The sequence below is a fragment of the Nelumbo nucifera genome, chromosome 3 (genome assembly GCF_055504915.1).
Source record: "Nelumbo nucifera cultivar China Antique chromosome 3, China Antique-T2T, whole genome shotgun sequence".
NCBI lineage: Eukaryota > Viridiplantae > Streptophyta > Magnoliopsida > Proteales > Nelumbonaceae > Nelumbo > Nelumbo nucifera.
Window position 1 is genome coordinate 8772394 of NC_142651.1, and position 71942 is coordinate 8844335.

The 71942-nt window shown below is 35.1% G+C and overlaps 5 protein-coding genes across 20 annotated transcripts; 2 read left to right on the forward strand and 3 right to left on the reverse strand.

Annotated features, from left to right (window-relative positions):
• Positions 1–1986: 1986 nt before the first annotated feature.
• On the forward strand, positions 1987–15808 carry LOC104593161 (Mitochondrial import inner membrane translocase subunit Tim17/Tim22/Tim23 family protein). 8 transcript variants are annotated; one of them, XM_010252885.3, is made up of 7 exons: positions 1990–2157; positions 2560–2904; positions 6780–6939; positions 8023–8127; positions 8902–9157; positions 14013–14090; positions 15160–15808. In XM_010252885.3, the coding sequence occupies exons 3-7, from the start codon at positions 6901–6903 to the stop codon at positions 15294–15296; spliced, it is 615 nt and encodes a 204-aa protein (XP_010251187.1). In that variant the 5' UTR covers positions 1990–2157; positions 2560–2904; positions 6780–6900; the 3' UTR covers positions 15297–15808. The 8 variants fall into 8 exon arrangements, with proteins under 8 accessions (XP_010251185.1, XP_010251189.1, XP_010251190.1 ...); XM_019196998.2 differs by having other exon boundaries at positions 2560–2842; XM_010252883.3 differs by lacking the exon at positions 2560–2904 and having other exon boundaries at positions 1987–2157; positions 6887–6939.
• A 1137-nt stretch (positions 15809–16945) lies between these two features.
• LOC104593162 (uncharacterized) lies at positions 16946–23022 on the reverse strand. Of its 2 annotated transcripts, XM_010252889.3 has the most exons (9): positions 22651–23022; positions 21822–22173; positions 20707–20740; positions 20022–20249; positions 19372–19461; positions 18452–18517; positions 18258–18349; positions 18127–18174; positions 16946–17482 (listed from the first exon to the last, which is right to left on the reverse strand). In XM_010252889.3, exons 1-9 carry the CDS (start codon positions 22763–22765, stop codon positions 17365–17367), a joined length of 1143 nt encoding a protein of 380 aa, XP_010251191.1. In that variant the 5' UTR covers positions 22766–23022; the 3' UTR covers positions 16946–17364. The 2 variants fall into 2 exon arrangements, with proteins under 2 accessions (XP_010251191.1, XP_088758363.1); XM_088902237.1 differs by lacking the exon at positions 18127–18174 and having other exon boundaries at positions 22651–22924.
• Positions 23023–24840: 1818 nt separating this feature from the next.
• On the reverse strand, positions 24841–33485 carry LOC104593163 (uncharacterized). Of its 8 annotated transcripts, XM_088899757.1 has the most exons (9): positions 33049–33485; positions 32635–32955; positions 29434–29547; positions 28356–28436; positions 27555–27619; positions 26926–26940; positions 26764–26856; positions 26512–26608; positions 24842–26209 (listed from the first exon to the last, which is right to left on the reverse strand). In XM_088899757.1, exons 2-9 carry the CDS (start codon positions 32860–32862, stop codon positions 26099–26101), a joined length of 804 nt encoding a protein of 267 aa, XP_088755883.1. In that variant the 5' UTR covers positions 32863–32955; positions 33049–33485; the 3' UTR covers positions 24842–26098. The 8 variants fall into 8 exon arrangements, 7 of the variants coding, with proteins under 7 accessions (XP_088755883.1, XP_088755886.1, XP_088755885.1 ...); XR_016083501.1 differs by having other exon boundaries at positions 24841–26209; positions 26404–26608; positions 26764–26940; XM_088899760.1 differs by lacking the exon at positions 28356–28436.
• Positions 33486–43648: 10163 nt separating this feature from the next.
• On the forward strand, positions 43649–44447 carry LOC104593164 (ubiquitin-ribosomal protein eS31 fusion protein-like). The gene has a single exon (XM_010252894.3). The coding sequence runs from the start codon at positions 43732–43734 to the stop codon at positions 44200–44202; it is 471 nt and encodes a 156-aa protein (XP_010251196.1). The 5' UTR covers positions 43649–43731; the 3' UTR covers positions 44203–44447.
• A 16304-nt stretch (positions 44448–60751) lies between these two features.
• On the reverse strand, positions 60752–62604 carry LOC104593166 (uncharacterized). The gene is made up of 4 exons (XM_010252896.3): positions 61613–62604; positions 61307–61412; positions 61124–61201; positions 60752–61038 (listed from the first exon to the last, which is right to left on the reverse strand). Exons 1-4 carry the CDS (start codon positions 61670–61672, stop codon positions 60980–60982), a joined length of 303 nt encoding a protein of 100 aa, XP_010251198.1. The 5' UTR covers positions 61673–62604; the 3' UTR covers positions 60752–60979.
• Positions 62605–71942: the final 9338 nt, after the last annotated feature.

A 71942-nucleotide genomic window follows, 5' to 3' on the forward strand; every position in this document is an offset into this window, starting at 1 on the left:
TTTTAAGTAATTAAACCTTATTTTTAGTGGGGTAACATCGAAAAGATGAAAATCTGATCATTCATACCTGGCTGAGACCTGGGATCAAGTCCCGCCTACACCATGGTTGGGGGATGGATCATGGATACCCGGTTGTGTAGCCGTAGCCCATACAAGTTGATCAAGATTTGGAACGACGGGTGGATATAAGCGCATCCAATATGGATTAGACCCGCCACAAAAGCTCTTGAGCTGCCAAGACCATTCTAGTCAAACAAACACTTGGAATGGAATGGGCCATTTCGATTCCGATTCCAAGCTTTTATTCCCTTGAATCAAACAGACCCTCGGTGTATTCGTTCAATGGAGGCTTCCGCCATAACGGAAATGGAAATGGGGTAGAAGTTGGGGAATGGTAAATCAATTTATTTTTTGAATGACAAATGGATGGGAAATTCATCATTTACAAAGAAAATAATGGTGGAAACATTGAGAATTCGGAGTTACTGGTTAGTGAATGTATTGATGATCAGAGGAAAGTTTGGAGAGAGGAAAAAGTAATAGACATTGTTTCAACTTATTCCTGGCAGAAAATTAGATCCATTTTATTCTCTCTATGAATAAGGATGATGAACTTATTTGAAGATTGGAACCAAAAAGTAATTTTTCCATTAAGTCGGCTCATTTAATTGGAATACTAAAGTTTGGAAACTATGTTGTCCCTCTAAATTGAAATTTTTTCTTCTTCTTCTTTCAAGTGGAAGGCTTCCCTCTCTGGAGTTTTGGAAGAAAAAGGGGTTGAGTTAGAAGATATCAATCATATTTTCTTCCAGTGTACCTAATATAAACAAATTTTGATGATGGTTTATTCAAACATAGTCGGTCCAAAAGATGAAGATGGAAATATGAAAGATTAGTGGGAGAGAATTTCAAACCACAGACAATAATTTAAATTAGAAAAAACAGCTATTATATTAGAAAACCACAGGCACTAATGGCTTTTTATGAGAATGTAAAAGTTCATCAAAATGAACCCGCTAGAGAATTTTCTAAGAAGTGGCAACTGATTATTTGGAAATCCCCAAAATGCAACACAATCAAAATTAATTTTGATGCATATTGTATGAATGGTTTCAATTGTGATGTGGGGACCCATTGCTATAAATTATGGTGGGAAAGTTCTAGATATAAAGGCGTACTTTTTGGGTAAAGCCACAATTAATATGGCAGAGGCCTGAGCTACATTAGAAGCCCATAATCTGGCTTTAAACTTCAAAGACTGTCCCATGATTATAGGAGGGGACTCTAAGTTCGTCATTTATTGTTTTCGTGGAGAAACTCAACCGCCATGTAGCATACAAAACATCATCGAAGACTGCATTGCTCTGAAGACCCAGCTCGCATTTGATTTAGAGTACCGATATACCTTTTGGTGAAGCGAAACAAGCTGCTGATTGGCTTACTCATTAGGCCCAATTCAGTCCTTTAGACTCCTTAAACTTTAATATCCAGGATCTCCCTTCCCCTCTAGGTTTTATATGTAATTGTGATTATTGGGGACGTGCTACCCCTATGCTCCTGTAACACCGTTTGGATTTATCAAAAAAAAAGAAAAATTTAATGGAGACATAATTTGAAAAATTGAAGAATAATTGAGAATAAAGAGCCTTTTTTATTAATTAAACAGCAAAATTTAACCAAAAAAAAAGAATTTCTAAAAGTTCGAGATACTTTGAGTAAGACTTGGAATTTTAAGAATATTTAAGCAATTATCAAATAATTTAAGAATACTTATAAGTAATTAAACCTTAAATTTAGTGGGGTAACATCGAAAAGACGAAAATCTGATCATTCATAGGTGGCTGAGACCCGGGATCGAATCCCGCCTACAGGGTTGGGGGATGGATCATGGATACCCGGTTGTGTAGCCCTAGCCCCTAGCCCATACGAATTGATCAGGAATTGGAACGACGGGTGGATATAAGCGCATCCAATATGGATTAGACCCGCCACAAAAGCTATTGAGGGCAATTTCTCCATTGAAAATTACGAACCCTAAGAGCTCTCCCCACTATAAATTTCTCCAAGGAGCTGTGCGCGTTTTCTGTTTTGCGGAAGGCGCAGAGCGAGGGCCGAGGGGCTGGGCTTGAATTGCCAATTACACATTCCACCAAATGGGTAAAAGTTCCAACTCGCTGAAGCCACTTCGTGTCTAGGGTTTCTTACAGGGTTCTTGTCTCGTAGGTTATGTTATTAATATATTTTTTTATACCTTATGCTTCGATGAAAGTTTGGTTGTCTCTGCAATTCATGGAGATTTGGATGGTTTATTGTGTCAAAATATTTTAGCTTATCTCGCGTTTTTTATGCTATATTTTTAGTTTTCACTCGTATTCGTTGGAACCTTATTTTTGTTTTTTTAATTTCCATTTTCCATTAGAGATATGGACTTTGTTTCGGTGGCTCAATTTTTGTTTTATGATTCCATTTGTAACTTCTAGGTATTTGACCTAAAACAAGTGTTGCTTTAATTGTTTAAATGTCATCCTCACCGTATCTATGATTCATTTACTTTTACAGCGAGGATCATGGTTCATGAACTCCGAACCAAGTCGAAGGCTGAGCTTTTGAACCCAATGCATTTCCCCACAAATAAAGCAAGAACATGGGGATTCAGTAGTATTGGGCTTGTATTGATGCTGAGTACCTTGTTCCCCTTGTGGTTTCTTCCCATGGTCTTTTCTTGCCGGCTTGTTGAAGTTGGAGTTGTGTACGGAGGGCGTGATTGGTTTGCTCCCCACTCAAATTTGAGGCACGTGGGCTAATTAGCTTGGGGGCTTCTTCGTTTGATAAGCTCGTCTCAGTGAGTTGCTATGCCATTACCATTGCCGTTGCAAGGTCTTGCACGTTGCTGCGTTGGAAGGGGTGAGCATTATTCGGTTAAAACCGAAATACCGAACTTAAAATTTTGGTTTCAATTTCGGTTTTCAAAGTTAGATGTTCGGTTAATCGAAAAAACCAAATTAACTAAAATTTATTATATAATGTAATATATAATATACAATATATAACATTTAATATATAATATGCTATGTATTTCTATATTAATATATTATATATATGTATTATAATATTATATATTATATATTATAATATATAATATTAAATATTAATTAAATTCGATTTTTAACCCAAATAACCGAAAACTGAACCGAAAATTTTGATTTTGATTATTTTGGATTTCTTGTAATTTGGTTTTGGTTTGGTTTTCATTTTTTTATTTTGATTTTTAAAATTTATGTTTTATTTTCAGTTCGGTTTTTAACCGAATAAACCGAATGCTCACCCTAGGCGTTTGACTTCCAGTTTGGCCCATGGCTTCAGTCCATCAATGAATTTGAACAATAGATCCTTGTCGGACATGTTCGAGATCTCTAGGATAAGGGTTGAAAACTCTTTGATGTATTCATGGAGTGAGTCCTCGTGCTTGAGTCCCTTAAGCTTTTTTTTTTTTTTTTTTCTCGGGCTAGGTACTCCACGTTCTCTGGATAGAATTGTCACTTTAGTTCTCTTGAAATCTGCCAAAGTGTTGATGGTGCATGTGCCGCTCAATGTCTTGGTATTGCATGCGCCACCAAAGCATAGCAGCATCAGTCAAATACATGGTTGCATTACGAACCTGCGTTTATCAATTATCAATGCCAACAAGGCAATATTGCTCCATTTGCCACAAGAAGTTTAGTTCTCAATCATCTTGGGAGCCGGTATAAGGTGTCGGCTTCTGAATCTTCACACGAGTAGGGCTAGTGTTGTGGAGGGGCTAGGTGTACTGGCTATTGCTCTCTTTAGAAGGGTTATATCCCCTCTAATGTCGTTTATTTTAGCTTGGAGGTCAACAGGGGTGGCCATGGCAGATTTCATGGCCAACCACTCTCTCTTCATTTATTCTAATTGTACTTGAACGGCTACCGGCATGGGCATGGATCTCTTCCATGTTGACCATTCCGCTTTCATCTTGTTGACCTTGTCTTAGATGTTGGATCGAGATAAGCTCCCTTCTTGCTCGATGATGCGCCAAGTACTTCCTTGAGGGTACCTTTTAGGACATCTTGGACCTTGCTCACGATGCCATTCAATGGGGCTTCTAGCTCCACCATGGAGCTCTTGAGGGTTTCCACATTGAGGTGGATCTCTTCAACTCGTAACTAGCCTCGTGACAATTGATATCAAAGCCGGTTGCTCTTCAATGCATCATGACCCTTACACGACACTAGTGGTGGCCCACGCCCAGGACCACTGCTAGTACCAACGTTGACAGTGGTACTAGGGTAAAGATATGCTCGATGGATATTATAATAAAAGAGTTAAACCATCATCAGTATTCATGACCATAACAACAATAACAGTGTTACATGTAAGTTGGGGAGTCCATGCTGGAGATAAACGTTGACAGTGGTACTAGGGTAAGGATATGCTCGACGGATATGGGTTAAAGAGAAATGCGGTGTTTAATAACTGTTGAATTAAGCGTTGAAGGTAGAACACAAAAAAGATGCCAAATATAAAAATACATGTTAAGCATTTGAGTAAACCTATAACCTTATCTATAGAATGATGAAGCATGGATGATATAGACGCTTCCTTCAGCAGTTAATCCTAATCCCAGATAACTCAAGGTCAGGTAAGGCGAGTAAAGGGTTTGACAAAGCAGGTTCCTTTGATCCATAATTTATAGTCTTTAGTAGTCCTATTAGTGTGATAATATTATGAAGAAATCTAGTAATGGTGCCTTGAAAAAAAATTGCAGGTACGTAACAATGAAGGAATAGTACTTTAAGGGAGAAGGAATGATGGATTTAAACATTTTTCTGCCATTAAATAAAATTCTAGAGATAAATAGAAGTTTTAATCTGGTCGAATTTCAAAATTGCAAATATAATTTAAGCATATAGTAAATGCAAAGACAAACAAATACACCAAGAGGATTTCAATTTAAAAAAAATGAAAAAGAGCAAAACTGTTTTCATCCTTACTTTTAGTGTCTGAGAACTCATGGTCAGAGATTCCGAGATGGTGATTTGAGTTTTTTTAGACTTTACCTTTTCTTAGATCTTCTTTGTATCGTGGGCCTCGTAGCTATGTATAATTATCAGAGAGTAATCAGTTATAATGCTGAGCTGTACGATACAATGCTCAAAGAATTCCCGTATTGCAAAAAGCAGAGAGGTGGAGGTGTGGAGGTGAGGAGAGTTGCAGAGTGCAGACTTGCAGAATGAAGGCAGACTGCAAACATTCGAACCCTTAAGAGTCGTGACCCTTTACTACTCTACTAGATACCTACCCACCCGCTTTATTTGACCCACTTTCGAGCTGGATGTCAAATTAACCTGTTCATTTGCTCAACGGGTGATTTAACCCAAATTTGACCCGCATGTCAAATGGTTGGGTTTGCAAGAATAGGTGGATGCGTTGGATGGATCAAACGGGTTGCGTGAGTGCCACCCTATCACAAGTATGCCCTCAAAGTGTCATTGTACGTGTCATGATGGGCTATTTATGTATTTTGTATGGGGGATTGACAATACTATTCACCCCCAAAAGCTTAATTTAGGGGTCATTTAGCAAGTCTTTTTTTAAAGATCTTCTGGAAGCTCTGATAGTCAAAAGACGAAGTGAGCTTTTTGCATCAAGATCTTAACAGCTTAAAGATTGTTTGGTTAAGGCGCGTATGTCTGTGCATCTTTCTGCGTGAAGATGAGTTGAAAAAAAAAGTGAGAGCTTCCCAAAAATACCCCGAAATGGGCTTCCTGCATCTTTTTGGGGTTGCGGCTTTCAATGGCTAGTTCTTTTCCCAACTAAATGGGAAAAGACCAAAATGCGGGCTGCTAAACTTCTAAAAAGCCGACAACCCACACGAAAAGACCAAACGGGGTCTTACTCTTTGAGAGGGGGGTAGGTAGTTAAGTGATGCCAATACCGTGTAAAGGCTAAGCACGAGGTCCCCTCGATACAAACTTGTGTGTTTGTGTTTGCCAACATTTAATGCAATACAGTGCCTTTTGCATTTATTATACGCTTAAATTATATTTGCAATTTTGAAACTTGACCAGATTAAAACTTCTGTTTATCTCTAGGATTTTATTTAATGGGCAGAAAAATGTTTAAATACATCATTCATTCTCCCTTAAAGTACTATTCCTTCGTTGTTATGTACTTGCACTTTTTTTTCGAGATACCATTATTAGATTTCTTCATAATATTATCACACTAATAGGACTACTAAAGACTAAATTATGGATCAAAAGAACTTGCTTTGTCAAACCCTTTACTGGCCTTACCTGACCTTGAGTTATCTGGGATTAGGATTAACTGCTGAAGGAGGCGTCTATATCATCCATGCTTCATCATTCTGTAGATAAGGTCATGGGTTTATTCAAATGCTTAACATGTATTTTTATATTTGGCATCTTTTTTGTGTTCTACCTTCAACGCTTAATTCAACAGTTATTAAACACCGCAATTCTCTTTAACCCATATCCGTCGAGCATATCCTTACCCTAGTACCACTGTCAACGTTTATCTCCAGCATGGACACCCCAACTTACATGTAACACTGTTATTGTTGTTATGGTCATAGATACTGATGATGGTTTAACTCTTTTATTATAATATCCATCGAGCATATCTTTACCCTAGTACCATTGTCAACATTTATCTTCGGCATGGACTCCCCAGCTTACATGTAACACTGTTATAGTCATGGATACTGATGATGATGTAACTCTTTTACTGGATGACAGGAGTTTGCCATTTTAAAAAGAGCGAAAGTGAACTCTTTGCTCGGATCACAACGTGGATTGGTTAAAGGTTTCAATTAGAAATCTTGATTAGACACTTCTTTCTACAGGGCATTTTCCAGCCATGGAAACCACAGAGAAACCAGAAGAAACAGCACTGATTGTAAGTATTTGTTGATGATCTTAGTCCTCTTGGCTGTTACTTTCTTGAGAGAAGAAAGGCATTAAAAAATGTTCTCCTTATCATCGTAAAATGTTCTTGCATGCATTGAACGCTGATTATTTTATTTTATTTTTTCACCTTTCTTTCTAACCTTATGTGCTGAGTAGGTTCAGCCTAATCATGCTCATTTCTTGGCCAAGGCCAGGGACATTTTGAACACCATGACTGTAAATTTAAGCTGGATTCCCAGAGAATTAAATACTACAGCCGATGGTTTAGCTAAATTGGGTACCTTTAGGGAAATTTTGTAAAGTGAAAGAAATCTTCCTCTGTAATTTCTTTTTGCTGGTTTAGCTGTAGCACATACATCTCCTCATGTACCTTTCTTCTTTTTAATACAATAATTTATATCTTCTTCAAAAAGATTCAGCCCAATCGTTGAAAACTTCACTCTGCTACATGAATTTGGATTTCTGGAATATCCAGATTTCAGATTTTGATCACTCGTAGTATGTTGTAGAGATTTCCAGTTTCTTATGTCATGCACTTGTCAACCAACCTTGGATTAGTTGTTGACCATGCACTAATTACCATAACATGAGTGCAGCAGGGTGTCTTTGATATAAATTACTGGTGGATTCTCTAATGCTTCCTATGGTATTTATCAATCTTAATGCCCAAATTGAAGGTCCTCCCCTTTTTTAATCAAATGTAAAGCCCAATTCATAGCTGAGTGATTGGATGCCCAAATTGAAGGTTTTACCTATTTATATATATAGGTGAGTGATTGGAGGACCTGCTATATGAAATGAGTGAGTGGACATTTTACAGTATACCTTAATGCGAGGAGATAAATGACCAAACATGTATGACTAGTTGTGGACAATAGGTAAAGGATATTTATTATCATTTTAATCCATTAAGTATGCAAATGGTAAAAATATGCTAAAATTGAGATTATTTGAGTATGTCAAATGATGGCAAGAGCTGGTTATCCTTTTTTACACTTTCCTGGTTACATGACTGTTTATTGTTCAATTTGATATGTTGTCTAATTTGCTAACACCGTTTTATCTAAACCAGGGAGCTCCAAAGATGGCAGGTACAGTAAACTGGGGCACAGCCACTATTATTGGAGTATTTGCTGGTATGCTATATGGAGGCAGCAAGGAGGCAACTGCATCTGTTGTGAGTTTACATTTGTGAATCACTTTTTATACACTAATAAGACCATATGGAATGGTTGTTCAGTTGCAAAATGCTCATTATTTTCTGCTCACTTCACCTAACCAAAATGCATACAATATTGAAAGGTGGAAAAGGGGAAAAAAGAAGGGACACTGAGAAGACAGAAAATTGCTAGAAATCAAGGTGCCAATTAGCTGGTTGGTAAGGTCTCCTGCTGTTTATAGCAGAGACTTGGGATTGAATCTCGCCCACACCATAATGAAAAGTTGAAGTTTTGATCACTCAGAAAAAAGGAAAAAATAAGATGGGTCAATGAATAGGGGACATGGCTTGGCGCATTGTTTAAACCTGGGGCTGACAAGCATGGGAATGTAGGTTTCAATCCCCCTCAAACCCTGGTTAGCTGCGATACATATCAGTGAAGTGGACAGCTGCTCCTTTCTAATGCTCATACCCCTCCCCCCACCCCCAATTAATATGAATACTTTTAGTGCTATATTTGGGATGCTTGAAAATTCCAAAGAAGATTATTTGGAATTTATCAATGTTACCCAATTATATCAATTAAAAAGTTGAGAGACCGCACATGCGGCATATTCATTTGTCTTTTGATTGGTTTTGATCTCTTAGAACCTATCAGAAAAGATTGTTTAGGGGATAACGTGCTTGTCAATTTGCTATGTCATGTATTTTAAGTGGTCCACTGTGTCCTACTGGAGTTCAACTTGGCTTTGTTGACAATGTTTATTAAGAAAAAAAATATACTTATGGCAGAGCAAAGATGCAGAGGTGATGTTAAAGCTTGGGAGCACACCTGACAAGCGTGAGCAGTACCGGTTAATGAGAGATGCAATGGAGAAAAGGTTCATCCGAGTAACTCGTGGGTCAATAGTTGGTGGGGTCCGCCTTGGAATGTTTACTGCTGCTTTTTATGGCTTACAGAATCTGCTTGCTGAGAAACGAGGTGTACATGATGTTTTTAATGTTGTTGGAGCTGGTTCAGCCACTGCTGCAGCATTTGGCCTCATCTGTAAGAAAATGAATTTCATCCATCATCACATTGCTTATTACCTCTGGTCAATCTCCAATAATCAAAATTTGATATTATTGATTCTTCTCAAAGAGTCAAATAAGCCATCTTTCTGCCTAAGAATGCTATTGTTCTGTATAGCTTACTCCTCAAATAGAGAACTTTAACTGTATTTGAATTGCCAAGGTTTACCTTAATCTGCTATATTCGTCATCTTTAATATTTGCAGCAGTTGTTTATGGGCCTTTCTTGTTTGGTTCCCTGAGATTTTTTTTTCTCAAGTACTATAATATATCTCACATGGTTTTTGTTATTAAATTCATAAGCATCAAGAGTGAGCATAAGCATCCCTAACCCCATTAACAATTTGTTTTAAATTAATCAAAAGAAGCATATGTGCACATTAATTTGCATAAATACGTTAATGATGAGTTATCCATCAAAAAATAAATAAATACATCAATATGAAAATGTTTACATCCCAAGCTTTTTATTCCTTGTTACAGACAGTAGTTTGATGCACATTTAGTACCTTTGGAAATGTAAAGCACATATGGCCAACCAGAACATAAATCAAGATATTTCCTACTCAGCTTCTAGGTGGACCTAGTCAGGAAATTTACCAATTATATGATTCTGAACATCAAACCAAGTACTAAAACTGGGATGATTAAAAGAGTATGTTTAACTGTTTTCAGCAGTGTTATTTGGATGCCATGAAATTAATGGATTGAAATCTGCCAATATTTATCACTAGCCATGAAGCTTCCTGTAATGTACTAATGTAGATAATTGAGATGGAGTTTGGATAAGTTTGGGGATATAAATCACTGAGTGGACTTAATTAATGAGCAATTAGATATTTTGGAGTCTAGAGAAACTTGGTGAGAAATTACTGCTTCAGCTGCTCAGCAATAGCTCTTCTGGAAACAGAAAGTCCAGACAACCATGGCTCCCACATGGTGATTTTTACACCTTTTTCCACAAAATTGTGAACTTTAGAAAGCATAAAAATCAGATTCCATTGTTGTTGGTTCCACCTTCGTGAACAAGAACTCTGAATTGTTGTTGTGTTTTAATCTATGATCTTCTTGTTATTTTGGGTGCTTTTGTAAATTCTACATGGGAGGGATTTGGTTCTTCGGATTTTGCAAAATCGATTGATTTTGATTTTGAAGATTGATGCATCCATCATAGCTTGCAAGCACAGTCTTCGCACACCTATGGAAGCATAGGTTCATGAGAGGAGTTGCAGGAGGGTTTCAAAGTCCCGGAAGTTTTCTGCCGGTCAGAAAATGGAGAAGTTTTTTCAAAGTGAAAAGGAAGGAATTCCTGTTGGAGGAGCTGTTCCAACAGAAAGAGCTTACCGTTAAGATCCAAGAAGGTAGAAAAGGTACAGTTCTGCTAGTGGGGGAGGCAGCGTTTTGGTTTCAGAGTTTTCTGGTTGGTGCGGTGAATGTTAGTTGGAGAATGGACTGGAAAAGGCACAATAAGCATTAGAAATAAGGACTACTATGCAGCAAGAAGGAGAAACAGAAAGGGATGGTTTGTGTCTTTAGAAGAAAGGTTTGAGAAGGGAAAGAAGCAACTGATTATCATTCCAGAAGGCAAATATCTGGAAGGGTGGTCAAGAGTTGCTAATGAACTTCATGTGATGGTAAGTAGAAGTTAGGGGAATAAAGAGGAGAGTGACACAACAAAGGAAAAAAGAATTTGTTGAAGCTGAGGGAATGGAAGATAAGTGCAAGTGCAAGAACTCTGCGACAAATGCTTTAGTTACAACAGAACCAATAATCAGGTTAGAGGGAGAGAAGGGGGACTGGGAGCAAAAGCTAGTGGTTATGGCAAACAACGGAGTGACGAATTGGGAAAGAATTTCAGAAGATGTAACGAAGGAACTAGGTTTCAAGTATACAACAGCTCTAACACCATTCAATGAGAGGAATGCCATTCTGGATGCAGGTAAGTCGAAGGTGGATGTTGAGACTGTTGTTACGGAAGAAGGAAGTGTGACAATCTAGAAATGGTTGCCATCTTGCAACTCTTTAGAGTTAAATGGCAACTGTTTTAAGTTGAACCTGTTGGGCTTGCCCTTCAATCTTTGGCAGAGGAACATACTTGAGCAAGTAGTGACAACAATTGGAGGTACGTTGCTTTTGTTTAACAAACATGATTTGAGAGAAGTACGCCTGAAGATTGCTGGAGTCAAGCCAGAGTTGATTCCGAGATCTTTCATGTTGCACACCGGAGGTCTATGGAACAGAGTATGGGTGGCCTTGGAAGTGGAAGTGAAGCTCTGGTTCGGGAAGACGAAGGAGAATGATGACTTGGCCGGATGGGTTACAAATGGCGAGGCATGGGTGAATGAGTATAGTGAAGTGGGCATTGACGTGGAAGCAGGAAAGGTCGCAGAGAGGGTTTTGGGCAAGGCGTTTCAAGTTCCAGACTTGAATGTAGGAAGAGAAAGGGGAATAAAGGAGGTTAATGAAGAAAGAGATCCACATTGGGGAAGATACACCGGAAGGGGCTAAATTGATGAGTGGGTGGGATCCACTGCTTAAAGAGAAGAGATTTGAAAAGAATTTATCTGAATCGGCTGGTCCGCCAACGGTTCAAAAGAGTCACTCGTTGGGGTTTGGAAACTCACGTGACCACACTAGTAATCATCCGTTGCTTGGGTCTTTGATAAACTCAAGTGGTGGGGTCTATTCAAATACATTTGCCATCTCTCCTGGGTCCTCTCCCCCATGTTTACAAGATAGTGGGAGTGGCTAAGAAGCATGACGCAAGACCGCCATCGGCTATGTCAGAACTGGGTTCTCAACTGAAGACCTTGTCATGCCAAAAAGAAATGTCAAAGGAAGATCAAGGTTGCAACGCCAAAGAGATCGATGCAGGAAGGAGATTCAGTTTAGGAGAAAGGCAGTTGGCGAGAAAAAGTTTCATGGGCTTACCCGACCGAAGTTTAAAAGGAGTGGAACAGTAGGAAGGAGGATTTCGACCAATGCCAGAGAAAGATGGGTTTGGGTGGTCGCTAGATACGACAAAAATGGTAGGAAGAGGATTGTAGGTGGAACTCAATGGGTTTTCGGCGAACACACTCCTCCCATGATTGGAGATGCGGGACATCCTTTTCAGGAATTTAGGGTTCCCGAAAGGATTCTTGGTTCTTCCAATCCCGAAGTTACAGAGCTGACACCCCTTGAGGTTGGGTGTGATCTTGGAGAACCAGGCTCGATGGCATTACAAGAAAAAGTTGGTGCCAAGGATCTACCTGTTAACTTTGAGAAAGAAATTTTTAAATTTTCTGATGGGATTGAGGAGGGGGATGGAGTGGTGGAAAGAGCTGAAGTGGAAGAAAACTGTGATAAGGAGGGAAATTTATCAAAGAGAAAGGTGCTTTCATGTGGAGCCAAGAGTAGGGAGATGTGTGGGTAACGGGGAAGGTAACAAGTGATGGAAAAGCTGAAGGGACAGACAAAGAAGTAGGAGGGTGGACTTCGATTCTGATCGGAAAGCTGGGGGTGGAGCTAGGTAGGAGAAGAGTTGTAACCGACCCGAGACAAACTAATTTAGAGAACCAAAAGGTGGTGCCGCCGGAAAATGAGAGGTTACAGTAACGGACAACTTGTTCATGTAACCAAGGTTTTTCATCGTCTCAAGGAAGGATTGGTCGGCAATGGTCCTTGCGACTGATTTAAGAGAATTTACAAAAGGAAAGGACTTAAGACAAACTCTAGACCTCAGAAATGTCCAATCAAAAGATGCAGGCAGTTAAACTCAAGGTACACAACAGAGACCAGAAGAAGAAAACCAAGGAGAAGTTGGAGAAGCTTCAAAGACTGGGGACAGTAGCGGGAAGACAGGAGAGAGAGAGAGAGAGGGAGGGAGAGGAACAGATTCAAAAGGACCAAGAAGGCAAGGAAGTAGTACAAAATGGGAAGGTGAATATCAATAATTTTGGGGTTGATGGAGGGGGAGGAAGTTGAGGTTTCTTAGCTGGATTGTGAGGGGTATGAAAGAAGGAAGGAGGAGGGAGGTGAATGGGTGGAGCTTTGAATTTTTGATAGCAGGAATGGGCAATTTGATCAAGTCTCCAAAGCTAATTTGTTTGAAAATTTATGGAATTTCCTTGATTTACAGCCTTGTAATGCAGAATCCTTTGTGTTTGTATTTGGTGTGTCATCTAGACAACCACGGGTGTTAGGATGTAATCTTTTTCTTTTAATGATTTTTTTCTTGATTCTTAAAAAAAAATTCTCCTAACAGAAATCAAGAAGAAATTTTGTTGTGTGGCACCCTTAGACTGTGTCATGACTCATGAGAAATGTCATGTTGAATAAGGAATCTAGATTATTGATAAAAAAAGGGAACCTAGATTGTTGATAAAAAAGGAACCTAGATTATTGACAAAAAAAGGAACCTAGATTATTGACAAAAAAAGGAACCTAGATTCCACAGCTTAGATTTTGCATCTTTTCTTTTCTTATTCCTACTACATTTAGAAGTTATTAATTTACAAAAAGGCTATTACCAAATATTAGTCCCAGCTATCTGGGTTCTTGGGATGGGTGGGCTGGATTTGGTCCTAACCTTTGGCTTTTTACCATTACACCAAGTAATGGCCCTGAGCTACAATTTCTAGATTTTGACATGCCACGCACCTATGTTCCCTATAGTAGGCAACATTGGTTTCAGAGAAGAATTATAGTTAGATGATACCTTATAGTAGGCCATTATGGATTTCAGTGGTGGCGAACCTATAATAGCAGCTTTGTGTCTGTGTGTTCATTTTGATAATTAATAGCTTTATATCTGCGTTTGATATGTACATTTTCCTTCTTTCTCTTTCCAGTGCCAGGGTCCCTCCTTTGGCGTGCAAGGAATGTGTTGATGGGTTCATTTTTGGGAGCAGCATTTTGCTTCCCTCTTGGTAATATATTTCTGTTATTTATTTTTTCAGAAAATTTTGATTTACTTTCATGTTCTAGACTTCCAAGAGTAAAATACTGCCCATGATTGAACCAAAATTTATTAAGTAAATTTTGATTTACTTAATAAAAAGACATTTATTAAGACGATGATGGGTGAAGGTATACAAAAATATACAAGCTTTATGGCTCAAGCACCAAGAAGAGAACAAAATCCTCATAAAAAAGCCTTCTTTTTGACAAGGAACCCTCCTTGGCTCCTCTTAATTTATCAAACTTTTTTTTTTTATCTTTAATTTCGTAATTCCAAATTTTTCTATCAATACCACCCCACCAAAACCCTCCTCTTAATTTATCCCCCCCTTTCCCCCATACAATTTTTTCTTTTAATGAGATTCATCTAGTAAAACAAACTTGATACTCACATGAATAAGCCAAACACCACAGACCTACTTCTTAATCCTCCAAATTGTCAATGACATCTTCTGGTCAGATCAACTGCTCCAGGAGCCAGATCCCTATTCCCTAGTTTTTTTTTTAGATAATTTGCTAAATCTTTGACAACATTAGCAAATTGCCAGTCAAAGCTGGTACCTTGTCGACTCTATTCCCAGTTGTTAGTAACCTTATCCATGCAAAAGATTTTGTTCTTGTTTTTTCTTTCTTTTTTCTTCTAAAACTTTTGTCTGGAAAATGCTAAAGAAACTTGATTGGCTGTTCAACCCGAAGGTTTTCCTTTTCTAAACATATCTGTTAAAAGGAAAATGAGAAGTACTTTTTTATAGAAGATTTTGTTTTCCTTTTCCCAAAGGTGTCATGCGGTTTGTGGGCCACCATTGACTTTCAATAGCACTCCATTTTTTAGCTTTGACTAAAACATGTCAGTTTTTTTATATTAAAAAAAGTCGGTTTGCAAGATACTGTTTTTTTCTTTTTGGGTGATTGGGTGGGTTCAGTTTAAATTCTCATAAAATCAGATTGACATCTTTTTTGATTGTTCAAGACTGAATAGTTTTATGTACCAATAAGGAATTGAATTGAATGGCAGAATTAAGGTTCCCTCTCTCACAGGTTGGGTTCATCTGAAGCTTGTGGAGAAAGCAAATGAAGAGAACTTGGCTGCTTATTCCACATTGGATGAAAATGGAGAGGCAAAGAGTGGAGTCGGTGCTGCAATCGAGAGGCTTGAAGGGAGCTTGAGTAAATAATATGACAATCTTAAGTGTTGAAGATCAAACATTAATGCACTGTGGAAAGAAAAGCAAGCGTGGACAAGGAAGAAAGAGAAAACCGTTGAAACAAACTTGATACATCTTGTGTATTTTTTTTTTTTAATTTTTTCAACCAGAGTAGGGAATTTCGTTCGAGTACATACTACATAGCCATAAGAAATTCAGGGACTATCTACCACATACGGGTTCTCGAGATGGCACTCACATGCTTGTTTAGCAATACAATGAGCCAATTCATTACAATTAGAGAAATAAAGGGAATTACCGCATTGGAGATCCTTCTAAGAATAATCCTGCAGTCACCAATGATGGTTTTAATTCGCTGAGAAGAGAGACGACTCCAACAGGGGTTTCTTGTGTTTCTAAGTTGGTAATTGAAACCTGGTTCCCATTTGATGTAGGAACTAGGAACTTTTCTAATTTCAATTGTGCAAACAAATCTTGTAGATCTGTCGTTCTATATTTGTCAAAATAATATTATTACCTAACTGCATAATGTTCGTAACCTAACTTTGATTATGTTTTTGTTTCTTTTAATATGTATTTTTAAGCTACCAGTTAGATGGCTGGTTTCCTTTTCACTGGCCTTACCTATTCTTATTCTTTTCATTCCCTCCATAACAAAGGACCAAAGTGAAATAAGCACTTTTTTTCTTTTCAAAATTTTTCTTCTCAAAGTTTTCCTCTTTAATGGTTATTCTTTTTTTTTCAGAATAAATCAATTAAAAGAATCCTTCATTGATTGCGCTAGTGATTTTAAAATGTGGAGGTTGTTTTGGAATGGAGAGTATTGCATTTCACAAGCGTTCTGTTCACCAAGAATCAGGAACGCCACTCTCTGGTTATACGCTTGTACATCGGTTTTTTCTCTTTTTGAGAAACACATAAATTTAAAAAAAAAAATTGGTTCTCTCTGATTATGCATTTTTTGTTTCTGGAAAACCCATAGAAAACCCCACTTGGTGGAGAGGTTTTTTTTTTTTAATTTTATTTTTATGGTAATCAGAAGGAGCTCCACAAGATAGGAATAGCATGCATCCAGTGCTTGGAGTTTGTTTTTAAAACATTTTCATTGTAACAAGGGACTCTTGGATCTCTTGCCCACAAGAACTCTACCCACAAAACACTACCTCCGTGCATTGGGAACATCTCTCCATGCATAACAAGATGTAAGAGCATGAGAAGTTCCCTATGTGGCTGTGATCTCATGTGAATAGTGTGGGTAGAGTCATGTGTAGGAGATCTAGACTCGGGCACAACATCGCAGAAAAACTATCAGCTTTTTCAGTCATTCATCACCATTATCTTGATTCACATCATTTTGATGATTCAAGAAACCATCTTCTGATGAAACCCACAGCATAATTAGCAAAAATCGATTTGCCAAATGTAATTAAATGGTGTATTTGTTTGTTTTGTTCCCAAGTTGGTGAAACGGAACATTTGTAAAATTCGTCTGTTTAGCTAAACAGAACCTTGGTTTGTTCTTGGCATTTGACAGAAACAGTATGGTAATACCTGACCATATCAAATAAAGTCCTTTTTAACCCCATAACATAATATGGTAATACGGGGACTAGCAGATGATCTTTATTGCACAACCAAAACCATCATCATATCGGGTATGTACAGAACTTGAATATTTATTTACTTTAATAAATTATGTGATCAGCACAGTTTCTATCACAGGGGAAAAATTATGTAAACAATTCAGTATAATTCTTGTCCTCCTTAAGGTTTGGAGGAAAAAAAGAACTACTACAATTATACGTTACTGTAACAAAAAAAATTACATTTCACATATGATCAAAAGAGTATTCATGAATTTTAATGAATTCGATCAAGAGACTGGCCTCTGTATAGTTTTGTATTCTTTAGGCATCTTTCTGCCTGTGTTGTTCCAGAAAGGGTCTTCTCTAAGGAGTATAGAGTATAGACCCTGTTCGATCACCAATATGCTTGGAGACAAGTCCAATCTCCAAATACTGTGACAGCATGATAGCGCTCTAGCTCTGAATGGCATCAAGCCCATACTAATAATTATTTACATCATGCACTGATAAGACTGCGGGAACCATCTCAACATCAAGAAGTGTTTCATTCTTATCAATAGAGCAAAAATGCCATAGCATGGGAAATGCATCAATGCTACTGATAAGTACCTGCAAAACATTATCAACAACACAAGGGGCTTTGTTATAAGGCAAAATAACTATATTCCATTCTATCATACCATATAAAAGGGTAAAAGGGTTGATGTCCTGAATATCTAATACAACCTACAAGTTCAAGTGCAATTAACCGGCTCCCTTGGATGAACCATGAAACCAAAGATTTCACTGGTCAGATGATCTCAATCATCTGATAAGCAGATCATCATCATCAAGAATTGCACAACTGATAAGCAGATCATCCCCTTTATCTTATACAAGGCATGGATAATATTTTTTTTTTTTTTTTTTTTTTTTGGGATTGGTATGCCATCATCATCATCTGATGCCTTATCCCAATCCATTCTATTTAAAGCCATATCCACTATTAAATTATTAGTGCTTAAATAATTTCTTACTACTTCTACCCATGTCCTTTTTGGTCTACCCCCTAGCTCTTCTTCTAACTAGAGCAGTTGGTGGTCTTCCATGCATGTGACCAAACCATCTTAGTTTACTCTCTCTCATTTTATCACTTATTGGAGCTACTCCTAGTTTTCTACAGATGACTTCATTCCTGATCCTATCCTTTCTAGTTTTTTGATTGGTATGTATAGGATTTATTTTCTCTTGTGTATTAAGTTAAGATTACATACCAGACTGGAGCATAGGAAGATGACAAGTCAAGAAATGGGTAGGGCCACCTATCATAAAGAGAATTATCATTACATGTAATGAAAACTAGAGGTTATCAGAGCAGAAGGTTGAAAGAAGAAACCAACTTTACCAAATTGAGATACACGCATGGACAAGCCACTGAAAAATGACATATATTCCCGTCCATAAAATAAAGTATGCAAACCGAAATAGAGGAAACCGCTGAAAGGTAAAACACGCAGTGATCAGGCAAATAACTTGAAAAATAAAATGAAAACTTGAAAAAGATAAGTAGCAAATTAGCAATGATAAATTACAACTCACCAAACAATTTAAGGCCATATCCCCAAGCAGTATAATGGCATTGATTGAGTGCATACCAATCTTCAACTAACACAGGAGGAAAAGAAACACTAATCAAATAAGAAGGATTTTTGGAGAAGGAATTGAATCTTCTAGACAATATAAAGATGAATTCTCCTAAAACCACTTAACAAAATATAAGAACAAGCTAGCAGATGCATCCTTACTAAGATGTATGGCTATTGGCATAGCTATAAATCATTTCAAAAAATGAAAAAGTAAAACAGAAAAGATAAAAGGAATGGCTCTGGATATGATCAAGGTACCGCACTTGCTCAGTCACAAAATGCACGTATGAAGACATGAAAATATCATTAAAATTTCATTTTTAACATTAATGTCTCTTTTTCTCTCAAAACGAAAAATTAAGATTCCATCCAATTTTTATTCAAATGTTGACATAGTGATTAACATCAGAAAAAAATAGTACCAAAAAAAGTCTGGATGCCACTTTTATTAGATAAGTAGCTTGCAGATAAACAAATCAACTGTTCACTTAATCCTGAATTTTCTAAAGGAATATGTGGAAAAAAATTTGTAAGGTAGAAGATATGGTTAACCTGCTTGGCACTTGAATGGACCTGTCATTTCTAAGTTGAATAGGTCTTTTGGGTTTCATTAACTATCACAAGGCTCATCTTAGAGTAAAAGTTCGACATTTGGAAAAAGTCATAAAAACAACAGCATACAGATTATGATGTTGCAATAGAAATATGGATTCAAACCAAAATAAAATACAAAGGATAAAGACCTTTTTAAGTGGGAGCTGACAAGTTTTCCATGTCCAATTAACACTAGAACCATATTTATGAATGCATACAGCATAAGCAACTATAGGTGAGGAAAGAAAATTAGATCAAACTGTTTCGTTTGATACTTACAAAAGTCAGTTTGTAGTCTTTCATGGTTAAAAATGGAAAGAGGATAAGCCAAAAGACAATATCAGTGAGCACCACAGCACCTGCGTTCATCTGTTAAATAAACAAGGAAAAAAAAAGGAGATTCAAGTTAAATGAAACAACATAGGTATTGTATTTAATAATATTATAAAAGAGAAAATTCTAAGGTTGTATTCCAATCCAGGATCATATTCAGGAATTAAAAGGGGTAGTAGATATATTAAAAAGTTAATGCTATCCAATTTAATCAACATTTGGCATAGAAGAATTCTTAGATATGAACCGTGAAAGTTTGTAACAACCATGATGTTCACCACATTTACCACTTTGCAACTGGTATGCATCCCTTATTTATTATAAAAAAACACTGATATATAACCCTTGTGATCTAACATATAGTTATATAAGCTTTCCTCAAAAAGAAATCCTATCTATGCATGCAAACTATACAGGAAAACGGGATTGCACAAGGAAGGAAGAATGAGCTACTGCTGGAGATGAAAAAGAAGAGAGGAGAAAAGAAACAATATCTCATTTTATAGATAAATTGGAAGGCAGAACATTGAATTTTCCTATCAATACTATGTTTTCCTAAAATAAAGCCTTCATAAATTCTTGGCATAGATTTTTACCTGAAAAATAACTTGAAAGACATAACTCCAAATTCCAGCAGTTTGGTGAACATAACGTTCTTCCTGTGGATCTGGTGTTTTTGCAGAGTAACAAGCATTTGCATTTTCCCCATGCATAGAAGCCATGTTGGTGCCTCGTTCTGTATCTATAGTGGAATGATTAACCTTATAACCACCAAACTTATGGTGGTATTGGTAACACCCATAAATGGAGAGCAAGGAACCAAGCTACAATTGGAATTGTAATCATAAGCAACAGAGATGTGTTGTGTGAAGATATCAAGTATATATAAAATGAATAAATCAGCTTATAAGTTATAATAAATAACAGCAACATCATGGAAGCAGACCATGACGATAATGATAACTTGACCAAGTGTGTGCATACAGACATTCAAGGTGAAAAATAGAGACACTCAAAAGAAGATTTTCTGGTATAATCCCTTTAAAGCTACAATTGGAATTGTAATCATAAGCAACGGAGATGTGTTGTGTGAAGATATCAAGTATATATAAAATGAATAAATCAGCTTATAAGTTATAATAAATAACAGAAATATAATGGAAGCAGACCATGATGATAATGATTACTTGACCAAGTGTGTGCATACAGACATTCAAGGTGAAAAATAGAGACACTCAAGAAGATTTTCTGGTATAAGCCCTTTAAAGTTAGAGGGCATACCCCAAAATAAATGGTAACCAATGTAAAAGTCCACCTGCAACATCCAAAACCAGAAGCCCAAAATAGATAAGAAAGTTCATCCTCCATGCTTAATTAGAAAGCTGGTCATACATACAACTTTATTATATAATAAATAAATAAAATGGTCTCTAACTCTCTATACTTCATGTTGTAGGAAGCTATGGAAACCTTCAATAACAGAAATATTAAAACTAAAATACAGGGCATTCCAAGTCATAGCAAATAAAAGTTTTCATTTACATGTACATTACTGAAAGCACTCTAAGGTGCCTTTGGTTACAATGTCTCAAAGTTTTATTTTTCCCCTTTAAGAACACGGGCTTCCTTTGCAAGATGCTCATACATTTAATCCCTTAGTTCAGATTATACTTTATGATGAACTCTCTGGCGTAACTAACCATTCTGAACTTACTAAAGCTTTTTCTTCTTTTATCCTTTTTTCCTGGATAATAGAAGTATAAGGAACAAAAAGAGGCTAGCTAACTAATTATGAAATTGGTCAGAAGATTTGTGTACCACATTCAATCAGTAATTTAGCACTATGACCAAGAAAAGTGGAAAACAAGACTTCCTATAAAACAAAATGTTTTAAAACATAGAGACATGATGTGAGGCATAATTCAGAATGTAAGAAGCATAAGCGTCGCGAGCACAAGGAGGCTTGCGCCTACTTAAGGGGTAGAGGTGGAGGAGGAAGAAGAAAAAGAGGAAGTGGATCCAGTCTTGTTCTTCCTTTTTTTTTTTTTGATAAGTTCCCTTTCTTTTTTTCTTCTCTTTTTTTTTCTTTCTTTTTCTTTCCCTTCCCTTCCCTTCCCTTCCCTTTTCCTTTTTTATTTCTTTTCTTTTATTCTTTCTCTTTGCATGAGTCATACACCTTAGAGGCACCAACTCCTCAGGGTGTTCTGGGGCGCCTCACCAGGAGGTGCGCCTCCAAGTGTATGCCTCCCACACCTTTTAAAACATTTAACAAAGCCATACAACTAGAACTATAAAGTTTCAGAACAAGGGTGTCAAACCAAAATTTGGTTAGCCACTTCAATGGTAGTTTAACTATTTAAGCATTAAAAAAAAAAACAAAACAAAAATTGGCTTACTGGGTATAGAAGAAAAATATGCCACCACCATCGACAATGACATTCGCAATGAGCAATGCCAAAAGTACAAAAAAAGCAATAATGCGAAAAGCCAGCAGCCAAGCAGGATGCAAGTCTTTCAAACATGGTTTCCAAGCGTCATCCTCATATAAAGTCCCTGCCTTTCCTTGTCGTGGTTCTCCTCCATCAATTTCTGAATCACTGGAACCTTCATATTTCCATATAAGTAGTGATGCCAGAACAATAGAGGTCAAGACCCAAATAGCACAAAGCAAGAACCTCCAGTTCAACCAATAACTAGGGGTGGTTGTATCAGAAATCACGACTGGATGCCATGAACGGTTGGAGACCCCTGTTAAGAAATCCATGGCGTTACATATAATACATTGATGTGTGTAAAATGTTTACTTCATTTCCAGGTGCTACTTTGTAGGAAAATTTAAAAGAGGGTCTAGTTTAACCCAAATCTATAAGAATAAGAACCAATGGAGAGGAATGAAAACAGAAACCCAAAACACAAGAATCTAAGACTAAGGCCATCAAATAGAAATGCAAATAGACACCATATACGCAAAATTAAATGAAAAGAATCCTAATTATTACTGGGTTTCTCATAAATAGTAGAATCAGTGAAGGAGAAGAGCTAGTCTTGCAAAGCAGAAATTCAAGCACCATGAAACAAGACGAATTTGACCTCATTAATGGTTGAAATTAAGCAGATATTCTTAGCTACGGTCCTACGGATGAGTTTTACACAGAAAGATAAGATCAATATTAACAATGAGAGGGAAGAAGCTGAATTCTAAGGAAAGGAAAGCTGAATACTTACATCGAAAAAGGAAGGAGAGCGAGGGTGGTGTGTAAACGAGATTCTTTGCTTCTTCACTTTGGAAGCAAAACAAGAAAGGAGAACAGAAGACAAAAGGGCGGCTTACTTTAGACATAAATTTCCCCTTTTTTATCTCTTCTCCAGATTACAGATATCAAGTTATCAACCAAACAAATCCCCGATTACGGACTCAGATGGTATTAATTGCTATATGCATATATATCCGTATCGGTCTATGAGATAAGAAAATTGTAAAGATCTCAACCACCCATTTTAGAACAGTCTTTCTTTCTTTCTTTCTTTCATTTTTCCTTTCTTTTAATCACCCAATATTGGAGGGAGAACGAGACAGAAACTGAGACAGAGACGCACGAAGACGACAGGAGTTCTTTTATGCAGATTTAAATATGCTTTTTTTTTTTTATAAAAAGATCTAAAACGATTGAAATATGCTTGAGCCTTGAGTTGAGGCCGCTTGGAATTGAAAAATATTTAGTTCAATGGGAATAGTAACTTAAAAAAAGAGTAAAAATGGTCAAAGTGATTGAAGTCGATCAGATGTGCAATTTAATGGATCATTTAATGTAATATGGTATGGTGCATTTAATGGATAGTTTGTTCTTCGTCAAATATATATAATATGGTATGGTGCATTTAATGGATAGTTTGATCTTCGTCAAATATATATAATATGGTATGGTGCATTTAATGGATCGTTTGATCAATGGGCCATCGTGCAGAAAATCTATATCCTAATTGTAAATTTGTAATTGTTATTGGCAAAAACTCCATTAACATTTATTATTTCAACTTATCAGTTATGGGTCAAATACAGAGTTCAGAAGTACAGGTGGAGGAACATCCATGATGTGAAAGGTCGGTCGTTGCACATGGAAATCCACAATGGAAGTGCATTTTTTTATTAATAATTAGTGGGGATTCGTATAATGTGGATTTTGTTAAGTAGAAGTTAAACAATAGAATTATATAGAGGAGTATATAATTTTAATAATTAATTGGATTGAATTCGACCATTGGCTTTGGTTCAGTAATTTTTCAATTTGATTGAGTTAGGTGAATTTTGATTTAGTTTTTTGTAAATCGATCAAAATTGAATCGACCCGATTATAAATATATTAATATTTTATATTTTAAATATATTTTTTTAATATGAAAAAATGGAAAAATTTTCATTTTTTTTACTTTAAAATATTTTATATTATAATTTCATTTTTTAATAATATCATTATAATTTATTAAATTTAATTTTAATTTTTAAGTTTAAATCTTTTGAACAAATAAACCAAATCGAAAATAAATCTAAACTAATACAACCCAAATTAATGGATTTTCACTAATGATCAATTGGTTTCAGGTGATAATTTACTAATTGAGCAGTTGGGTTGTTTAGTCTGCTTCCCCCTAAAAAATAATCCATTTATTATCAAAAACTCCTATGTGAAGGCACTAATACCCCTTACATGAACATGTGTTAAAAGCTATTATTATTATTAGAGTAGATATATCCTTTATCTTTTGCTCTTTTTTAGGGAGTTTTTAATTAAGTCTTTTTTTTACTTCGAAATTAATATACAGTAACTTGACTTATAGTTCAGATTGTTCTAAACCCGAGTTCATATCTGCATGTCCATCCTCGTTGTGTATTGGGAACATCTTCCAATGATGATATCATCGAGACTGATATTATCATCGGGAGATATTCTCAATGCACGAAGAAGATGTACTGTGGGGCGCCCCCTTGTGGGATGCAATGTAAACCCCCCAAGCCCAATTCTAGAAGGTCAAATTAGGCCTAGGGTTGAAAAAATATGCAATCAAAGTGAACTTTGGTTCTAATTTGTTTTGTTGTGTCTTGTCCATCTCATTGTCGAGCCCGGATGGATCACAGGTTTCGTTACTCGAAACTATCCAAAACGTTCTGATTGTCGCCTTCAAGCTACACTTGGTCCAAGTTGCAGAGAGTGAGAAACCAAGGACGGGCATCTCTCTTCTCGATGTTTCGTTCACTGGGGACCGCTCTTAACCATGGAATATATAGCTTAAGTTATTTTCTTTAGCTTCTCATACTTCGTATGATATACCAGTGTCAGACAAATAATATGTTTGATTTTTTTAATTATTAGTTAAGAGTGACCTAAATTATTCAAAAAATTACAATGACAAGATTATTCAACACGGCATTAAACAGAACAGAATGTTTGTAATTATTGACATGGCATTAAACAGAACAGAATGTACAAACATTCATATAGCTGACCCCATATGGTTGGTTGGGATAAGGCTTGGATGATGACGACGATGACGTACAACAGCGACGGCGATGCTCATTTTTTCCATGCATAAATGGTGAATTACCGGTCCTTATGATATGAGTGGAACAGAAGGCAAATTCAGAAATCATAAGCAGTCCTTACAATCAAGCAATAAGTTCGGTACTTCTTTTTATTTTAACTTTTACCTAAGAAATTTCTTCATTTGCCTACAAATGTGTATTAATATTTCTGGTTTTATATCTTGTTAGTCATTTTGTATTGGTCTAAAAATACCTGCTACTCCACCAAAACAGATGAGTGCAAGAGACGCTTGAACTGAGATTTGATATTTCATGCCACTTTTGTGTAAAAAACACATGGTTTGCCTGCGAAAGTCTGTTTAAGTATAACTGGAATAAAATCTCATTAATATACAGACACCATTTTCTACAACTGGAGCAAATTAGCCCTACTAATTATGATTGAGCTTCCAACATGGCACATCATCCATGAACCAAAGAGTTTACTCTCTAAAATTTTTTAAAAAAGAAAAGAATTTATAATATCCTGCCTATAGACCGATGAAAATGTTCAACTCCAACCCCCGTGACAATGGTGTAGAACAACAAAGGGCTGTAGAAGAACTATAAATATATCACTTTAGGGCCACGTTTGCTTTTCGGTAAATTACTTACCCAGGTAAATGTACTTACTTGGGTAAGTGTTTCCCAGGAAAGACTTACCCAGGTAAGTGAATTTACCCATGTTCTTTTATTTCCCATGTAAATAAGGCAATGACCATTTTAACCATAAAAATCCATTATTAAAAGGGGCATTTTTGTCCCATTCAAGTGTTAGCAATTTCCCCCTATGTGGGAAAGTTATTTATCCACCTAGGAGATGGGTTATCAGTTGCCCGGGTAAGTGACACCCAGGAAAATAGACTTTCCCTATTCCCCACATAAATCTGAGAAAAGAACATGAGATTCTTGGTCAATGGGAATCAAAATCCCATTGACTAACTTTCCCCCCTCAAAATCCAGAAAAAAAACACCCCCTAATTGGAAAGCATACAACAGGTTCTTGTTTTCTATTTGGTGCAAAGCCAATGCTTGTTAAGGAGCACTTTCTATCCACATTAGAGAAACACAAAAAGGGATCTCCACTTCACACCTTTAGATGATATCAGTGTCATCACCAATGATGGACAGGGAAAAAGGAGCAATAGCAACATTGAATGATGTTGCACGCACTTTATCAATATACATCATTTCAAAATCACCTTCCTGCATCACAACACTCATAAATAACACAGTTTTGGTCAATGATGATGATAACTTTAGTTTGGTGAATTTATAAATGTAACATTCAGGATGCAACAAGATAATTTCTACAAAAACTGGCCCTACAAAAATTCCAAGTATCAGCAGTAGTCAATGATAATGTGAATGTATAATGTAGTCATCATGTGTCTGTTTACCTAGAGGTTCATAAAGTATTTGATCTCTAAATAGCAATTGTTGACAGAATAGACACTTGAATAAAGAAATTCTCATGGATATTTGATGAATGGGATGTCCCATTTTACCATTCTTCCAGTGGGAGTGTTTAATGAGCATGCAGAGGAATACTCAAAACTAGTCTTCGGAAGAATAACTGGTTGTTCTCCTATAATTCCAATTCCCCTACCAGCAAAAAAGGAAAATATTCAAGTCAGAATATTTCTATCACCTGCAGTGTATCCATCAAGAAATGGACAATGATAGAAAAAGTCTATCATCACGCAGATAATGACAAATAATATTCTTTATTGAAGGGAGGGGAGAGAGAGAGAGATCACCATATGTTCTCTGTTTTTCCATTGGCGTCAGTAATGATCCAATGTCTTCTAAGAAGTTGGACAGGGCGGTGAGAATTATTGGTAATTCTTATCCTGTACGCAAAAAAAAAGATATTGATCCATTGAAGGCTGACTGTGATCTTCAATATACAAACTCCTAACCTGAACTCTGAAACCCTGAAGCAACAGAAAGAAAAATCTTTTATAGTTTCACTAAAAAATATGAAAAGATTGTGGCTATTAAATCATCAAGTGAAGAGCACAAAAAGAAAGGAGACATACATCATACAAAAACCTTAATGAGAAATGGAAATGGTGTCAATGGAATTGAATAGATACGTAACTTTAATTTACCAGCCAATTTGCTAAGATTATATGAGCATAATTTTGGCTAAATCTACAATATTGGTAGTTATAGTGGAGATAAAGGCTGCATCAAACATGATTTTATCATGTTTAAAGAATAAAACTCATCACACAATGCAACTTATGCAACATAGGAACTTATCTGTAAGTTTTCAGGTCAGCAAAAAAGGGCCACACACATCCATTCACCATCCTATATTCATTTATAAGTTCAAAAAAGGGCAGCCCAGTGCACGAGGCTCCCACCAATGTAGGGCCTGGGGAGGGACAGAGTACACAATGGAGCAACCCAACCATTGTGATGGTCCACCCTCATTCATGTGATAAGTTCCATCTAAAAAAACTTGCTACATGTTGAGAATAAATTGTTTTCTGGGAATTTCTCAATTAAACAGAATCCTCAAACTTTGGATGGTTGATATCACCTTGGTGAAATGTCCAATACATAGTAGGATGGGAGAGCAAACATGTAGCTTATCCAGAGGATCTCCTATCAGATGAATAAACAGTTTGGGTAAATAGCATACTTCCATGTGTTAGAAGAGAAGATGGTTTTGCAAAGAAGAAGCTTAATCTACAAGACCTATATACAATGTTCTAACAGAATATAATGTAAAATATATATGAACATTATCACATATCTGTATACAGTCACATAATTCTCAATTTGTCTCAAACTGAATAAACTGGACATCCATGTCAACTTTATACAGGAACCTCTCTGTGAAGGAGTAAACCTCAAATATCAACTTACTGCTGAGAAAAAGTTGGAACTAAGCTTCTTCAGAAAGTGGATTTTTAGATGAAACCAGGCACTACTGTAACAGAATCCAGCTACTATTCATTATTACCCCCCCCCCCCCCAAATTGGTTCGGAATGAGCTATTTTCTTTATGATTTCTTAAGTAAATCAAAGGTATGTATCTATTCAATTCCATTACTGATCCCAAGCTTTTTCCATGAATTACCAGTCCCAAGCCTAGATGAAAAAGAAAGACCAAATCAATCAGAAAGTGGTGGTAATTAGTCACAATTTCCAGGTATATGGTATTTTTGGGCATTGGCTATTCTTGGAACCATCAGATGCATCAGAGATGCCTAAAAGAACATATTAACCAAAACATTTTACTTTATATATAAACAAAATTTAGCAGAAAATATAATAAGAAAACTAATGTGTAGATCACCAAGAAAGCATTGCTACAGGAACCAGATGGTTATCATACTAGAGTTGTTGCATCACTTGAACATTTAAGAAGTGTATGTGGAGCCAATAGTTGTAGCTCATTACGATATCTAGCTGCATCCTGGAAAAGTAACATATCCATGGAAGCAGACATGTAGAAGAGTTAGCAAAGATGTCAGCTTTTGATCATATTGCTAGGAACAATGTTTGCCAGATTTCAAATAAAAATAAAGATAAGAGATAATCACCAAATAATAAGGATAAAAGCAAAATTGAGACTCCAGACTCCAGATTCAAGTATGACAAAGACTTGTAGAAAGAACAAAGCACACTAACAATTCCATTGGAAAGAAAGATGATTAGCATGGTTTCTACCAATGCTTTTCCTAACCCTCCGAAAGAAACATTTGGATGTTATATAAGTTCTGATCTACATTCCTCACCTTTCTATATATGTAACAAATCTGTCACTATGCTGAGAAGGCAATCTGCATGAAAGTACTTCCATCCAAACCTTATGTTCTATCCTGATGGCAGAACATTGTTTTCCATAAAAAGGTTAGTTTGGGTGGCAATTTTGAAGTTTTAGGTAACAAGTCATCTTGTTGTGTCTTGCAATGATGCTTTGAAGATTACTTGATGCATTGTTACCTTGGTATTTAATGCAGGTACTATTCGGGTCTCCGAAAATGTCCAAAAGTCATTGCAGGGGACAACACATAAAAATTTTTTGAACATAACAAGAAAAGTGAAAAGATAAACTTTGAAAACCAAAGTTTTGACCCCTTATTGGATGAACCCTCTCTTGTGATACCCTGTTCAAGAAAGCAGTACAGAGATAATTTGGCAACTTTATTTGAAGCATCGTTAAGATCCTACAAGTGCCATACCAAATGCCAAGTGTCAACATGTCCAGGCATGTTAGTTTCGAAGTGTCCTAGTAACACTGCTTATATGCAAATCTATCTATCATTTTTCTCTAGAAATGACTAGATAGAGATGGTGATGGATTCTTGATGTTCCAACATGAGTTCTCTCCTTTCCAATTTACTATCTAAAGAAAAGCTCTATAAGTAGAAAAAAGAAAGATGGCAAGTCCATGAACCAAAATTGGGTACCTCAAACCTCTCATTAGCAACTGCCTCCTTCATCAATCTCCTTAGGTGCAATACTGGCTCCTCTTCTCCAAATAACCTCATTGAATCCGTAATTCTTGCAGCTTCTTTATAATCCTACAATAGAAACAAACATGGGAAAGTATATATTATAATCCTATAAAAATGTACAATACTGAAAAATGTAAATGAAGAATCAGATATGACTTAAAATGAATTATTTCTTAAAATCAGCTCAAATCACATTAAATACATACACGTAAAACATACAAATGCAACTTAAGCTATTATGGCAAATCGTCTTTATATCAGTTATGGAGAAAAATTCCATTTGTTTCAAAAAAAAAAAAAGAAGAAAAGCTTCCATGAATCACATTTTAGTAATAACAATAGCCAAGTATACTTGCACAACAATGTTTCACCCTCAAAAAAATTCAATTCTTGAAAAACATAAATTTTCAACACTGTTTTAAGCAACATCTACAATTTGATCTCCAAAACATTTGAATGGCCTCTTATGTTTGTCTCAGATTTGATACCAATTCCAAAAATTCCAGGTTACCATGAAAGCATCCATCAACCTTTACTCATTTCTTTTATTCCTTGCTAAAACCTTTACACCTTTGTGAATCTTATATGACATTCAACATCAATAAGAAGCAGGAAACTAAGGTAAAATCAATATCAAGTGCAAAATTGTTACAAACTCATTCTGTCTGAGACAAGATTTTTTTCCACTCTTTGTTTCTTTTTCCTCTTCCGGAACAAAAGATATTGTAAGAGCCTAAATATACATACGTGGTGGAATTACTAAATTTAACATGAATGCTGTATTTTTCTAAGTAGAATGGGTGGAAAACAAAGTTTCCATGGTAAAAAGGGTCAAAGTATGTCTGAAATATTTCAGATCAGGGGAAGATTTAACAATGTTGCAATAAAAATAGTATAACACCCCATCAAAGAAGAAAATGCAGATATTTTAATTGTGTCTAAAATTCCCTGGTTGGATGGAAATAGAAATTTTGAATTTTGGTATAAAATTCAATAAGAATTACTAACAAATATCCAATGTAAGAAGGCATCAACTGTCAAGTGCTAAGAAAAAGATGTCTGAGGACAGAATAAAATAGTTCAAGTAGCTAGGAGGATTCATAAAGTGGGAGATGTAGAAGACCATCTTCTTGGAACAGATGCCAAAGATTTAGAAGGCAACATGTATCAATCAATAATGGGCAACAACAAGATCTAATGATAAAACTTGCTGTATCCTCCAGTTGATAAAGCATGACAAGGAGAAGAGAAGGGCCACAATTTGCTAGAGTGTGAAAGACGAAGGAGTGATGGGGAATGAAGGTCTTCTCATTGACAAATGGTGAATGACATCCCATTGAAAGAGATGGGAGAGGGTTAGAGAAAAGATTGACAGTGGTGTCAGCAGGGTGCAGAACCCCAGCATAGGAGGAGATCCTTGAGGTTACTTCATTCGCTGTACTGAATGGTGGTTATCTCAGTAATTTTCTGGCTATCAGGCTGAAAGCAACCAAAGTGGTGATGTAGGCGTTGCAGAAGCATCATGGGCCAATAACATAGAGGCTGGAGAAGAGTACACCAGTGGCAATCACAACCATATGGTGAAAGTAGGGATAAAATGTCACTTGTTCATATTGCATATCATGGATTTTTAGTAAGGCGTTTATCATTTAAGGTCATGAGAGAAAAGCCATGGAGTTGTGCACTACACAACAGGGGTACATACCTACAAATTACAAAAAGCCCCAGGAGAGTGACATACAGGCTTCACCAAGAATCATAGATTGGAATGGAAATTTTCCCATGAAAAGAAAAAAAAAATAGTGGGGCTGGAATTTTAAAAGCATATATTTTTCATCCTTTTCAATCTTTATCAATGGAGCATCTGAAGGACATTTTCATAATTAAGAGAGGCATACACCAGAGAGACCCCATTGCCATCATTCCTACTTATCGTTGCAGTAGGGTCTTTTTTTGGAGTGAAATGCTGTTTGGTCTATGGGCCAAATGTTATCTCTGGCTAAAGTGTTAGGTATTTTTGTCTTAAGGTAATCCAATGGAGATATTTAGTTTGCCAATGGTACCACACTGCTTTCTGATGCCTGGCATGAGAGGTTTTAGTATGTCAATGATGTCTTGTGTTTTAAAGCTATCTTTAGCTTACACATAAACCAATTTCCCCCCATTTCGGGTGGGGCATCAGCATTGATTTGCCACTATTGATAACAGCTGTCTTGTACCTCAGATGTTCTGTCTTTCTTCCCTTCAATAGACCTGGAGCATCCACCCTCACTCAGAATGGGTACTGGACAAGAGGAGGGCCAGCCTCCCCTGGGTTCAATGCTAGTGTCTCTCTAACTTCTGGCACAAGGGCAGGGTTCCCTCTGAACATTGGAAAAGAGCTCCAGAGATGCATGGGCACATCCATCAAAACCCGATGTTTTCTACACAACCAATAGCAAGGACAAGAATCAGTGATTATTGACATCATCACTGGCATTGAAGGAGAGCAAGGAAACATTAGGAAAACCACTTTGGCTCCTTAACGAGTATGGTTCTTATCCTTCCCCAATAATAAATAAAACAAGGAAAGTTATATCTGTTAATCTTACTGGCCCAACAAATTCCCAATAGGGAATTGGATAAGGGCTGACTGCTCTTCTCATGAAGTGAGATCTTTGCAGTAGGTAATGTCTTGAATCTAACTGAGCTCGCAGGTGCACTTGGGTGTAGATGTGGATCATTTCTGACTTAATACTTGGGACTCCCATTGGATGCTAACAACAGATCAAAAGGTAATACGGAACCCTGCGATTGAAATATATGGTAGGAAACTATCTTGCTGAAAAAGAAAAGCTACTGCTCAAGCTGGAGATTGACATAGATAAGCAAAAAACAAAGCTGGAATTGAAAGATATAAAGAATCCAAATTCCAAGAAACCGGAGAAAGAAAATATCAGAAATTCGGAACTTTGAAAACTTAAGGCATACAAAAATCCAAAATTCTCATGGAAGTTGAGCCTCTAAATGAGAATTAACTGCGACATGTTCCCAATAAAAAAAGTTTTGATAAACGAAAAAGAAACGATTACGAATGAAGCCCGAAGAAACCCCAAAACAAATTTTTTTCAGAAAGAGGGAGAAAGCTAAAAAATCAGAGCAGTAAGTACCTACCTCCGATTTGGCTGCAACTTCTATCTGCTGCTTCAGAAAGACACGAGTTTGGCTACGAAAAACAAAAGAACCGGTAGTCTCATTCCCTTTTCCGTCTATATTTTTCTCCGAGGAACAAGCAATGGTCTTACATATCCTCGTTATATCTCTACAACGTGGTCGACCCAGCCAAGGCCACCTCCTTGCTGTATTGAATTCAGTGAAAACTTTGAAGTTCAGAGATTGCATTTCTTTCCTCTCTCCTCTTTCTTCCTTTCTTTTATGAGTTTGTCCTTCGTTCTTGCTCTATCTTCTCCTAGTTGTACAGATGTTATCAGTTGCCTGAGATTGATTGATCCAACACTTGATCAACTCTCGAAAATACAAAGCTGGAATGAATTAAAAAAAAAAAAAAGAAAATACAAAGCTGGAAACCTCATCGATTGTATCAATTGTAGGCTATTCGAGGTGTGCCATTATCTACTGGTACTGTGACGACTGTCTCTATGATTTCTGCTTTTACGGTTAAAACCCCTATAAATTATGAAACTAGGGAGAAGTGCCAAATGGGAGCCAAGTCATTCGTAATCTGTATGAAGGTCTATTATTCATCCCTTCCAAATAAACTTGACAGTTACGTCGAGTCCGGATATGCTTGAGACTGAATTTTTAACAACTGCCAAAGAAATACACAACTCACGTGCAATATCCCGTTTTGGATAACATTAATTACGAGCGTGGCTAAGCATGCCAGAGTCGATCAGACTGGTTACAAGCTTAGCAATCTGTTGGAAGATATCATAAATGTAAGTGGTGAACAGAGAGGGACTGGAGACTGGAGCATTGAATTTAATGCTATCGTTGAAGCTCATAAGCGTGCAGACTGTTGCAAAATTACCAACATCCTCTCGATGTTTAACATTGCTTGTCACCTTGTGCGGTATCCAGTTCTACCGCAACTTTCCAGTTTACACACACGTGGGAGTGCTTTTCCAATGGGCTTTTTTTGTGTTTTTTTTTAAAGACAAAAATCACTGAAAAAATGTTCGGTGATAATGCTCAACGTCTATATCTAATTATCTATACTATCTATCTATAAAAAGAGAGAATGCCGAATTTTCATTGTGTTAAACATACAACAGGCATAAAAAGGGCATATATATCATTTACTCTCACTTTAAAAATAGTTCACTTATAACCGTTTAGAAATTGTTCATAAATTATAAATAATTTTGTCTTAAAAATAATGCCACATGCAAATGCACGTTCATGTTTATTTGCTTAAAAAGAAAAAAAAAGGCCTGTTAGATTTTTTGAATAATTATTTATTTATAATTATTGAATAAATAATTATTAGTGTTTGTTTCCTAAACCATTTATACTTATCTTAAAAAATTTATAATTATTTGTGTAGTATTTGAGGAATCACTTATTCCTCAAATACTTATATTTGTGGAAATGACAATTAGTCTTAATTGAGGCATATAATTGGCATTTTTTAATATTATATTAATATGTTTTGATGAAAATTAAATAATAAAGAAATTAGAATGTTACAGAGGATGTTGTCAGTTATTGTCCATTTATGTGTTGAATTTAAAAACTGATGTTGTTCAATCCGAAGTGGTATACGAACTGAGAAGAGTAATCAGATAGTCCTTATTGGCAGGACGGGGTCGAGCTACAAGGACGAGACCGCACTTCAAGACTTGTGATGAAGGAATAAGGGGACAATCCCTTGAAGAATGAGACAATCCCTAAAAGGCTAGCTACAAAATTACAAAAATGCTTTGGGATAGTTTGTCCCATAAAATAAGTGGTTATCCATTCATTGTTTTCCAAAATAAGCACTTATTTTGGGCTTTTATGCCAACAGAAAACACTTATTATCCCCCCCCCCCACCCCGTGAAAAAAAAAAATCCAAACACAACCAAAAAGCTTGTTTACCTCCAACGGAGTAAGAGTCAATTTTCAAACTTTTGGGTGGTTCAAATTCTCTATTTACTTTTGCCAAGTGTTCTTATTTTTTATTCTCCATGGTACTTGAATTGAAGATTTTGTGCTTTTGACAAAATTTTAGGCCAATACTTGGCTATTACCTGGTTGGAGGACATGTATCCTACCATCTCTTGATTTTCAGATTTAAACCATTAAATTTAAAATTCTAAACCCTTAAACCATATAATCAGAAGCCTAACCCCTTAAACCCTAAAGCCTAAACCCCTAAACTCTAAAATATAAATTCTAAACCCTTAAACCCTTTAATTTAACATCTAAACCCTTTAACCCTAAACCCCTAAATCCTAACCTTAATTTTAAATTTATTGCATAAAATTCTTTTGATAAGATGCATATCCTAGAATGGAATAGGAGTCAAGTATGTTCCAAAATTTCAACCTAAGCCACCCAAGTTGCAATCCTATTGGAGGGTTGAGGTGGATTTGGTATTATATATATATAGAGAGAGAGAGAGAGAGAGAGATAACAGACTATAGTTATGATGTTTTAGAAAATCCGTTGAATTACATACATAATACAAGCTTGATTCTCCTAAAACCAAAAACATTGTGCAGGTGACATCCAAAATACACATTGGGAATATCTTCAGTACATACATGTTAAATTCAAGGAGAGGTATTCCTAATGTATGGTTGGATGCTGTGCTTTCAAAGTGTATGTGATTTTTTACTTTTAGGAGATCTCATCTCACATAACAAACACATTTTACATACATGTCACTAATATGTAGCTGGGTGGGATTTGGATTTGGTAAGATTGGCTAAAGCCTCAATCCTAATCCAACGTGAAATTAAATCGAATTCAAACTTTTTCAACCCTAAGCTTAACTTGAACTTTAACCCAATCCAACCCCAAAGCTAACCTAGCCCAATAGCCCTAATTGCGGCCCTAGTAACAAGGTTAGAGTGGATTGTCCAATTCTAGATTTGAATTTGATTCGATTATAATTGGATTGATTATGGATCCACCCCTATTCAATCCAATCCAATTCAATTTGTTTTAAAAATATATGTTCATAAATACTTAAAATTTAGGGTAAAAAATTTAAACATACCTTGAATTTTCATAAATTGGCTTAAAGTATTCCTAGTTTCTTCAAAAAAGATTTAAATATACATTTTGACATTTATACCCTTCATTTTTCTTTCAAAATTTCAAAGTATACCATGAATTTTTCAAACTTATGTGGGTGTTGGGCATATCAGTAATTAAAAAACGCCATGGCATAATAGGTCTCCACCCTCTAACAATAGGATGAAAAAAAAAAACAGAAATTAAGAGAAAAATGCAACAATGCTCACAAAATGAGATACTGTATAAAATTCTGTTCATTTCTATATGTGAATCCATCGTATCTCTAAACTCTTTTTTTCCTGAATACCCATGTATCGTGGATTCCTAAAACCATGGAAATGGTCTCCAACCAGAACTAGAAGAAGAACGAACCTACTATTGGGTGCTAATATTTTGCTCATTTCTTATGGGAAATGGGACTTTAAGTTGAAACTTGAAAGCTGAAACAATCCCTTCTATTTCAACCATTAAATCCAGAGTATCAAATGGAATAAAATTCAAAGAAGCCTTGATTTCTATAACCAAACATTTAGTATTTACTTTTTAATCTTTCCCTCCTATACTGTTTTCAACGTATTCAGTGTTCCATTTTTTCTTTTCTCTCATCTCATGTTTTTTCTTCTTCTTCTTCTTATTCCACCTCGGTTTTTCTTCTTTTTTGTTCAAATGGGCAAGATAGGATTTTCAATATTTTAAATGAATTTACATGTAATATTTTATTGATGGAGGGTGTATTGGGTCAGCCCACAAGGTATATTTAAGCCTTTTTGAAAAATTAGGATATGTTTAAATCAAATTATAAAAACTTAAGGGGTATGTTTAAGTCTTTTATCCTAAAAATTTATATTGTATGCATCAATAAAATTGGTTTAAATGTTGCATTTTTATTAAGTATGCATTTGGTTCTGTTTACGTTTTTTCATTCAATGTTTGTACTTTACTTGCTTGTAAAACCGAGAAAGGTAATAATTACAACCGTTTATCACAACTAGGCACCACTAGGCACCACATCAGCGTAATAGTGAAAAAATGCTTAACCGTTTGTGGAAGCTTTAAAAAATAACTTCTCCAAACGGTAGGCATGCACAAAAACTGAAGTCCACTTTTGTCATTCTCGATGCATATGGAAGAGCATGAGAGAGGAACTGCTGAAGTGGCACCTATGTGGCAGCGTTTATTGAATAAATGCCCATATAATCAAACACCCTGTAAATTATCATATGTTTAACTTTCATGCAAGTTATATTGGATTCAATTTATTAAAGAATACAATAGTAAAGTCAATTTTTGATTGATTTTATCAATAATATATAATATTTGAATCATTTTAATTTAATTTATTAATACTATTCAATATCGAATCAGGTATAAATCTGATGGATAAAATGCTATTCTAATCTATCTATCCATATATATATATATATATATATATTAAAATTGGTCTCTCCATGTCAGCATGTCTCTCCTTTGAGAGAAGCTATTTATCTATTTTCTTTATTTTTTGCATTTTTTCTTATTTTCTTTTGTTTTAAAAATATAAAACATTAATCATTGCTTATCTTGACTAGATTAATAAAACTGCACAGTATTAGAGAGACCTTTGGGTTTTCCAAAGCTTCTTATTTTAATGCATGCTATTATTACATTTAAAAAATACATTTAAGAGAGAGAGAGAGAGAGGGAGAGAGAGAATAGTGATATTAATTTAAAAGTCCACCTAACTTTCACTAAAAATAAATATTAACAAAACTTAGTAAATCTATACTACAATAAAAAGTATGAATAGCCTCTAAAATTTCTGAAATTTTTCTTGACTAAAATACCTCATTTTTTGAAATAAGGTCCCCTTTTTGTGAGTGTAAAAATGTAAATTGAATACTATTATTCAGTGCATTCAATTCCTTCATTAAATCCTACATTTAAGGTATTAACTTTCATTCACCCTCATTGAATCATATATTTAAAGCATTTTTATTTATTTTCATCACTAAATTCCACTAATTAAATCCATACATAATAAATTAATAATTCCAATAACATAAAAACTTATACTTTTAAAATCTACATGGAAAAAATAATGTTTTCATATAGGTGGTGGTAAGAAATTAAACCATTATGGGTCAAACGGGCCAACTCATGTTGCCACAATTAAATAATAAAAAGTTAAAAAATATAGAAATTAAATAAAAATTTAGGAACATTTTTAATATCATATATTCAACATATTAAAAAATAATAATTATAATAAATAAGAAATATTTTTATTAATTATGGAAATGGAATATAAAATTTAAAACCAATTGGAAATAAAACTATTTTCCTATTTTATTCTCTATCATTAAATCGTATATCTAAGTTATATTCTCTCATTATATCCTATATTTGTGATATATTTTTTCATCATTAAATTCTACTAGTTAAATATGCAACATTAATTCTAATAGTATAAAAATAAAGATTTTGAAAAGTAATTTGAAAACAAAACCATTTTCTTCCCTCTCGATGGTGGATAAGCAATTCAGCCATTTGGTCAGGGTTAAAATAAATAAAGTATAAAATATAGAAAAAATGAAAGTAATTGGGCATATCTCTAATATTGTATATTCATTATACTAAACAAAATAATTATAAAATATAATAAATGTTTTTGTTAATGATGAAAATGGAATGTCAAATCTACATCAACCTAGAAATGAAATGACATCATAGTCAAATAATAAAATTTTAAAAATAGAAAAATAAAAAGAATCACAAAAGTAAAAAACCAAACCATTTTCCTTTTTGGATCGTGGGTTGGGTCAAATGGATTAACTCATGATGTCATAGTTGAATAATAAATCTTTAAAAAGTAAAAAAAGTACAAATAATCAAAAGAATATAAAATTACAAAAAAAAATGTGTACACATCTCTAATATATTAATTATATCAAACAAAGATTAAGTGTAATAAGTAAAAATTATTTATATAATGTAGATGAAATATATAATTTAAAATTGATCTAAAAGCAAAGCTATTTTCCTACCTAGATAGTAGGTCAATTATCCAACTTTTTTAAATTAGCTCATGGTGTCATAATTGAATAATAAATAATTAAAAAAGATAAAACACAAAAAATGAAATAGTATAGAATTTTGTCTAAAACATTTGGGAACATTTCTAATGTTATATATTCATCATATCAAATAAAAATAATTGCTAATTTTTATTTATGATGGAAATAGAATACGAAGTTTAATAAATAATAATTTTTATTGTAATTTAAAATTTTCACATACATACATACATACATACATATATACAGATGTACATATAGTATATTTATTTATACTATTAAAAGTTCCAATGAAGGTGTGGAACTTTACAAATACCCTTATTTTTGAATTTAGTCCCTCTTTAATTCTAAGAGCTAATAATGTAATATCATTTATAATTTTCACCTTATTTAATTCCCTCTTATTATATCTTTTATTTAAGGTATTAACTCACGTTCTCTCACATTAAATCTTGTATTTAAGGTGTTTTTTATCTAATAATTCTAATAATTCTAATAATTGGATCTTTATCAAATACAAAAATAAATTTTAACAATAATAAACCATGTTTTTAAACGGTAAAATGCTAAAACGTCCCCTAAAGTTTCTAACCATTGCTTAAAACTTCCCCTGAAGTTTGGTAATTGCAATCACCTCTTGAGCTTTAACATAGTTGCAAGTATAACCTTCCTCTTATAATTCTCTAACAAGATGCATGAAAATGTCCAAAATAACCATTTAGTTACTTTGACTATAATTTTTATTTTTCAAGTTTTTCCTTCATATCAATCACTACCCCAAACCCTTCCAATCTTTTCCAAAATTGATTTATTTTATAAATTTTCCTTTCATATGAATCCCTCGAAGGTAAAGTTGCAATTTTAAACTTTTTTGTTGTTTAAAGCTTGTATTGTTATGCAAAAACTAGCTTCAATAATAACTACATGGGTATTTTGGACATTTGTGTGCCTATTGTTAGAGGATTCTAAGAGGGTGGGTCTATTGCAACTGTATTAGAAAATTCGAGGGAGGCGATTGTAATTACAAAACTTCAGGGGAGATTTCAGCAATGATTAGAAACTTCATGGGAGGTTTCAGTAATTTACCTTTTTTTCAAATTAAAAAAAAAAAAATGAACCATTCTTCCACCCAAGTGGTGGGTAAGCCAATTCAACCATCTGGGCCATTGGGTGAATCCATGATGTCATAGTTAAATAAAAAATGTAGAAAAAATGGGTCATTTCTCTAATATTTTATATTAATCATATTAAAGAAAAAAGTGTCATAAACAAAAATTGTTTTCATTGGTAATGCAAATGAAATACAAATTTTAAAACTAACAAAAAGTGAAATTTATTTCCTATTTGGTCCAGGTCAATAGTTCAACTTTTAGGTCAAATGTGTTAATATTTGATATCATAATTAAATAATAAAAATAAAAAACATGATAAAAACTTAAAAAATGCATAAGTTTTGCAAAAAAGAAAAACATTTGGGCACATCTCTAATATTGTATATTCATCATATTAAACAAAAACAAGTGTCATAAATAAGGATTGTTTTTATACACATGGAAATATAAAAAATGTAATTTGAATTTAGTTCCTTTTTAATTGTGAGGATAAAAATGCAATTTGAACTATTATTTTTCACATCGTTCAAATCCCTCTTATTAAGTCATATATTTGAGGTACTAACATCCATTCTCTCTCATTAAATGATATATTTAATATATTTTCTCACCAGTAAATTATGTTATTAGATCTATATCCAATACTTTTAACAATGTAAGTCACATTTTTTTCAAAGTTGATCCAAAAAATGAAATTGTCCTTTTGTCTAGGTAGTGGGTAAGGTCAACCATCTGAGTTAAATGGGTTAAGCCATGCTGCCATAGTTAAATAATAAAAATTAGAGAAATAGAAGACAAAAAATACAAAATATTTGAAAAAAACATTTGGGACACCTCTAATATAGAATTATTTTATACACATAGAAATATATACAAAATTTAAAATAATTTGAATGTATATTACTATTTTCATCATCTAAAATTGCCACGTGCAAAAGCACGTGAAAATTTAATAGTATTAAAAATGTGTTTCAATTCCACTTAAAAATCGAACTTAATAAACACTAATAAAAATAAGAAATTTAAATATAAAAATATTAATTGATAGTTTTAAACTTTTAATAATATTATTAGATAACTGATGAGTTGATACCTTTATTGTGCATAATGAACTCATTAAAAGTGATAAAAATTAATGAAAATTTAAAATATAGAACATGTTTTAGTAATAGTATTTTATTGCAAAATTACTCATATGCAAAAATTACTGAATAATAATGAAAAAATACCAACAATTAATTAAAAATCTGAAAAATTCTGAAAAACCTAAACATAATTAAAATACAAAGAATAATTAAAAAATATTGAAAATTAACAATATTTTATGTTAATAAGGGTATTTACTAAAAATGGTTAAAAAATACAACTAATAGTACTTTTTTATTAATAATTACCAAAAGTTATTAAAAAAATATCCAAGCCATAAATTATTGAAAATTAGCTGTATTTTTTATTAACTATGATATTTATTTAGTTATTTGATTTATTTTTACTGAAAGCAGATGCAAATTAATTATAGTGACTAATATGCAAAAATAAATGCTGAAAAAATACAAAAAGTTAATTAAAAAAATCCGAAATTTCTGAAAAACCTAAAGCTTAATTAAAATACCAAAAATAATAAAAAATTAAATTAGTTGTATTTTATTGCAAAAAATACTGAATAATAATGAAAAAATAATGCATTTTAATTATTAATAGTAATATAATTAAAAATAATTATTTTTAAACTGTAATTATAATTTATGCTATAAATAGTAGAAAATTACATTTAATTACTAGAAAATTACATTTAATTAGTTTTAGCCAATAAATTATCAATATTTCTAAAAATATGATAATTTCTAGAAATTACTGTATTTTAAATAAATACAATAATTTAATAATTACAATATTTTAATAATTAATAAAAAGTAACAAATCGTTTATAACCTAAGCAACTATTAGATTTATAAATTTTTAGGCTCAAGCAATTAATTTCTTTTGAATTAGGTCAATCTGAGATATGCACCATGTTGGCACATTATTAGGGGTAATCATAGTTGAAATCTTATTGGGTGTCTAACTTTTGGAGTCTAGTGATGGTTTTAGCAAATAGAGCCCAAGCTAAATAACCCCTAATAAGCTGAACTTGGAAGTTATGTGCATATGGTAATATAATATTTAAATAACAAATTTTATTATATATAGAAATGTTATATATTTTTTATACTAGGCTAGAATTAAATAAAAAATTTAATTTGTAAAAAATCATAGTTTTATAATTAACACGAGCCTCTTTATCAATAGAAAATGTGTAAAATCGAGCTTAAGCCTGGCCCGACCATCGGGCCTAGATCTTGAGCCCAAGCCCAGCCTTTATATAAAGCACGAAGCTCGATCTATACACAAAATGCCTTATTTTTCAGTATACTTTATAAACTAATATTATATTAATTTAGCAATAATTCAATAAACTAATTTATATTTTCTAATAGTAAATTGATATTTATTAATAATTTAAGAAGTATATATATAACATAAGTACTTTTTTATGTATGTAATAGTATTGGGTTGGGCTTATTTGAGAAAGCTCGTTCTCGAGCCCATGAGCCTGAAAATTTGTCTAAGCCTGAAAAATAACAGGTCAAGCCGGGTCGGGCCGTCAGGCTACCTGGCCCATGAATATGTCTATTTGTATATATGAACAATTGTATGCATAAAAAATCGTATGAAATAAAAATTTAAACATCTTTTTTCAAATATATATTTTTTAAATTGATCTCTCATAGTTTGGCCTAGTCCGCGGCCTGGCTTGGCCCATGGACCAACCCAACCCATGACACGGCACGAGCCCATACGGGCTTGGGCTGTGGGCCATGCCGAACCGACTCCCCGAATTATCCTAGGAAGGGAGGCATGCCCTAGGATGCCCTATGGGCCAACATGGCACGACCCACACTTTGTGCGGGCCACATGTGGGTTGTGTTATGCCAGTCCAACACAACCCAATTTACACCTCTATTTGAACCCATCCAATACTAGAGACGAGGTGGGCTGCCTTGCCCCTAAACTCGCCCGATATTGGGGAGTGGTTGCCTTGCCCTAAACCTGTCTGACTAGGGACGGGGCAAGAATGGAATAGAGTGTTTTGACTATGGGGCATGGACAAGGATGGGGTGCCCTGCCTTGAACTCACTCCGTTGTCATTCCTATATAATTGTTAATTATTAGTGAAATTAATAAAATGTTATCTTTTGTATTATTTTTATTTATTTAAAGTTAATCAAAATTTTGTTTAAAAATAATAACAATTATTAAAATTACTACAAATTATTAATTAAACTAAAATTATTAAAAAATATTTGTTTATATTAAATTAATAATAATTATTTTCTATAAAACAACATTAAATAAAAAATATAATTATTAAAATTTTAAATATTAACAATAACTTTGAATACTTTTAGTTAAGTAATAACAAAATATGATTATTAATTTAATAATAAATAAAATTATTGACATCGCACGGCTCCCCGCTGGTCCCAATATAAAATGAATCAGATTTTGGATACGATCCGTTTGCAGCAGTATCACTGTGAGGTCACCGAGTCGTATGGAATATGGAGCGTCACTTTTGTGATGGATCCCCCAGTCATCAACGGCGCTGGAGTCCTGTACCTACATATTGGTTGTAGACTCGGAAATACATGAATTATCATTGGCGGGTAACGCCCGAACCGGGCCGAGTCGCCGAGAGCCCTAACCCTAGAGGAAGGTAGTATAAAAGCCCTCTTAATTCCCAGCAACTTCAATCTTCCATACCTTCTTTCGGATTGGGGATTGTTTCTCCTTTGTTGGTCTCCGCCGATCTGCAGCCATGCAGATCTTCGTAAAAACCCTAACCGGGAAGACCATAACCCTTGAGGTTGAATCCTCAGACACCATCGACAATGTGAAGACGAAGATCCAAGACAAAGAGGGCATACCTCCCGATCAGCAACGCCTTATCTTCGCGGGAAAGCAGCTCGAGGACGGCCGCACCCTAGCTGATTACAATATCCAGAAGGAATCTACTCTCCACTTGGTTCTCCGACTCAGAGGAGGAGCGAAGAAGCGAAAGAAGAAAACTTACACCAAACCCAAGAAGATCAAGCACAAGAAGAAGAAGGTCAAGCTCTCTCTGTTGCAGTTCTACAAGGTTGATGACTCGGGCAAGGTTCAGAAGCTGAGGAAGGAGTGCCCGAATCAGGAGTGCGGGGCTGGGACTTTTATGGCTAACCATTTCGATAGACACTACTGTGGAAAGTGTGGGTTAACTTACGTTTATCAGAAGGCCGGAGGTGATTAAAGTTGTTCGCAGTAGGTTTATGCATCCATTAGTTTTTTAAGAACTCGTGGATTTTGTAATTGGAATTTTGGTTATTAGATAAGAGTGCATTCTGGGATTTGTTTAGTATTGCTGTTATTATGTATTTGATGCCAGATTTGATGGTTTAATTACAAGACTTTAGTCATTTATAAGGACAAATCATTTTGTTTCTGATAAACTGTTGAATTGTTTATTTTTATAAATATTTTGCTGATTGAGTAATATATCATCACGGGTATTGAAAATTTATTTTTGTTGAATATGACTATGAGAGAAGATTTGAGTGTGTCGAAATCCCAAGACCACGAACTGATCTTCGTTCAATTGAATGCGGTCTGAAGCCATTGCCGTGATTGTAAGAGGCAATTGTGCTTACATGAACCAAAGAATGAATCGACTCTTCACCGTCAGAATGGATTTTTTGCTTTGTGTAAGCTATCGCATTGCGATTGTTGCATTACAAAGATGATTGGAGCTACATTTGAAATATGGTACTGTAACTGCAGCTCATTGTTTAGTAATTCATTTAGTATGATGAATCTTAAATTTAGATTTTGATTTTCATAATCTACTTTAATTGTTTTGAAAAAATGAAACCAAACATTTATCATGATCTTTTTGGTGAAATTACTTCTTTTATGCTATTAATACATGATGTCTTACCTTATCACCATGGAGCACAACTTGCTGACTTTTCTTCAATATCTATGGCACCATTTTTCCATTCCATTTTCCAAGTTTGTCTTGCTGGAGTAATATGATTGTTGGGGGTTGTTGTTTCACTTCTATTTGCCGTAGTATAGTGTCGTTAGTGTGTACAGATCAGGAACCACTTCTATTTGCTATATACAACATTAATTAGCTGAGATGATGAAGGTGCTGCTACTATTTACTGAAAAAACTTTGTTATTTTTTACACCTGTACTTGTATTTGAACTTCACCAATTCTTTTATGGTCCATGATCGCATAGGATCAATTTCACCAAAAAAAATTGGTTTAACAAAATAACACACATTTTGGTGCCAAGGAAATGATTGGCTTAATCGTGGCTGGGGATGCTGTTTATAGGGGGACAAATACATTTGGAAAATTAATTCATGAATTCCGAGGTAGACTGAACTCTAAAAAGGCCAAAATATTTGGCCGCCTAGTTTCCATGAAATGGTGTTTGCACATGGTAAGGGTACAACTCAGGTACAACATGGGATTTGCAATGCCAATCACCCCGTGTCAGAAAGTTTATGGTATGGTAAGTCACTCCGGTAACATGGCCTATTGTTAGAGGATTCCAACAGAGGGGTTTACTTGCAACTACTGTGTTAGAAAGTTTATGGGAGATAATTGCAATTATCAAACTAAGGAGAGGTTTCAGAGACCATCAGGAATTTGAGGGGAGGTTTCAGCAAAAGAAGTCCATCATCACAGGCCAAGTCACAATCATCCAAACACTAATCGATGCTCTTTTAGTAGCACACTGTCCATTAATGTTCCCGTCTCACCAAGAAAAAAGAAAAAAAAGGAGGGTAAGAAGAAAAGGGTGGGGGGGGGGGGTAGAAGAGGGTAGAAAAGAAGAAAGTATATCGCTGGTAGCATTAGCAATGGTGACGATGATAGAGGGGAGGAGGAAGAGAAAGAAGTGGGGAGAGAGAAGAGGAGGGTTGTTCGGTGGCTGGTGATCGATCGGTCTAACCTCCTAGGAGATTGTGGTTGTTGAGGGTAGAAGAGGAGATGATGAAGCTGCCATCTTACCTAGCCGTAGATGGTGGTTGGCAGCCGACATTGGATGAAGGTTTGTGAAATTTCAGGCCTTTGGTGGAATTGGAAATGGCCATTTTCCCCATTTGGAAATCCCATCTGCCTAGAATGGGAGTGTACCGTTAATCTAACAAAACAAGGAGATGACAAAGAGCTGATCCATATGAACGAGTTCGTCATTGATGAATGAAAACTAAGAATAGAGGGTATAAATAAACAGTCGTCGGTTTTAAGCTTCTCTTCATGTTTTTCAGATCCAACGCCTATAGAGAAAAGAGGCTTAAAGATTTTGCTCATCAAAATTTCTACTTGTGTTATTTTCTCAGGCAAATGCTAATGGAGAATCATTCTTCTCTGGTTCGGTATTTAGCCTTCCAAGTTCCCTCACCTGTAAAGCAACTCGTAATAAGAAAACGCAGTAAAATGTTTGGTTTCAAGGAATCAGCCTCCATCAATGAATTCTGCAGTTTCAAAATGAGACCTGAATGAATCATCGACGTTTGTTGGTCTTTTAAAAAAGTTAAGAGGAAAGAAAATAGAGTAGGGCATCGATAATGGACTTTAAAATCCATTTCTCTTAACTTCTCTATTCAACAATACTCGAATCTCCTATTCCTACTATTTCTCTAATTTTAAGTTTCGGAAATATAAAATGTGATGAAATGAAAAAAATAAAAAACAAAAGTTACAATACTTGAGGGGACGTAGGAGGGAGGTATTGAATTGATGCTATATCCATATTATAACTATTTTTTAGTAGCAAGGGGCCCTGCCTGCTTCGCAGGGGCTATCACTCGATTATTTTAATTAGCCTGAATAAAATAATATAAAATTGTGAAGTTTATAATTTTAGTATTTATGTTCTTTTTATCTTTTATTTTTCCTAAAAGACATGAAATTAGATATAACCTATCAAACATACTAAGATTTGTAAAAACAAAATATTGTTTCATTCAATCTAATGAATTAATTAATATCCCATGCAGCAAACCACTCATGGGCTGGTAAGGTGCATTAAAAACAGTACCATCTCTACATTGAATAGTTGAATCACCGGCCAACTGATTCAATGCTTCCAGTTCAGCCTGCACTTGATGGCATAAACTGGGTGATTGGTCCAGGTTAGCTTCAGGAACAATATTTGAGGAATTTAATCCAATTTCTGTACATTTATTCAACCCAGAACTCCACAAAGAATTGGAACCCTCCATCGTAAAAGATTGAAGTTGAGCTGAAAACAGCTCTCTTCTCCGATAAAGAAGAGTACATCTGGCATTAGTCTCAACCAAAGCTCTTTGGGCTTTAAGATGAGCTTTCAGTGCTTTATCATATAATAAACATTGATCAGATGCTGGATTTAGTTTGGAATTCCATTTCTCACTGAATAAAAAGGTTCAGTCAACCAAAGTTGTTGGATACAAGCACATTGTCTCTCCAATGTTATCATTTTTATCTCAGCACGGTGGATTATGATGTGTTAATCTATTTGTGGTGTCTTTTTCTCAATCTATTCTCATTTTCTTCCATCCCTCATTCAAGCTTTAAGTCACTTGTCTTCAAAACTCAATTTGTGTAATTTATCATGTAACAACAAATATTGTCCGATTCATAATAAAAACAACACTATCTACCAAAACCATATGACTTTATGAATACAGGTAACAACATCTAAAGTACAAAATAGCGCAAATTATAAAAAATAAGTTCTCAATCAAAGAATTGCATGTCCACTACATGCTAAAAAAGCAAAGTGACAGTCTCTCACTCTCTCTTCTATCACATTCATGCATATCAATGCACACGCAAACTACCCACCACACAACGATACAAATATTTTACTCACCATCTACTACCTTAATCCACTGAATCACCCACAAACTACTGACTACACAAGGATAGATTTCTTACTCACCATCTACTACCTCAAATTATTGAATCTACTACGACAGATGGCAATGGCTTCTCCATTGGCTTACTGCAAAAGCAAACCCTCCATTAGTAAAAAAGAAAAAAAAAAGAACTACCATATCTCAAAAACTGACAAAAAAATAAACAGAAGGTATGTGAGATGCCATTAAAACAGAGATGCCACCAATTTGTGAGAAGAAGAACAACAAATATGGTTTAGAAGCTTTGCAGCTAGAAACTACAATTATGTTTTTATTAACATCAATATTTGAACTAATATTGGATAAATGCTTCATCTTTTTATCACCTACTCAGATATTCATCAAAACAACTCAAATGATTTTTCACCACAATAAAACTATTATAATTGTAGAATATAGAGTTTTTGTAGACCTTCATGAGCTCAACCAAGTAAATGATTCTCATACATGTACACTTTACAATACATGAATTGGTGGTGCAAATATAATTGAGGAATAGAAATCGTCTTGGTAAGATTTTCTTACACCATATAAACTCAATGTTGGTGAGATCAACCAGCCCGAAGATGAAGCTCTCTTAGGTTTTGCTTCAAAAGTTCAAATGAGAGAGAGAGAGAGAGGAGAAAATACTTGAGAATGTGAAAAGGGTGTGATCATCAATGTTTAGATAATTGGAATTTATCAAAAAAGAAATGTTTAGATCATTGGAATGAGCATTGACCTGGGAAAAGGGGGTGATTAACTGCTTAAAGGTTCAATCAAGGTCGTATAGTGATGATATATTATTTTAATTTAATTTTTATATTAAAAATTAAGTTATTTTTCATTCCTTGAGAACATGGCCTACACAACAGGGGGTATCCCATCCCCACCCCCTTTACTAGTCTTTTGTGTTAACTCTACAATTCCTTTAGACCTTGGATAGCTAAATACTGATGAGAGCCATGTGATGGGAATTTCTACATTCCACTGTGAAATCGGATTTGCTCCTCACAGACTGCACCTCAGACCTATCTTCTTCCCATGAATTGACAACCTCAAGTATGAGAGGTGTTTTTAATGTAGGGCTGAAAACACTGTAAGGTTGGTATGAGACTGCGAGACACTCTTTATAGGAGCAAATCCAGTTTCTTCCACTGTGGTCACAGTGGATGATTTACCTCATGGGGACCTGGGGGGTATTTGCTAATTAAATCAAGCAGACAATGCGAATCCAATGGATAGAACCTATGTATATGATGCTACGTAAATTGTTACATTTTGATGATCAGTTGCAATATTAGAGAAGGTGCATTGCAGTTTCAACTGCTGCTTCAAATTTGGACTTTCGGTTGCGATGGACGCATAGTTGAGGGATGTTTCGGTAGGTCGGCAGCGCACTATTAAACCGGGTACATACCAATGGTAAGGCTGCATTTGGAAACAATCCAAATGGAGTGTAAATCCTCGTTTAGGGTAAATTTGTACTCTGGTTCATTTTTTTTTGTATTTGATAATATTACATTTATGCATTGATAAATGACAGACCAATGCATATTTACATTGATAATAAGATGTAAAACTACATCAATAAAAAAGAAGTAAATTTGTATTCAAATGGGCTTTTGATTAAAAAAAAAACATATGCTTTATTGGAATTCATGTTTGCATCCATTACAACTAATAGTCTGTTTGGTAAGAAGGTAAATTTGTCATTGCAAAACTAACCCAATTTTACAATTTATATAAATCGTTTTACACTCTACATATTTGCACTCAGACCTATTTGCATCGTTTCCAAATGCAGCCTAAAAGACAGATTTGCTGTATTTCTTTCTTAGTCGAATCTAATAATTTTTTTTTAGAAAAAAACGACTTCATTACTTAGCGTGTAAATACAACTGGTATTACTGGATAACTCACATCGTCTGCATCAGGGTGTAGAAAATTTTCTGCATCACGAATAGGAAATTGCCATGTTAGTTTAATTTTGGGAAAATTCCCGATTAGTACCATGTACTTTGGGCCCCAAATTTTAAAATGCGATAATTCAATACCCAAACTTTCAAAATATGACAATCCAGTACTTGCTGTTAACTAGCTGTTAACCAGTTGTTTTAAGTGACATTTGAAAAAGACACAGATGCCCTTCAAGCGTTATTTAATTTTCTTTATCAACCATCTAAACATTGATAAAAAATTAACAATCCCAAATCCTTGTCTTTTTCATTCAAGAAAGTTGGGGTCACAAGAACACCCACTCAAACGTGACCCCAACTTTCTTGAATAAAAAAGGATTTGGGATTGTTAATTTTTTATCAATGTTTAGATGGTTGATAAAGAAAATTAAATAACAATTGAAGGGCATTGTGTTTTTTTTTTTTTTTTTCAAATGACACTTAACGGGTGGTTAACAGCTAGTTAACGACAGGTACTGGATTGTCACATTTTAAAAGCTTGGATACTGAATTATCGCATTTTAAAGTTCGGGGACCAAAGTGGCACTAGGCCCAAAGTAAATGTACTAATCAACAAATTTCCCTTTAATTTTTAAAGTCCAATTTAACGGAAGTTCAGAGTTAACATAACTTTGACTCTAAAAAAATTTGATTTGGTTTATCTGCCTCTATTTCTTTGTTTCTTTGTTCAAAATTCAAATTTCTTCTCCATCTCTATTTCAACCGTCAATAACTGCCGGAAGGGGAGTGTATTGCCTTACTGGGATTTCCATTATCGACATAGGCAAAAATAATTGCAACAAACAACATTTATGGAGGGGATTTCATCAAACATGTGGTGGGCATCATCAGAGTTTGATTTTGTGGTTTACGGTAGATATCATCAGACTTTGATTTTTGGGTTGGATGTTGGATGATTGATAATAATTTGGTGGCAGGTATTGTGATCAATTTGAGCTTGTTCACTAAACTCATGACTTGAAGAATTGCATAATTGAATTTTAATAGTCGTTACCATCACCCACATACGCATCACCGTTGTCTGAAAGTGACTAGTACAATAAAGAGAATTCTTAGATAACAAAATTTGCAGGATCTCCTAACAAGGATTGTACCAAAGAGTTAGCATCCCTCTGAATGGCACCACCAAAAAGGTTATCTGAAATTTGAATATTAGCAGTTTAATTAGCACTATTGCAATATCCATTTCCAAAATAATACATCAAGAACCAATTGCACTGCTTCCAAACTGCCAAAGATGAAAAGCTACGCTTCCTTACCTGGGGAGGCCTGAGTCGTTTGGTTGGATGTTGTTATAAGATTTTGCTTGGGGTTTCAAATGCATCATCCAAAATCAGCAAAGTTGGGGGACTGTTTGATCAAAAGTAGCATTGTGGTTGGCTTTCAACCGGCCTTCTGGAAGTGGACTCCGGTTCGAATTGCAAGGATTTTAAACCCTTTTGCATTAGGAATTGGAAGCAGCAAGCTCGATTCAAAATCTGAATTACAAATATTTGAAAGTCATTTTTAAGTAATAATCTTTAGCATAGTTAATGGCATGCTTCACTTTAGATCCATTAGTGGCGAATCCCGATTCTTGAAACATGGAAATTATGCCAAGTTTGAATGTAAATTCCAAATACCCCACTATTTAGAAAAATTTCATATATGAAGGAGCATGCAATAATAATCGAACTACTCTGTGTAGAAGGGAGAGAGAGGAATGAGAGTTCACATCTGCCCCCATAGAATGCGCCCAAAAACGTCCCACATGTACATCTCAGCTTCTACGCTGACGAGTGAGAAAGTCTGATGAAATTCCAATAAGGGTTTTCGTTGGTTGAAATGGAGATGCAAAACGCAACAAGCTTGAACGAGAGGAAGAGGAATGAATGGGCGGGATAAGCCAGATCAATTTTTTTGGAAGTCAAAGTTCCGTTAACTCTAAACTTCCATTAACTTGGATTTTAAAAAATTAAAATTGATGTGGCAATTTTTTATTCATGGGTGCAGAAAATTTTCTGCAAACCTAAATGCAGACGATGTGAGCTCCTCACTGGAGGAGCACAAAAAAAGGTTATCCAGTCGGGTGGGTTGGCGTTGAAAGCATAATGTTCACTTGATATACACATTACAAGCTGTTCGTGAGATAGAGATAAATTTACAATATTGTTGTCAAGCGCTTGACTTGAACACATTATCTGACCAGCTAGTGCATAGGAATGGCAATGGGGCGGGTTCGAGGATTATATTCCCCATCCCCGACCTTGACCCCTAAATCACCCTCTGTCCTTGTCTTCGATCCTCGGCGGGGAAAGGAATCCCCCTCCATCCCCAACCCCGACGGGGATGAATTCCTCGTTGGAGACCCGACTCCCCGATGGACTGAGAGGTTACAGAGAGATTGAGACTGAGAGAGAGAGAGAGAGAGAAAGAGAGAGAAAGAGAGAGAAAGAGAGAGAGGACCGTTAGGAGAGTTAAGGTCAACGACGAGAGAGAGTCCAATGGGCGATGGCGGTCGGCGATGATAGATGAAGGTTAGAAGGACTGATCATGACTGAAACTCTTCTCTCTATCACTTGAGAAGGCACGAAGCTTGGGTTCTGAGTCTTCTGACGGCGATGGCGGTCGGCGAATTGGCGGCGAAGAGTCAAAGACGAAGGAAGATGAAGGCACTCACGAGCTAGGGTTCATTGGTTTAGCTATTCTAGAGACAGAGTTGAGAGTTATCGACTTCTCTCTTCTCTTTGTCGAGTGTGGAGGGTTTTAGTTTAGTGTTTTACACTTTTATTTTTTTAAAGTTTTAATAATTAATATTTTAAAAACGAATAATATTATATATATATATTAATTGGGGATAGGTCAGGGTGGGGATTGCATTCCCCGTCCCCGATTGAGGATGCAGGGGTAGCCCCATCCTCGACCTCGACCCTGCCAAGGTACCCCCCATCCCCGACCCCATCGAGTCGAGGAGCCCGGGTACCCATTGGGGATGGGAAAAATTGCCACCTCTATTGGTGCAAGCTTTCTATGAATTGAGTTTGTTGCAAGGTTTAAAGTATCAGAAACGTTAAATGTATTAGAAAGACAAATTTAAGAGTTATAAAGGAATACACCTTGGATATGTATGGATGGGGACAAAAAATTAAGATACATATGGAAATACATGAAAACACTATAGATACTCCAATAAATCATATATATACATCAACAACATTAAATATAGGGCCTAAATTAGGGGTGCACATTGGGTGGGTTGGGCAAGGTTTATGATCAACCTAGGTCCGACCCTAAAATTTGGGCTTAAGGTCCGAGTCTGAGGTCAAGCCCAAATTCCCAACCCGAGCCCAGTCCGTAATATAATTTGATGAACTCGGATTGGGTTCGGGCCTAGGCTGGGCTCGGGCTGGGTTCGAGCTACCTAAGGGCTAGGCCCGGGCCTGGCCCAAAAAATAGAATAATCTGATTTCTTGGGCCTGAGCCCAGGCCGAGGACCGAAAATCCAAGCTAGGCTAGTTTGGGCTCAGGTTGGGCCCACCCAAGTTGTACCCCTAGCATAAATGAGCTATATATACATAAAAAATAACATTCTTTAGTATGTTATAATCAACATATAGAAACATAAGAGTAATTTCTGATAAGGTTATAACTACACAATATTAGCTTAATAATTATTTAATGAAACATTTTCTATATTTTTTTAAACAATTATTTATTTATTATTCAAACAATTATTTTATTTTTATTACAAAAATTATAAAAAATTAAAAAATAAAATGTAGTAGAAAAATAATTTTATGGATGTGATAGATCATCCGTAGATTTACAATATGGTAAATATTATGGTTAGATCACACCAAAAATTAGAAAAAAATAAATATTTCACTATAATTTCAATAGATCTATGAATTAAAAGTTAGAAAAAATATTTTAAATTTACAAAAATCTTAAAAATAAATATTTTTAGTCTTACAAAAAATAAATATTTTTATTAAAAAATTACAAAAAAATGAATATTTTATAAATTTCAATAGATATATGGATATGGGTAGATCACCCATAAATTTATGACACAATTATTCTTCATGGGCTGATTACACCAAAAATATAAAATTTTATTTTTTTGTTATTTATTATTATTTTTTTCTAAATTTTCTTCAAAAAAATTTCTAAATTTTCTAAATTCTTTCTTTTATTATTATAGTCGTTGGACCAGGTTGACCCCATGGTTCCCATTTGTACATCACCACCATTAGCTCCTTTGCCGGAGCTAGTATGGTTGTCAAGATCAAAAACAAGCTCAAAGAGGTAGAATTACTCTATTGGCAGCTCCTTCGATCGGGTGTGATTGTACGCCATCAACATCTTAAGGAAGAAGCTAAAGGACCAAATGGAGATCGAATTTCAATATATTGAGAGAGAAGATTGACAAGGAATACAAGGAGATCACAGTTAAGAGGGAGAAGCCCGACAAGCAAATGGTGGATGTCTTGATGTCGACGAGGTAGAGTGAGAATCTATTTGAAAAGGTGATACAAAAGCAAGTTAGGGAAGCGACGATTATAGACATGATATCGGATATACAGGAGAGGCATGACGTAGTGAATGAGATAAAAGAAAGAATATGAAAGAATTGCATCAGGTATTCTTGGACATAGGTGCAAAGTCAGGGAGAGCAGCTGGACTGGACGATATTGAGAGCAAAGTGGCTTTTTAGGCTCAGTTTGAAAGGAGTACAAATGTAAATATGTGTTTTGTGTTATTTCATATGTATTTACACTGTACATATTTGCATTTATACTATTTCCAAACTGAGCTTCAAAAGAACACTTGGAAATGGATTTGCTTTGAGATCATCATCCTCATCATAGTCGTTATCATGCAGAGCCCCTTGTTTGTGTCGTTCTGCGCCAAACAAAAAAGAGTGTAAAACAATTTCAAAACTTATCTCATAGTGCATTCAACTGAACCGAGGAATCATCATTTCCACCAACGAAGTATGTATTTATGTTGCTACCAAACGCAGCCTTAAGGGTTATATATAAATAGGATAAATCTATGGTGCCAAAAAATTATGATACCAAATGACCTTTGATCAATCAAAATCCGTAAATGTTGATTGAATATTACCCGATTGATTGCCTCTTTTTTGATAGCGATTGATTGGTTATAAGTTTGTGCAGTATGATAGCCTATCTGGAATTAATAATACATAGTCGATGTCATCGGAACCTAATTATAAATATCTTCTTTCCTTCCACAATTTTTGGCTTCTTCATTTCTTCCCTAGCCACTCTTTCTCTTTCTGCCTATCCGACCACCAAAGAAGATGTCCACATGCAACCATTTCGCTCCTTGATTCCAGCAGCAGACTTATTGCTATGTACAGTTTGGATTCTGCGACAACATACTGCTAATATAAATCACTGCAGCACCCTATAGAAAATTAAATCAGTAGTTTAACCATTTCATAACTCTGGGATGAAGTTGGCTAAGGATTAATTTTAGGGGACGTTCTATTTTTTTGGATTTTGAGAGGGAGAAAGTTGGTCAATGGGATTTTGGTTTCCATTGATCAAGAATATCATGTTCTTTCTTCAGATAAATGTGGGGATCACGAAAAGTTTATTTTCCTGATATTCATCTCCTAGGTGGGTAAATAATTTTCCCAAAAGGGAGAAAGATTCCAACACTTAAATGGGACAAAAGCCCCATTTAATAATGGAATTTTATGGTTAAATGGTTATTTTCTTTTACTTGGGAAATAAAAGAACATGGGTAAATACACTTTACTTGGGTAAGTGTTTCCCAAGAAAAACTTACCCAAGTAATTGCATATTTACCCGGGTAAGTAACTTACCAAAAAGAGAACGGGGCCTTATAATTAGGCTTAGTTTGGAAATAGTGCAGATACAAATATGTATGTATAGTACAAATGCATACAAAATTATACAAAATACAAGGTTTTGCACTCTACACACATTTGTATTTGTACTCCTTCCATTCTGAGCCATAAGGCTGCATTTGGAAATGATGCAAATATGTAGAGTGTAATGTGGTTCTTATAAATTGCAAAATTGGGTTAGTTTTGCATTGACAAATTTACCTTCTTATCAAACAGACTTTTAGCTATGATGGATGCAAAAATGAATTCCAATAAAGCATGTGTATTTTTTTTTATCAAAATCCCACTTGAATGCAAATTTACTTCTTTTTTATTGATGTACTTTTACATCTTATTATGAATGTAAATATGCATTGGTCTGTCATTTGTCAATGAAAAAATGTAATGTTGTCAAACACAAGCAAAAGTGAACCTGAGTGCAAATTTATCTTGAACTGGGATTTACACTCCATTTGCATTTTTTCCAAATGCAGCCTAAGCTCAGTTTGGAAGGAGTACAAATACAAATATATAGAGTGCAAAGCCTTGTATTTTTTTGTATGTATTTATATTGTACGTATTTTGAGCCTTAGCTTCATAGTCTCATGCATTTGTTTTATACTGTACAGAAGAAATGCTCTTTGGTTCTTGGAAATGTGGTTATTCTCTCATGCTTAGAGGTTTCACCATTTGAAGGAAGGATATTTGTGAAAACGCATCTATTATTTTATTCTATTATATGAATGGAGAAGGAAGTATTGTCTTGGTAATGTCTCTCTTTTTTGACACGTAATTCTGATCATATTTCCATCTTCATTGTCTTTTGATCAATGTGGTTCTCAATATTATCACATTGAACCATAAATAGAATTTAGGGGGTATTCTACAATGTGAATGTTTTTATTTTCATTTGTTTTAAAATTATCACATAAGCATAAAAACAAAAACATGTTCTACAACAAAATGTAGAATATAGATATTGTATGAATCCTGAAAAATGAGGAGAGATCATTAGATGAAGGGGCTGTATTGTTTGACAACATGGTTGGCTTTGTTTTTGAAAACGAAAACATTAGCAAAATTATGTTTGTTTTTGTTTTCAAAAACAAAGCCAACCATATTGTCAAACACCACAGGAAATATGTTATTTGAATCTAAAATTCGAGAACATGTTTTTGATTTCAGTTTTGAAAACAAAAAACACTAAGGGTCCGTTTGGTTCGTAGTTGGAATCAGAATTGGAATGGTCCATTCCCATAATCTGTTTGGTTCAAACAGAAATGAGAATGAAAATTAAAATCAGCAGGAATGAGATTTCATTCCCAAGAAAGAGGCAGGGAATGGCCATTCCCTCAGATGGGGGAATACCATTCCAACAAGAACGGGAATGAGATTTTGATTCCGCCCAACCAAACAGTTGGAATCAGAATAACCCATTCCGATTTCGATTCTAGACCCCTATTCCCGCGAACAAAACGGGGCCTAATATAACTTTAAAACATGTTCCTATCTTTTGTTTTGAGGACCGATTTGTTTTCAAATCATCAACGCTTTGTTTTGTTTATGGAAATGGCAACAAGAAAAACAAATTGAATTGGAGAACTCCCCCTTAATTTATATACGCCATATTGAACTTCGAACAAGCATCCATCAAGATTAATTTCGTAACCCCGTTGCTCGTGACATCTGATGATGCTTTATCCCCACTTGTGATCATGTGCTAACTGGCCAGTTCAACTTATTAAGATATCCTACATATTTATTACATATTTCCATGCACAACCTATTAGAGTGAGATACATCAACCCATACGGGTTGAAGGATTTGTCCGTGCCAATAATTTAACCAGTATAGAATTACTTTTGTTTCTGTGTTTCCCAAAATTTAAAATACATTGAAACAAAAAAGAGGGAGCCATTGATAAGTTTCGAGTGACACTTATGAAATGTGAGTGTGTAGGAAACTTTCATCGATAGCAGTGGTAATCTAAAACCTGGGTGGTCGAGTTTTTGTTTAAAGACCATGAATGCTTGATGCCATTGAATTCATCGGTAACCTCTCTATAATCTACGGAATAATTGGAGAAGATGAAAAGTGGATGGATAAAAGAGAGAAAAACAAGGGCAAAGGAGGGGTGTTGGGAGAAGTAGAAGAAGAGAGAGAGAGATAGGTTTCCTCTCTCCTTTGGTTGTTAACGATCAAACCAGTAGCTAGCAAACATTCTTCTCTCTCTAAATGCTCTTTTCTCCTGTCTTGCTTTCCATTTTCTTCTATTTTCTCCCCTTTATTAACTTGATCATGCTTTCAAGATCAAAATTGTAGTTGTGTATCATAAGCTCCTAAATTCCTGGTAAGATCGTCGTGGGAGAAACCTTCTAATTTTAGCCATGGAGGGTCAGTTGGTCAGTAAAAAAACACAAATTTGTCCTCGGTGCTATTTCCCTTTTGTTTTATAACTTTTACTTTAAATGGAGCATCTTTTATACTAACCGTGTGTGGTATTTCATGCTGGTTAAATTATTCACACGTACAAATCTTTCAACCCGTATTGCATTGATGTGTCTCACTCTAATAGGTCGTATAGAGAAATGTGTAGGATAACAGGACTCTAATCAAACAATTAATACACATTTTCCCAATTCGAATTGAAAATGGAGTAATAATTTTTGACTTGTTTAATTTGCCTAGTTGTATTAAAAATAGAAATCCACTCTCTCTCCTGATTAAACTTGTATATGAGCATATGGAAATTTTATAATTATCAAAATTCACAGCAGGGTGGTTTTGATCGATGGGCTCAAAAAAGTAAAATCTTCTATCATATAACCACTCACTCTCACTTTCTTGATTCCTTTTTTTTTTAATTGATAGATGAGAATTTATTGTTACAAAGATTAGAAAGAGAAGGAAACAGCCAGTTTGGTGGATAGAACCATCCATGAGAAGTGTCATAATAAAAAATTTCCTTTTGAGCCATAGTATGAGCTTCTATGCAATCCCTTGAACATCAAGTTGGTTAGTGTACCAACTTAATTAACACATTTCCCGTCTGTTTTGGCTCAGACAGGAATTGGAGTCCGAAATAGAACAACTAAAATGGATTTTCATTCCTAAGAGAGGGCCAAGAATGATTCTATGCAACTGAACGGTTGAAAATGACAGACCCCTATTCCCATGAACCAAATAAACCCTTAGACATCTTATTGTGCATACATGCAAGAGATCAGTACCTACATCAAGTCTTAGGGATGCAAATGGATCGGATCATGACCCGATCCGATATATGTTATATATTTATTTATCTAAATATATATATATATATATATATATATATATATATATATATATTGTATTTTTATATCTAAATATATATAATACATATTTTATTTTTTTAATAATTTATTAATTTTAAAGAAAATAAATCGGTTCGGATTGAATTATATCTAAAGATCCATCTTACCGATAGGATTTGAATTCAGATCAAGGGATGTCAGATTGGATCGCCATAACAGTATTGGATCGGATTCCAATATACCTTGATTCAAATCTGATACAATCCGATCCATTTGCATCCCTATTGAGTCCGGATCTCCTAAACTTAACGCTTTGTATTAAGTTGTACATTAACTAATATTGAGGATTCATCAAAATTCACGCTTTGTACTAAGTTGTACATTAACTAATATTGAGGATTCATCAAAATTCATGGGAATGGTTTTGATTGGTTAAACTTTTAAAAGTGAGACTGGGTGGCGATGTTTGGCATCAATGCTGTTTTCTGAGAAAATGATGCCACATAGGCACCGCATTAGAGAAAAATGTGCTTCAAACCACATCCTTTTATTTGGTACCATTTTTTCAGAAGAAAACGTTGCTCTAGACCATGCCTTGAAAATCGGGGAAGCATGGCCCGAAATAACGCCAAATTCAATGTTTCCTGCTGCCAATAATGCAATGATGTGGCATCAATGTTGAAAACATTGCTTCAGAAAATGAAGCTATGTTCCCAGTATTGATGCCAAACATCTACTTACCTTACGAATTTTAATATAAACCATTTTCTTAGAAAACAGTGCTGTATATGTGTGGATTGGAAGCATGGTGTTTTTTTTTAGTTTGTAAACGTTGCTGCCAGGTAGGACGTTTCCTGGAGCAACAACACCTTCTGCTTGGTACCAGTGCTCTATACCTGTTTTCAGCATTGGTACCCATTATAGGAAGTCTATGTCACTGCCACATAATGTTCTCGTTGGCAGCAACAAACTCCAGTTTGAGAAAATGTCGAATTCGACATTATTCCAAACCACGCCTTCTCAATTTTCAAGGCAAGGCATGGCTTGGAATACCGTTTTTTATGGAAAAATGGTTATGAACATATTAATGTTTCCTAGAGCACCGATTTTTTCCAACATATCTGATGTATCACCATTTTATGGAGCAAAGGCACCGCTTCCAAACACCGCCTAAGAGATCCGGCATCAATTAGATATCGATACGTCAGCTGATTCAGACTGTTACAGCAACTATTACAGATGGCTAGCTAGTTTCCTACACATCTGTTCCTTGTTGAAGTAAACCTTTGGTTAGTGGACTAGAAGAGTTTTGAACTGGACCTAGAATTTAACCGGGGTAACGCAGATCAGCTGGTTGTTAGCTGTACAATTGATCTATTAGAATTTAGATGAGTTGATCTAATCAATTAGAGTGCTCTCTCTGACCTCTGGGTCACGCGGAGAGTCCTTTGTATTTATTACCCGATAGGTTCGAGAAATAATCATAAGTTGACAGTTTCGAGCTAATGAATAATAACAGGGTGGTTGTACTCTCATGTCATGGGTTAATCCCTGAGAGCTTAGGTTGGATGGACCCAGAACATGGGACATCAAGATCAAGGATCTGTTCGGTTCAGATAATAAGTAAGAGAGGAACAGGAAGTTCTTAAGCAATTTCAGAACTTTCCCTCAACTTTCTGTTTCTCTCTTATTTTCTCGTAAACCAAGCACAGCCTAGGGTTTAGTGTCGAAGAAGAGAAGCTTGCCTGCTATGATCTTCATGGAGAGTATAGAAGAAAGAAGTTATATCATTTTCAACAATAACTGCTTAAAATTCATATACTGACCCAGCAATGGGAGCTTGTGTCTATTGTCTATACATATATATATCATCTACCCACAAAAATACTATAATATAGCTTAAACACATGTACATATATATACACCTAAACTAGGACAGAGAATACAACACTAGGTAGGTAGGTAGTATTAGTTTTTGATGGCGAGTTGGGTGATCTTCACATTGATTTCCATTGCTTCCTTCTTCTAAATCTTGACACCCTATGCACTGGTGGCCCTGTACAGGCTAGCAAAGTTAGTTAATTTTCTTTTTCAGTTTTATATTTCTCAGGATCAAGCATAAGAAGCTTAGAGTAACTTACATTTCAAAGGCCTTGGAGAAATAGCATGATAATATGCTCGAAAGAAGTCCCTGTTCTCTTTGATTAGCTCTTTCCACACTGCAGGCAGCAGCACCAACTCTAATTATGTTCATCAAAACCAACTCAAACCCAGGAAAACATAAACATGCAAGAGAGAGAGAGAGAGAGAGAGAGAGAGAGGACCTGTAAGTGTGATGAGTGGGCGGATTTTGGCATGCACCGCAAGCGCTTTGACACAGTCGTCTCTAGTCATGCCGAGGAGTAAACATCTCTCTATCAGATGGTGAACCTGTTGTTCCATGCAAAAACAGAATCTTCAATATAATGACACCCATTGATTATTAATCCCCAAGCGATTGTTTAATTAGCATTAGGTCTATAGTAGTGAAGATATGATACAGTTCAAACAAAGTAGAGATTCTTGTACAGTCTCTTTCCTTCTCCCAGTGGAGAGGGGGAGGGGGGGGGGGTTCTTTGTCTGTCACTTACCATTCTAATGTATCTGTGGGGGTGGCAATACAAACATGGGAATTGATGTTCAAGATACATTGTTGCTGTTTATCAGCAGAAGATGACAAACAAAAGGGTGGGGATCGAGTAATTGAGAAAATGAATAGCGATCGAAGTGGAGAAGAGCTAGAAAGAGAAAAACAGAAAGGAAACAAATGCAAAAGTACACGAAGACGAGACGAGGGTGGGAAAAGAAAGATATTTCAGGGGGTTTATATAACAAAGGGAGGGGAGAGAAGAACAAGTATTATCCACAGATATCCAAGCGAAGGGCCAAAATAGCAGACGAAATCCCAAGGGGTGGATTCACCTCATCTTCAAGAGATAAGACTGTGACCAGTGAGGCAGTGACCCCCGTGATTCATTTCTCGTGAAGGGATGGTTTTGAGAAGCGTGGCCAATCCTAGAGCCACTTAACCCTCACCTTCCTCTCTTGAGTCCGTTCCTTTTCTGGGTCCTACTTCTTCGAATTCTTTCAACTGCAACCCTATGACCTGGGACTACCAGAGGACAGAGGTGGCCCGGCCCCACTTGCGTTCCTTCCGACAACTGGCCGGCCGGGACCACCTTCATCCCTTCACATCTCTGCACCACGTTATGTGGAATTGAATTGTGTTATGGAGGAGGAGGAGGAAGACCCACCACCTATACACTCCCCTACTACGGTACTGATCAGAATTTGTCGCTACGGTTTCCAACTTTCGATCGAAATATGTAAACTCTGTGTTGCCCGAAATTATTGAAGGTAAACTTGCTGCGGTTCTGATTACTTGTGTAGCTAGTCATTCATTATTGTGTTTTAAAATGAAAAGGTATCTGCTTGGTTGAGTGTGTTAAGTCTTGGTCTGTTGTATCTTCGTACCCAGTGGGGTACAGGCATATTTTGTCTGGCATTGAACCACCAGCGCCATCACATGGACTCAGATCAAGGCGGGGACGGGAATGGGAATGGGGATGCGCATCACAAGTTCACATCTGCGATGCCATCCATCCATGATTTAATAATTTATACCCACTTTAATCTAGATTATACCAGCACGTCATTACTTCATTACAGACTCTCCTATCTCTGATGAGCAGAGCATGATTCCAATATTATCCTGGGACCTGAGCCTTAATTGCATGGTTTGTGTAATAATCTCCTACAAAATTATAACTTTTGGACTGAACGTATAGAGTAGTGGCCATGGTGTGCCTTATTCAGAGGTCGTACTGTTATTGTTTCTTTTCCTTTTTCTCTGATCGAAGAACATGACAATGCCTGAAGTCAAATCTCATCTCGTCACCTTTGTTGTTTCTTCTGGTTCTTTCCCTCCAACTTCCTATTTTCTATCATCCGATTGTTTCAGCAGGCGTTACCTTTGCTTCCAAGTTTCTATTTGCCATTATCTGATCATTGCGTTGAATAATTTCTCTTTGATTTCTTTCTATGGCCTTATTCTTTGATTCCTTTTTTTTTTTTCAACTTCCCATCTCACCATCATTATATTACCTTTCTGGCCTTTTTTCAAATTGTTGGAAAGCCACATTTTTTCATTGAATATAGATAAGAAAAAAAAAATGTAAAAAGAAGCAAAAATTAGAAATGTAAAATTTTATGGGGAAATAGCATTCAACTGTTTATATATTTTCAAAAAAGAAAATCTTTTCTTTTTTATTGTGATGTTTTTAAAACAAATACGAGTTTCCAACATGACTCAGCCAAAACATGCCCAGACATACTGACAAGCTTTACAGGGAAAACCAGAAGTCGTAGGTGCACAGAAGCTTCCTTCATCGCAAGTTCTACCACAGAGGAGCAGGGGGAGAAAGCAAGGGTGTTTTTGTTTTCCTTTTGTTTTGAAATCACCATATCAACCATTATCAGCAAAAGCAAAAAAAAAAAAGAAAAACACATTGGAATGACTTTAACCAATCAAAACCCCTAATGAATTTTGATGAAAATCCACGTGATCGATTGGATATCACTTTTATGATGCAGTTGATTGGTTATAAGTTTTTCTGATGGGATGTCTTTAATTAGTTATAGTATTTCTGTTTTGAGAAACAATATGGTTTTAGACGTACAGCAACCAAGAAAAATAATTCACATTGTAAAACACCACCTACATGTTTATGTATTCTTTGTTGTTTTCTCGTTTTGCCTATTATTATCCTTTCTCTTGTTACTTTCATCTTTGTATGCACATGCTTTTCATACTTGCTTTGAACAATATACTTCATTCGCTAGTTACCGAGAGAGAGAGAGAGAGATAGACATCATTCCTTAATAAATAAAGCCAGGACCACTGGACGGTGATAATAAAACATAGCCACGCCACTCATATTATCACGTGAAGTTTTAAGGAATGAGCCGTTCACCAATCCACATGTGTAGCTATGTACGTATCAATACCAAAATCTCTGGAATTAACGGTGTTGGGAGCCAACGGCCCAAAGTACTGTTGGGAGAGCATCCTAGGATTCGACACGTTACCCTATTCATATCCATGTTTAGCTTTTTGGTCAATGGGGTGAATTACTCTTTTACCCCAGTCACATGGTAACATGTCGTGTCCATGTCCATGAACACTCAACAGACTATGCATGACCGGTACATGTTGTTTCTACTTGAAACGCTGCTTGATGTTTTGAATCTAAACGTCAAATTGATGATTCCTCCATCGGCTGCACATTTAAAAGGGTGTTTGGTTATGTGGGTGTTTATTCAATAAATACTGCCACATAAAGCGCACTTCAATAGTTCTTCTCTCTTACTCTTCCCCATGCATCAAGAATGACAAAAGTGAATTTTGGTTTTTGTGCATGTGTACTGTTTAGAGAAGTTAATTTTTAAAACTCCCACAAATAGTTAGGTATTTTTTCAATGTTACGTTGACGTGGAGGGTAGTGGCACCTAATTGTCATAAATGGTTGTAATTATTACTTTTCTCGGTTTTGCAAGCAAATAAGGCTCAGTTTAGAAGGAGAACAAATACAAATACGTGGAGTGCAAAACTTAGTATTTTTGTAGTATTTTGTATGTATTTGCATTTCACATATTTGTATTTGTACTCCTTCCAAATGGAGCCTAAGGCTGTGTTTGGAAACGATGCAAATATGTAGAGTGTACAACGGTTCATATAAATTGTAAAATTGGGTTAGTTTTGTACTGACAAATTTACTTTCTTACCAAACAGACTTTTAGCTGTAATGGATGCAAACCTGAATTTCAATAAAGAATATGTTATTTTTTTTTATCAAAAGCCCACTTGAATGCAGATTTACTTCTTTTTTATTGATGTACTTTTATATCTTATTATCAATATAAGTATGCATTGATTTTCCATTTGTCAATGCATAAATGAAATGTTATCAAATACATGCAAAAGTGAACTAAAGTGCAAATTTATCCTAAACCAGAATTTACACTCTATTTGCATCGTTTCCAAACGCAGCCTAAAATACAAACGTTGAATAAACTAAACGAAAACAAACACATACTAAATAAACAACCCAATGACCAAGCTCTTACTTGGCCCACTTGGCAATGTAGAGAGTTATTCCGGTGTATCAAATACTAGCAAAGGTGGATATAGATCATTGAATACCACAAGCCCTCCATGGCTACCTCCAAGACAAATGGTTCCCTTTTGGCTATGCTACAAGAACCATTAGATCTGCATTCACATGTTAATCTAAGTCTAATAATGAGTCAATTATTAAAAAGCATTTATTTTTAATATTGATCATTGGATGACGATCAGTATAGTAAAGTGGTGTTACATTGAATATAAACATTTCATTTAAATATTTTAGCATTACCAAACAAAATAATGCTCAGAGCACTTCTTCAACGCCCAGTCAGCATAACTACCAACCAAACAAATTTAATGTGAAAGTGCTATGTTGGCATTTTGACATAAACGTCATTTGCCCCTCAAAACATTTGAGCCCAAATTGTCAAATGGCATCAAACACAAGCTTCGTAATTTCAAATTAGTTACTTTTGATAATTAAGAGGGTGTTTGGTTTCAGAAAAACAAAAAAAGCATTCAATCTTTTTGTTGGCCACAGTTTGTTGGTCTAGAATTAATCATAAACCCCATGTGTAAATCAAATGGTAATGCATCTTCCCTATTCTATGATATAAAATATTTACTTTTGTGCATAAATCATAGGAATCACATGGCCATGTAAGTAGTACGTGGCAAGTTACTTGGCAATTGGCATATAGACAAACTCAAGCAACAACGTCCGTTCAAATTAAATATGTTTTTTTATCGAAAACAAAACCTTGCATTGGGTTGGTGGTTGAAAAGTTGGCCCCCACTATGAAAATATAAGAATTGGTGTTTGGAATAATGCGACCCACTTGCCGTGACTCAATCCCCCACCAAAAAACCAGAAAAATGTGACTCATTCAGTGTTTTTTTTTATTTTTTTGGGTTTTGAATGATTATTGTCACAACCACTACCTAATGTCATGCTTACATCAGTGAATACTCCTCCTTCCTCCTTGATTGAATACAAATGACAAAAGAAGGTTTTTGTATTTCACATGAAACGTAAACAACGCCCTTGGCCTTGGGCTATGGTTGGTTTCTTCTAACAGAGAATTTTGAGCAAAAAGTTCTTTAAGAGCCTTCATAAAATTTCTTGAGTAACTTTCTCTCAAATATCTGCTTTTATCCTTATTTTCTATCAAACACAGTATTAGTCTATAATTGTACTCCCAATACAAGGCCAATCATGGTATTACAACATGTGCATATAGACATCGCTCCTGCAAATGATACAAGGATGATGTCGCATATTATGATTGGCCCACCAACTCCCTTATTGTCTACCTACCTGAGTTATTTATTCCACTATAAACAGAAAGCATTGGGTTCCACTTTGATAAATACACAATGTTTTAAAAACTGATCCGGAGGTTGAACCGTTTTTACATCCAGATCATAGGTCACTGGTTCGATCATCCGGGTCAAACGGGTCAGACTGCCCCACATGTATTTAAGGTACATGCATACATACATACATACATACATACATATATACATACATATATATATATATATATATATATATATGTGTGTGTGTAAAAATATATTTTATTAATAAATAATATATAATTATGTTAGATATGGTATATGTTTTTTATATTTAATTTATGCTTTTTAATTCAGTTTTTAATTTTTTATTTATAAAAATATTAAAAATTTCAATTTGAGGCTAGAAAAAGTTTTTTCACAAAAATAGCGGGGCAAGGTACCTATGGCCCCTTTGGACACATAGATCTAAAAAAGTTACCCAAAATCACAAAAAAAAATATTATCCCAATCGAACATCGGAGTGTAAAGTTAAGACTTCCGAAAGTTTGCATGGATTGAGTGTGACAGGGTCGAACAAGTCAACGGTTGAACCAGTCGAATCAAACGATTCTTGACCAAATCAATATTTTTGACCGCCTAACGGGTTTGACTGAGTTGAACCCAAAATCCTAAACAAGTGATGATTTGAACAATTTAATTGACCGGATCAATAGCGGATTGAAAACACTGTATACATTAATTTGGGTCAGTAGATTGCACATCTATTATAGGACCCACTTGAAATAACACAATGTTGCAAATATGTGGTATAAGATGATTTGCAAGGCATACAAATGCTTTCTATTGCTTTTCATGTGGTCGGGAAAAGGGGGCCAAATAAACCTTCATCCAATAACTTCAAAATATCATAAAATATGGATTCCAATGGGGGTATGCTCAATATTTTAAGTTTGGTCGTTTTCGACCTTTAGTTATAATGATGAGATTTTTCATTTTTTTTTTGAAAATTTAGATGAATGTTTTAATAGTTTTGAATTGTTTTTTGAAATAGTATGTTAATATTTATGCCATTATTTCATTATTATATCCTAAATGTCAAATAAAACAAATAGAGTTATCAATACGTCAGGTCTGGTTGAAAAAGAATAGACCAAAACTAGATCCAACCAAAACCTGTAAGTTTGCAAGTATTAACCCATGACTGGCCCTGTTATTAGTCGGACTTGGGGAAAATGATCAATCAGTTCAGATCAGAATTTTATAGCTTCAAAGTATAGGGAAAATACATCATGACGATGAATTGATGCCAAATTTTCAGACAGGATGTGATTTATAAGGAGAAGAATTCTGCATATCGTGTGTATCCGTACTTGTCCGTCGGACTTATCGAGTCCTAGTAGCTTCTTTTTTTATCTCTTTCTTCTCAACATATCCATCTCCTATAAAATGATAACGTTAGACATCTTATGTGAAAATAAAATCATTACAAGTTAAAAGTATCAATATATACCGTATGGTATTATATTCATCATAGTGAATAGCGATGTAACAAAATAAGTTTCCATTGAATAAAGTTTTCAATATAAAATGGTCACAAGAGCTCACCAATGCTTTGGACCTTGATTGCAAGTACTCTGTGACAACCATGTAAAAGGATGTTAAAGAGTAACTTTTCTTTTCTCAGTCGACTATCTATTTATCATCAAAAAACAAGTTTTTGAGGGTTTAAAGGAAAACGTCAACAGCCAAGGAGTTGTAAAAAAATGCCATTGACAACCAAATATAAAATGGTCATAAGAGAAGAAGAACAAAGAAAAATAATATTATATATATATTTTTTATTAAATAAAATATATTTTTATTATTTAATATATAGTATTAAGTCGAATTCGAATTCGGGCCGGATTTTTTTTAGAGAGCTCAAACCCAGCTCAAAAAAAATCGGATTTGGTGTTTTAAGCCTGAGCCCAAGCCCGTAGACCTAAAATTATGACCAAGCCTGACTTAATAATGAGCCGGGCCAAACCAACCCATCAGGTCTAATTGGAATAAATTTGTTGTTTTTCATAGAGTTGAGTTGAATTTAAGGGTGCAAATCGGATACCAATTTGAAAATTTTGCACTGTATCTGTCCCTGGCCTCTTAAAATTTGGCAAATATTTAACCCGATTTTTGGCAAATATTTAGGAGTTGAGCTGTTGAAGTTTTTCCATTGAGGTGAACGTGGGCGCACAGAAGTTTTTCAATTTTGTTCTCCCAATCCATATCAGATTGTAGTCTGTAGAGATCCCCAGGTTTGATCGTTGATTTTTGGTGGTCATGAGTCAGATCCTGCCAAGTTTCCCCTAGTACAATCCAGAACGACCGATAGTGATCTCAAATCCTCAATCTTGATTCTTGAATGAAGCGAGAGATTTTGTCCAATCCCTCTTATGTAATATAATGGCTAATACGCTGCTTGGGCCAATTCTCTATGAGACGTCTACCTTTGCTCGGGTGTCGAGACACCCTGACCCGATTGGTAGTTTGGTACCACTGGGTTCGGTTGCTACGATGCGTTCCGATCACCCTTGTCACAAACTTGACCGATCAATCACTTTCGATTGTGCACCCAAATGATCTATATGAATCACCAATAACCAAGGAAACAAAATAATGGGCAAACAAGAAAGCTGAAGCAAAAATGTAATGGCTCTCACATGAGTGGACAGATTTCCTACTCAAAGTGGGCAGGAAATCCTATTTGCTCACGTCAATCCAAATGCAAATGAAAGGGATAAAAAAAAAACAAACGTCTGGTTCAGAATGAGAAAATATTCCAATAAACCAAACATTTTTTTTTTCTAAAAATGAATTATTTTCAACCGACAAATGTCCTATGGTGCTCATTTTCATTTTTCAAAAAAAAAGAAAAGAAATGTACCAATATTCATAAACCACCAGCTTAGGTTTCCAAAATTATTGGTATAAATATTTACCGGTGGATGGCCGGCAGCCAATGTTTATAAGTTAGCATATATGTTTTTATAAAAGTACTTTTGTAAAGTGCTTTTATAAAAGTGTTTTCATAAAAGTGTTTTTATTAAAATGCTTTTATAAAAATACTTCTACAAAAGTGCTTTAGTAAAAATATTTTTATAAAAATGCTTTCGTAAAAGTACTTTTCATAAGTTTACTTTTATAATAGTGTTTTTGTAAAAGTATTTTCATGTAAAAGTGCTTTCATAAAAGTAAACATCTATGGAAGCAGTTTTATAAGCAAAGTTTCTTTAAAGCATGAAAATGAGCAAGATGGGGGGCATGATAGCTATTCAATTTTTGTGCTACCAGGCTGATTTTTTATTATAAAAAGAATGTGGCCTATGGCAAGAATTTTGTAACCAAACACTAATACTATAATAGTGCTTTTACAAAAATGCTTTCGTGTAAAAGTACTTTTATATAAGTGTTTTCATAAAAGTACTTTTATTAAAGTGCTTTTATAAAACCACTTCTATAAAAGTGCTTTCATAAAAATATTTTTTTTTTTTGTAAAAATACTTTTGTAAAGTATTTTTTTATAAAAGTGCTTTCATAAAAATACTTTTCATAAAATTACTTTTATAAAAGTGTTTTTGTAAGAGTGTTTTCGTAAAAGTGATTTTGTAAAAGTACTTTCATAAAAGTGATTTTATGTTGGCTTCAGTTTTGATTGATTTCAAATTGGACAAGGGTTTGGCCTCAAGATCGAATTATTGGAAATTTGGTTTAGGTCCAATTCAAACCAATAAGAATTTGTATTGGATTGAATCCAAACTAAAACCGGCCGATTGACACCCCTACTCCTGAAATCAAAAACTCTGCACATAGCACCCATCCACACATAGGGAATATCTCTTGTACGTGTATATTAAATTCATGGGGAGATGTTTCCAATGAATGCCCATGCTTTCAGAGTGCATGCAGACTTTTTGTTTGCAGGTGATTCCATCCCATTAACAGGTACCAGTCCAGAGGGAGGGTCTCCTAGTTCATGGACAGATCAGATTAGCCACAAAATCCTTCTTTATTGCAAAAATGTGCCAGGTCATGTAGAGGTCCCTACTTTTTTTATCAATGTAGTGAAGGTCCCTACTTGACCTAAAACACTTGCAACATGACAAGAATAAGCCATTTTTGGATATATTTAATAGTAAGACCTCCAATGACAAATAAAAAACATTAAGAAAAAATGTGGACTAGAGGATTGAATATTTGGTCAATCCAGATGGTCTGATTATGGAGCCCTCTGGATTTGCCACATGTTTAATCACCCATTCCAGATCACCTCTATACTTACACCACTATTTGGTGTAACAATCTGTTCCAGTGATAGATTGTATTTTGTTTCTGTAGGTATGTAAACCAAAGAACCAATGTGTAAATCCTTGAAATCCTCCAGCTTTGAATTCTTGTTTATAAATTCCTCAGACAAAATTTCATTCTCGGATTCTATATGCTCATCTAGTTCAAATGCATTATCCGGATCCCTGTCCTTCTCTGATACAAAATCATCATTCTGGTCTCCAGCATCTCCATTTGTTTCTTCGTTATACTCGGTCTCTTTCATCATATTGGAATCGTTGGAACTTTTGACCATCCCAAGAATTACAGACGATTCAATCGAATTTAAATCATCCGCAAGTGGAAAATTACCAAACTTCATGGTTTTAGGAGGAGAATTTCCACATAGAAAGATTCTGTTTCCAAGTTTAATAACCTTATTATCAGGAGATAAAGACAAAAGAGCATTTGAATATGGTGTCATCAATGACTGAAACAATAAGATAATAATAGCTGCAAACCCCATGACAAAAAGCAATCTCCTGGGCTTGAACTGACATAGCTTTTCAAATTGAACCGAACACTCCATAACATTAAGAATAGAACTAACTTTCCAAAGAGCACTGATTCCTTAGGAGATTTAACAAGAGAACTAACAGTCAATCAAGACCATATATAAAAATCACAGATTTACATGAGTCAATCAAGAAATACACCTACTAAAACCAAACTCCAGCAATTCAAGCAACGATTTCATCTGTGAGCATGTAAAAGACAAAGTCCACAATTTTTTTAATTGAAGATAGATGAAGAGAAAAATGTATCAACAAACGCAACCACAGCAGTAACTCGCCCGGGCTCGTAGTAAGCATGCCAAATATACAGTTTCCTACACAATGTTAAAAGGCTGAAATTTTCATCTAAAAACTAGATTAAAACTTGATGAAGGGTCATCTGTCAGATTTCTGAACGAGTACACAGGTGTCAAAAGGGCGCCTCACATGCACATCTACCGTGTATTGGGAACATCTCCCTCCCGTAAATAATAACTTAAAAAGTACGGAAGATATTCCCTCAATGCATGGTGGGAGGCGCCACAATGACGCCAAATACGTACAATGTTGCCTAAAGAACATGACACCTCAATTATATTAATGCAATAGTTCAGTGGACAAAGTAATGCTAAAATGGTC

Bases quoted from the DNA above. Each gene is read 5' to 3' on its own strand.
- LOC104593164 (XM_010252894.3), top strand. From the start codon at position 43,732: ATGCAGATCTTCGTAAAAACCCTAACCGGGAAGACCATAACCCTTGAG.
- LOC104593163 (XM_088899756.1), bottom strand. From the start codon at position 32,862: ATGCAATCTCTGAACTTCAAAGTTTTCACTGAATTCAATACAGCAAGG. The intron at 28,437-29,433 runs GTACCCAATTTT...TTACTTTTCCAG, and splicing joins TTGCTAATGAGAGGTTTGAG to GATGCAGCTAGATATCGTAA. The intron at 26,941-27,554 runs GTGATATCAACC...CTGTTGCTTCAG, and splicing joins GTATTGGACATTTCACCAAG to GGTTTCAGAGTTCAGGTTAG.
- LOC104593166 (XM_010252896.3), bottom strand. From the start codon at position 61,672: ATGTATCTTGAACATCAATTCCCATGTTTGTATTGCCACCCCCACAGA. The intron at 61,413-61,612 runs GTAAGTGACAGA...ATGGAACAACAG, and splicing joins CCCACAGATACATTAGAATG to GTTCACCATCTGATAGAGAG. The intron at 61,202-61,306 runs GTCCTCTCTCTC...TGCTGCCTGCAG, and splicing joins CCCACTCATCACACTTACAG to TGTGGAAAGAGCTAATCAAA.
- LOC104593161 (XM_010252883.3), top strand. The intron at 9,158-14,012 runs GTAAGAAAATGA...TTCTCTTTCCAG, and splicing joins TGCAGCATTTGGCCTCATCT to TGCCAGGGTCCCTCCTTTGG. The intron at 14,091-15,159 runs GTAATATATTTC...CCTCTCTCACAG, and splicing joins AGCATTTTGCTTCCCTCTTG to GTTGGGTTCATCTGAAGCTT.
- LOC104593162 (XM_010252889.3), bottom strand. From the start codon at position 22,765: ATGTCTAAAGTAAGCCGCCCTTTTGTCTTCTGTTCTCCTTTCTTGTTT. The intron at 20,250-20,706 runs GTATGCCCTCTA...TTCCAATTGTAG, and splicing joins TGGTTACCATTTATTTTGGG to CTTGGTTCCTTGCTCTCCAT. The intron at 19,462-20,021 runs GTAAAAATCTAT...TTTATTTAACAG, and splicing joins TCTTTCAAGTTATTTTTCAG to ATGAACGCAGGTGCTGTGGT.